The sequence below is a fragment of the Heterodontus francisci genome, unplaced genomic scaffold (genome assembly GCF_036365525.1).
Source record: "Heterodontus francisci isolate sHetFra1 unplaced genomic scaffold, sHetFra1.hap1 HAP1_SCAFFOLD_237, whole genome shotgun sequence".
In the NCBI taxonomy this organism is placed as follows: domain Eukaryota; kingdom Metazoa; phylum Chordata; class Chondrichthyes; order Heterodontiformes; family Heterodontidae; genus Heterodontus; species Heterodontus francisci.
The window spans coordinates 1,595,655-1,667,743 of record NW_027141318.1 but is presented as its reverse complement, the minus strand read 5'-3'; the positions used below and the strand labels follow the sequence as shown (position 1 = coordinate 1,667,743).

Genomic DNA, 72,089 nt, shown 5'->3' with positions numbered 1-72,089 from the left:
GGAATTTGAACTCCAGACCCCAGAGAATTAGCCCTGGCCTCTGGATTACTAGGCCAATCATATTACCGCCATGCCATCAAACCCCTTAACAGCAGATATATGGAACATCCAACCAAGAGTACTGACGTATTGTGCTGGTTCCCCAGAAATGGTCGGCAGTGTGGCTCACATCATTTTATGGATCCAGGCTTCTTTATTGTTGGCACCACTGCCACGGGCGACAGAGAGGGAATTGGAAAAAGCCTTGAAAACAAAAGATTTGCAGGAATATAGGGATGTACAGGGGACATAAAAGCAGCATTTGAACGAGTATGGCATCAAGGAGCCCCAACAAAACTGAAATCAATGGGAATCAGGAGGAAAACTCTCCGCTGGCTGGAGTCATACCTGACACAAAGAAAGATAATTTGGTTGTTGAAGATCAATCATCTGAGCTCCAGGACATCACTGCAGGAGTTCCTTATAGTAGTGTCCTAGGCCCAACCATCTTCAGCTGCTTCATCAATGACCTTCCTTCAATCATAAGGTCAAAAGGGTGGATGTTCGCTGCTGATTGCACTATGTTCAGCACATTCATGACTCCTCAGATAATGAAGCGGTCCATGTGGAAATGCAGCAAGACCTGGACAATATCCAGGCTTGGGCTGATAAGTGGCAAGTAACTTCCGCGCAAAACAAGTGCCAAGCAATGACCATCTCCAACAAGAGAGAATTTAACCATCTCCCCTTGACATTCAATGGCATTACCATTGCTGAATCCCCCACTGTCAACATCCTAGGGGCTACCGTTGACTAGAAACTGAACTGGAGTAGCCATATAAATACCGTGGCTACAAGAGCAGGTCAGAGGCTAGGAATATGGTAGGAATATGGAATTAGTGTCGGATTAGTATAAATGGGTGGTTGATGGTCGGCACAGACTCGGTGGGCCGAAGGGCCTGTTTCAGTGCTGTATCTCTAAATAAAATAAAATCCTACAGCGAGTAACTCACCTCCTGACTGCCCAAAGACTGTCCAAAATCGATAAAGCACATGTCAAGAGTGTGATGGAATACTCTCCACTTGCCTGGATGGGTGCAGCTTCAACAACACTCGAGAAGCTCGACACCATCCAGGACAAATCATCCCACTTGATTGGCACACCAGCCACAAACATTCACTCCTTCCACCACCGATGCACTGTGGCAGCAGTGGGTACCATCTACCAGATGCACAGTAGCAAAGCGCCAAAGGTCCTTAGACAGCACTGTCAAAACCCGCGACAACTACCAATGAAAAGGACAAGTGCAGCAAATACATGGGAAAACCACCAGCTGCAAGTTCCCATCCAATTCACACACCATCCTGACTTGGAACTATATCGCCATTCCTACACTGTCGCTGCGTCAAAATCCTGGAACTCAATTCCTAGCAGCACTGTGGGTGTACCTACCCCACAGGTTCAGAAAGGCAGCTCACCACCACCTTCTGTGGGTAATTAGGGATGGGCAATAAATGCTGGCTTAGCCAGGGTATCGATATCCCATGAATGAATTTTTAAACAAAATGAAAGAAATTGGAGGGGTGAGACCATGGAGAGATACAAACACAAGAATGAGAATATTAATATTGGGGTGCTGCAAGGCAGGGAACCAAAGTAGATCTGTGAGCAGAGAGGTGATAAGTGTTCAGAATTTGTTGTGAGTTGGGATGCGGGCAGCAGCGTTCTGGATGGGCTATGGTTTATGAGGTTTGTAACTGGGAGGGTGATCAGGATGGAATTGGAATGATCAAGTGTACATTTAACAAAGGCATGGTTGAGGTTTATGCAGCAGATCGGTTGAGGCAGAGGTGGTGATGGGCGGTATTACAGAGCTGTTAGTACGCAGGATGAATGATGGAGACCATATGAGGATGAACTCCTCTCAGCGTTGACAAGATACCAGAAGCTGTAAAGAGACTGGTTGAGCCCCACAGAGAAAGGTGCATATTGTGGATAAAGAATGGTGTTTGCGACAGAAAGTGAAGGTACTAGCTTCAGTCTTCCCATGACATAAATGAAAGAACACTAATTTAGTTAAATATAGTTTATAGAACTAATAAAAGCAAAATACTGCGGATGCTGGAAATCTGAAATAAAAACAAGAAATGCTGGAACCACTCAGCAGGTCTGGCAGCATCTGTGAAAAGAACAAAGAACAAAGAAAATTACAGCACAGGAACAGACCCTTCGGCCCTCCAAGCCTGCGCCGATCCAGATCCTCTATCTAAACATGTCGCCTATTTTCTAAGGCTCTGTATCTCTTTTCTTCCTGCCCGTTCATGTATCTGTCTAGATACATCTTAAAAGACGCCATCGTGCCCGCATCTACCTCCTCCGCTGGCAACGCGTTCCAGGCACCCACCACCCTCTGCGTAAAGAACTTTCCACGCATATCCCCCCTAAACTTTTCCACTCTCACTTTGAACTTGTGTCCTCTAGTAATTGAATCCCCCACTCTGGGAAAAAGCCTCTTGCTATCCACCGGGTCTATAACTCTCATGATTTTGTACACCTCAATCAGGTCCCCCCCTCAACGTCCGTCTTTCTAATGAAAATAATCCTAATCTACTCAACCTCTCTTCATAGCTAGCGCCCTCCATACCAGGCAACATCCTGGTGAACCTCCTCTGCACCCTCTCCAAAGCATCTACATCCTTTTGATAATGTGGCGACCAAAACTGCATGCAGTATTCCAATTGTGGCCGAACCAAAGTCCGATACAACTGTAACATGACCTGCCAACTCTTGTACTCAATACCCCGTCCGATGAAGGAAAGCATGCCGTATGCCTTCTTGACCACTCTATTTACCTGCGTTGCCACCTTCAGGGAACAGTGGACCTGAACACCCAAATCTCTCTGGACATCAATTTTCCCCAGGACTTTTCCATTTACTGGATAGTTCACTCTTGAATTGGATCTTCCAAAATGCATCACCTCGCATTTGCCCTGATTGAACTCCATCTGCCATTTCTCTGCCCAACTCTCCAATCTATCTATATTCTGCTGTATTCTCTGACAGTCCCCTTCACTATCTGCTACTCCACCAATCTTAGTGTCGGCTGTAAACTTGCCAATCCGTCCACCTATACTTTCCACCAAATCATCAATGTATATCACAAACAACAGTGGTCCCAGCACGGATCCCTGTGGAACACCACTGGTCACACGTCTTCATTTTGAGAAACTCCCTTCTGCTGCTACTCCCTGTCTCCTGTTGCCCAGCCAGTTCTTTATCCATCTAGCTAGTGCACCTTGGACCCCATGCACCTTCACTTTCTCCATCAGCCTGCCATGGGGAACCTTATCAAACGCCTTACTGAAGTCCATGTATATGACATCGACAGCCCTTACCTCATCAATCAACTTTGTCACTTCCTCAAAGAATTCTATTAAGTTGGTAAAACATGACCTTCCCTGCACAAAACCATGTTGCCTATCACTGATAAGCCCATTTTCTTCCAAATGGGAATAGATCCTATCCCTCAGTATCTTCTCCAGCAGTTTCCCTACCACTGACGTCAGGCTCACCGGTCTATAATTACCTGGATTATCCCTGCTACCCTTCTTAAACAAGGGGACAACATTAGCAATTCTCCAGTCCTCCGGGACCTCACCCGTGTTTACGGATGCTGCAAAGATATCTGTTAAGGCCCCAGCTATTTCGTCTCTCGCTTCCCTCAGTAACCTGGGATAGATCCCATCCGGACCTGGGTACTTGTCCACCTTAATGCCCTTTAGAATACCCAACACCTCCTCCCTCCTTATGCCGACTTGACCTAGAGTAATCAAACATCTGTTCCTAACCTCAACATCCATCATGTCCCTCTCCTCGGTGAATACCGATGCAAAGTACTCGTTTAGAATCTCACCCATTTTCTCTGACTCCACGCATAATATTCCTCCTTTGTCCTTTAGTGGGCCAATCCTTTCTCTCGTTACCCTCTTTCTCCTTATATGTGAATAAAAGGCTTTGGGATTTTCTTTAACCCTGTTTGCTAAAGATATTTCATGACCCCTTTTAGCCCTCTTAATTCCTCGTTTCAAATTGGTGCTACATTCCTGATATTATTTCAAAGCTTCGTCTTTCATCAGCCTCCTGGACCTTATGTATGCTTCCTTTTTCCTCTTAGCTCGTCTCACAATTTCACCTGTCATCCATGGTTCCCTAATCTTGCCATTTCTATCCCTCATTTTCACAGGAACATGTCTCTCCTGCACGCTAATCAACCTCTCTTTAAAAGCCTCCCACATATCACATGTGGATTTACCTTCAAACAGCTACTCCCAATCTACATTCCCCAGCTCCTGCCGAATTTTGGTATAGTTGGCCTTCCCCCAATTTAGCACTCTTCCTTTAGGACCACTCTCGTCTTTGTCCATGAGTATTTTAAAGCTTACGGAATTGTGATCACTATTCCCAAAGTAGTCCCCTCCTGAAACTTCAAACACCTGGCCGGGCTCATTCCCCAACACCAGGTCCAGTATGGACCCTTCCCGAGTTGGACTATTTACATACTGCTCTAGAAAACCCTCCTGGATGCTCCTTACAAATTCTGCTCCATCTGGACCTCTAACACTAAGTGAATCCTAGTCAATGTTGGGAAAATTACATTTCCTACCACCACCACCCTGTTGCTGCTACATCTTTCCATAATCTGTTTACATATTTGTACCTCTATCTCACGCTCGCTGTTGGGAGGCCTGTAGCACAGCCCCAACATTGTTACCGCACCCTTCCTATTTCTGAGTTCTGTCCATATTGCCTCACTGCTCGAGTCCTCCATAGTGCCTTCCTTCAGCACAGCTGTGATATCCTCTTTGATCAGTAATGCAACTCCTCCACCCCTTTTACCTCCCTCTCTATCCCGCCTGAAGCATCGATATCCTGAGATATTTAGTTGCCATTCATGCCCTTCCCTCAACCAAGTCTCAGTAATAGCAATAACATCATACTCCCAGGTACTAATCCAAGCCCTAAGTTCATCTGCCTTACCTACTACACTTCTTGCATTAAAACAAATGCACCTCAGACTACCAGTGCCATGACATTCATCATCTGCTCCCTGCCTGCTCTTCCCCTTAGTCACACTGACTTCATTATCTAGTTCCTTACAGGCTTTTGTTACTACCTCCTTACTGTCAACTGACCTCCTCAGTTGGTTCCCATCCCCCTGCCACATTAGTTTAAACATTCCCCAACAGCGTTAGCAAAAGCACCCCATTACCTTATCTACACACCACCGAGTCCTTTTTTTTTGATTAGAGGAGGAGGGCGGGTGGGAGACACTACAAGTGTGGTGTATCGGGTTCAGAAACCGCCCAAATATATTGCGTTTTACTTACCCAGCAGCCCCCTGGCCTCCGCCGAAAACAAAAGGAAATTAAGTTTACTTTCAAACTGACATTCCCAGCTGCTCAGTCGCTCGCACTCCCTGCTCCCGAAAAATCTGCTGCAATGAAAGGAAAGTTATTTTAAACCGTCCAAATATATAGTGTTTTACTTACCCAGCAGCCCCCTGGCCTCCGCCGAAAACAAAAGGAAATTAAGTTCACTTTCAAACTGACCTTCCCAGCTGCTCACTCGCTCGCACTCTCTGCTCCCGAAAAAGCTGCTGCAATGAAAGGAAAGTTATTTTAAACCGCCCAAATATATAGTGTTTTACTTACCAAGCAGCCCCCTGGCCTCCGCCGAAAACAAAAGGAAATTAAGTTTACTTTCAAACTGACCTTCCCAGCTGTTCACTCGCTCGCACTCTCTGCTCCCGAAAAAGCTGCTTCCCAGCTGCTCACTCGCTCGCACTCTCCCGAAAAAGCTGCTACAATGAAAGTCCCACATACAACACTGAGGCAGAAACAGGCGGAGAGACAAAAAGAGGGAGAGTGCGAAACAGCTAGAGGCGGCAAGTTAAACGCAAAGAGAGAGAGCGAGAGCGGCGGAGTGTGGGTGAGGGAGGGAAGGCAGTGTAAGATGGAGAACGACAGAGAGAGAGAAAGAGAGAGAGGGAGAGAGAGAAGTCCATACTCAATTCATTGGTAAACTGAATTTTGAGGTTTCACCATTGCTGGGATCTTGCTGTGCACAGCTTGCCTGCATAATTCGTTGCATTGTAACAGTGACTACAATTTATAAGTGAATTCACTGTGTGTAAATCTCTCCTGAAGGACTGGAATTAAAGTCCTGAGCTTGAAGCTGGTATAATTCCCGAATAATGCTGGAGTTTGAGGCTGTGGGCTGAATTTGACAGTGGAATGAATTGCCAGGGGGCCATTTGAATTCAGATTTTCAGGGATCGGAATGTGGATTTCTCTCTCTGTCCTTTCAACGGGAGAGGGGACAGAGACACCGGTGTTTGTGTGTTTCTACAATGAGACAGAAACAGAAGTTGAGAGAAACACAGAGAAATAGACCAAGAGAGAGAGAGAGCGAGAGAGTGAGAGCGAGCTGGAAGTGACAGGGTAAACACAGAGGGAGACACACAGGCTCTGGGCGGTCCGCAATGTTGAGTCACTGCCCAGCTCCCAGCCCCTGCAGCGAAGCTCCCCACCCACCCAACCACATCTCCCACCCTTGAGGGTGTCTTGATTTTTAGTTAAATTTAATTCCGGGGCAATGATTCAGTGTTGGCACATTTATTTCAGTTTAAAGAGAGAATTTCACAGTGTCTGGGAACAAAATGTAGCTGATTGCTGCAAATGTCTGTCTGTAAATTGCAGAAATGTTGTCCACAATGGGGCTTGGAGTGAAAAGTTTGCAGGTCATCAGGAAGCTGCTCCTCATCATGTCTCTGCTCAGAGCTAGCTCTGATATCTGGATTAACAGGACAATGGGCAGGTACTCAGCTCCTAAAACCCTGTCTCACATTCCAATCACTTCCCATTCTCTGGCTCTGTATCGGGGGATGTGTTCGTAAGGTGGGGAGTCGCTGAGAGATTGTTTTATGTCAGTGTGTGAGAGAAAGTGCCCTGGTTACTTGCTGTGTTTTATTTATGTTCAAAAACGTTTTGCTTTGTTTGAATCAAGTTTATTTCTCTTATGCACAAGAAGAATGTTTTCGGAAGCTTCAGCTGTGATGATGCAGAATAGATTTTTTTTGGCCACGTGGAATTCTCAGACAAGAGCTTTAACCAGAGAGGAAAATAATAATAAATATATATGTGTCATTGTGAAATTCATTTCCACATACAGAAAAGAAGACTGTGTGTTTTCGGAACTGATATAAAAACAAAGTACTGGAAATGCTCACTATTTCCAGCACGGTTTTTATTTCAGATTTCCAACATCTGCAGTATTTTAGAACATAGAACATTACAGCGCAGTACAGGCCCTTCGGCCCTCGATGTTGCGCCGACCTGTGAAACCATCTGACCTACACTATTCCATTTTCATCCATATGTCTATCCAATGACCACTTAAATGCCCTTAAAGTTGGCGAGCCTACTACTTTTGCAGGCAGGGCGTTCCACGCCCCGACTACTCTCTGAGCAAAGAAACTACCTCTGACATCTGTCCTATATCTATCACCCCTCAACTTAAAGCTATGTCCCCTCGTGTTTGCCATCACCATCCGAGGAAAACGACTCTCACTATCCACCCTATTTAACCCACTGATTATCGTATATGTCTCTGTTAAGTCACCTCTGCTCCTCCTTCTCTCCAACGAAAACAACCTCAAGTCCCTCAGTCTTTCCTCGTAAGACCTTCCCTCCATACCAGGCAACATCCTAGTAAATCTCCTCTGCACCCTTTCCAAAGCTTCCACATCCTTCCTATAATGCGGTGACCAGAACTGCACGCAATACTGATTTTGTGTTTTCGGGGGTCAGTGTATTTTTTACCACAAGGGAGGGGGCTGTGAAGCAAATAGTTTGGGAAGCTCCAGAAGAGTCAATGCAATCCTGTAGCGTTCCCTCTCTCCATCTCTGGATGCAACTTGTTCCCTGCACTTTCCTCCTGTTCCTTGCTCTGTTTCCTCCCATCTGTAAATCTCTATCTCTGTATCTCTCAACATCCTTTATATCTTTGCCTCTCTCTAGAGTCTCACAAGTTTCCATTGTCACTCTCTTTCTGCGACTCTCTGCATCTTTATCTGTCTCTCTCTCAGTCCATTTCTTCTCTCACTCGCTTCCAAATCCCAGAAACGTTCCATCTCTGCTCCTCCTTTCCTGCAGGATTATCTCTTCATTTCCCCACCCCCGCCCTGGAACACCCCTCTCTATTCTGAATCTATATCTTACTTTGTATCTCTGCCCTCCACATATTTCAGTCTCTGTATCTCTCTCTTTGTCTTGGATCTTTCACAATATCTACATCGCTGATGCATTTTCTCTCTCTACGTCTCCAGCTGTCTGTCTATTTCTCCATCTCTCTCTCTTTGCTCTTCTCGTTATTTCTGCTCTCTGCTCTTAGTTCTCTCACCTCTTTCTGAATTCCTGACTCTTTTTCATTCTTCATTTCCCTCTCCATTTGTTTCTCTCTCTCTCCCTCACTCAGTTCTGTTCTAATCCCGGGATCTCTGCTTACTTTGGCTCTGCCCCTCTTCTTGGGTCTGGATATGAACTCACTGCCTTGGTGTTGTGTAGCTTTATTGTGAACTGGGATCCTGCTTTCCATCTCTCCCCGGTTTTGCTCCCATTGAAGTCTAAACAGGGGAGAGATGCTGAACGGGCCGCCGATTCACAACCACCCTTCTCCTCTCCACCCTGGCTTGCACCACTGGCACAAAGTCCAAGTCCAGCCCAGTGTTTCTTCGCCTCTCTGTGTATCTGTTCCCCGACTGTCTCTGCGTGCCTTCTTGTGGGTCAACGGGGGAAGGGTCAGCCATAATCTAACAAAGGTGGGACAGGCTCAAATGGCCTCCTCCCGTCACTGTGCCAGTCAGTCTGTGTGTGTGTGTGTGTGTGTTTGTGTATGTGTGTGTGGGTGTTTTTGTGTGTCTCCCTCTGTTTGATTCTCTGAAGCCGATGGGAAGAACAGGTGAAACACCTTTCTGCAGGGAGGGAATTTGTCCGTGGCTGGGCTCTTGCTGTGCGTCAAAGGCTCAGAATGCCAGTTAAACTCTGGGGGTTCTTGCTCTATGTCCAGCCATGTATTTGGCCGGACATGAGTGAAAGGTGTCGGGGGTCTGGGTGCCAGTTGATAAAAATCCAGTGGCTTATCTGGACCCGAATAGAGTTGAACGAAAGGCTGTTGGGAGACGGAGTCATATCCAGGTAAGTGATGGAGATTGGAATTTTCATGGTGTGGTGGGGGGGTGGGGGTGTGGTGGGGGGTAGTGTTGACTGGGATGGGAATTGCACAGCTGGGTCGGTTAATGGAGCTGTTCACCGTGGAGATGATACAGGGTGGATTATAGTAGAGAGGGGGTTTACAGGACAGGGAGGGTATTTAGAAAGGGGGAGGGCTAACCGTGGTGGCATGGGGAGAATTAGAGGGTGATATTCACAGAGGGAATTAGTTATGTTAAATATGGGAGGGGGAGGATTCTCCAGGTTCAAAATGGGAGGGGGAAGGATTCTCCAGGTTTAAAATGGGGAGGTGGCAGTGGGAATTCTCCAGGTTTAAAATGGGAGGGGAGGAGAAGATTCCCCAGTCTGTTCCCAAGGGATATTTGATGGGAGTATGTTCCCGGTGGTATTTAGATGGAGGTCTGTTCATAGTGAGGGTATTATGTCGGGGTCAGTTGGCAGGGAGATATCAGATACGTGTCTGTAGATGAGGGCTATTAAGATTGGGTGGGTCTCTTCTCGGGGGAGGGTCGCGGAATTTTCCATTGGAGGATAATTTTTTGGGGATGATATCTGCAGGGGGGAATACATTGCGGGCAGGGGAATAGATTGCGGGGAAGGAGGAGATAAAGAGGAAAAGATAGAGAGAAAGGGGCAAACTTCGAGATGGAGGTAAAGTCAGACAGAGGCACACAGTGAGAAAGAGAGAAAGTCTGAGATGGAGAGAAATTTAGAAAGAGGCAAATAAAGATAGGAAGCAGGGAAAGAGAAAAAGAAAGAGAGGGAGAGAGAGTCAGAAAAAACAAAGAATGAGAATAAGTCAAAGAAATGGAGAAAGGACAGCAAGAAACAGAATAGATTGAAACAAAAAAGAGAAAAGACAGAAAAAAGTGGAGGTAAAAAACGGAGACACAAAGAAATTGAAGGTGCAAGAGACACAGAGAGAATCACAAAGAGAGAGAGGGACAGAATCACAGAGAGAGATTGAGAGCGAGATGGCCAGAGAAAGCCAGTGAGATAGAAAGTCACAAAATCATTCAGAGAGAGAGAAACACAAAGTGAGGGAGAGACAGGAGCAGAGAGAGACTGAGAAACAGAGAGAGAAAGAGAGTGAGAGAGAGAGAGACAGAGAGACAGAGAGACAGAGAAACAGAGAGACAGAGAGAGAAACACAGAGAGGCAGACAGGGAGAAAGAAACAGAGAAAGAGAGACACACACAATGTGAAAGAGGGACTGAGAGAGAAACAGAGAGTGAGAAATAGAGAGAGAGAGAAATAGAGAGAGAGAGAGGCAGCCAGAGAGAAAGAGAGAGAGAAAGAGAGAGAGAAAAACACAGCGAAAGAAACACAGATGGAGAAACGTAGAGAGAGAAAGAGAGAGAGAGAGAGCTAGAGAGAGAGAGAGACTGAGAGAGCAAGGGATTGAGATAGAGAGATTGAGGGAGAGAGATTGAGGGAGAGAGATTGAGAGAGAGTTAGGGAGAGATTGAGTCTGAAGGATGGAGAAAGGCAGAGGAAGACAATAAAGAGGTGATACTCACCATCCCACACGGTCTGCACTCCATTGTTGGACACTAACGCCTTCCCTCCGTCAGATCGTCCAGGGGGAAAATATACTGGACAGGGGCACTGGGGTGGAAATTTGAGAAAAGGATCAGGACTGGGACAGAGAGAGGCGGATTCAGACTGAACTCTCTCTCCGATCTCTTACACACACTCACACATACTGTAATAAGCTTGCAATTCACGTGGGCACAGAGACAGATTCACAAAAAACTTACTTTCGCAAATCAGCCGCAAAGAAAGAAAGAATGGTGGCTGATGTTGTCCTTATGTATCCCAGAACCTGTCACTCAAAGCAGCCAGTCCACCCAGAGTACTGCTCCTCTAACCAGCCCTCAGCTCCCTCCATCTGGACACTGCCTCCCAGGTCCAAGGTGAGTCTCTATGGAAACAGAGAATGGGGGAGGGAGGATTATTCCAGCCATATCCCAAATGGACCATTCCAGACAGAAACCTGTATGTCTGTCTCTCTCTCTCCCTCCCCCAAAAAACACATTCACAGAGCAGAAAAACTGCTGTAATTTAAAACCTGGAGGGGCCGGTTTATATAATGGCCATTTAACACTAATTGTATGAAATGTTTTTCGCTTTTCACCTCCAGTTAACAGAAAATTCAGAAAATGACTGAAAATGTCTCGCTGCAGTTACCTGGGAATTCTGACAAAGAGCTTTTGCTAGAGAGGCCTGTTTGACTGAAATATAAACAGGCAGTTTTTATTCGGATTTTCAATTCCACTTTGTGACAAAGCCTGAAACTAGAGCCAGGTTAATGATGCAGCCAAGAGAACCTTGACAACTGGTGACATTTCACACAGCAGTTCTGACCCATATTTACAGTTATATTTGTCAATGATTGTTTGTGCTTCATTTTATGCTGCTGTATTTATGCATTAGCCTGGAATCAATTGATAAAACCTTTTTAACATTTACAAGTTTAATCTTACAATGGTTTACATAGCAGGGAAATGGACATTTATCAGAAGTTGTGTTAAAGAACTTCCACTTTTCACTTCCAATTTATGTAAAGCTCAGCGATAACGACTTCCACATTATGACACTTATTTCCCTTTGCTTCTTGACTGTTTCTTTCCTCTGCTCTCCTGGGGGATTCAGAGGCATTTTAGTTGATTGCTTGTCCACATTCAGGAGCTTCCAGCTTCTCTGCAGCTGCTGTCCTGGAGAAATTAGCTGTAATCAAAATCTTTCCCTCAGTTTGGAGACATGAGGAGAGACTGTGAACACTCGCAGAGGGGTGAAACAAATAGGCAGGGAGTTATTATGGTCTGTAATTCACTGTCTCACAGGTTGCTGAAAGCAGATTCAATATTAACTTTGAAAAAACAATTGGATCAAAACTTGAATTACTCTGAGTTATAGTGGAGAGGATACCAGCATCGAAAGAGAAGTGAGTGAGAGAGAGAAAGAAAGAGACAGAGCGAGAAAGATGTCACAACGTTAGTGATGAAGAACTCAACACAACTTATTTGGAGAGTTTTTATTTGTAAATGATTGTTTGAGTTTTTTTTGACGCTATTGTTTTGTTTGTGCGTTACTTTTAATCACTGAAATGATTTTCCAAACAGGAACGAGTTTAATGTTACAAGCGTTCACATAGTTGGAAAACAGCCATTTAAGACAAATTGTGTTGAAATAATTTTATTATGCATCTCAAGTTTGCAGAAGGAAAATTCCTCAAACTTGTGGAAACCGTCAAACTCAGTAACACAGAATCTCCCTGACTCACAACAGTTACTGCCCCCTCCCAGCATATCCTTCTGCTGGTGTTCCTGTCTCACAGCAGTTACTGTCCCATCTCAGCATATCCTTCTGCTGGTGTTCCTGTCTCACAACAGTTACTGCCCCCTCCCAGCATATCCTTCTGCTGGTGTTCCTGTCTCACAACAGTTACTGCCCCCTCCCAGCATATCCATCTGCTGGTGTTCCTGACTCACAACAGTTACTGTCCCATCTCAGCATGTCCATCTGCTGGTGTTCCTGTCTCACAACAGTTACTGCCCCCTCCCAGCATATCCTTCTGCTGGTGTTCCTGTCTCACAGCAGTTACTGCCCCCTCCCAGCATATCCTTCTGCTGGTGTTCCTGTCTCACAGCAGTTACTGCCCCCTCCCAGCATATCCTTCTGCTGGTGTTCCTGTCTCACAGCAGTTACTGTCCCATCTCAGCATATCCTTCTGCTGGTGTTCCTGTCTCACAACAGTTACTGCCCCCTCCCAGCATATCCATCTGCTGGTGTTCCTGACTCACAACAGTTACTGTCCCATCTCAGCATGTCCATCTGCTGGTGTTCCTGTCTCATTGCAGTTTCTGCCCACTCTCACCATCTCCATCTGCTGGTGACCCTGCCTCACTACAGCTACTGTCCCCGCTCACCATCTCCATCTGCTGGTGACCCTGCCTCACTACAGCTACTGTCCCCGCTCACCATCTCCATCTGCTGGTATCCCTCTCTCACTGCAGTTACTGACCCCTTTCACCACCTCCAACTGCTGGTGTCTCTGTCTCACTGCAGATTCTGTCTCCCCCAATTTATGCATCTTCTGCAGAGCAAGTCCCGCCTCAATAGGTCAGATTATCAATAAGATATAATCTCAGGAGCAAACTTAAAATCATTTCAATGCTCAGTGCTGAGGAGATAAAATGTACTTTCTGTCCTGTGGCGAGTGTAGGCAATGGAATATGAATTGCGATTTAGTTCCAGTATTTGAAAACCATCAGCTCTTTCTATGATTTCACTAATTTAACAATGAGATTGAGAGGGCATTTCACCGCCTTTTTCAACTCCTGTCTGAATTTAGTCTGGGTCACAGTGTAAATACATGTGTTGGTGCAGGAACTGAAAAGTTGCAGCATCTTTGATGTATGACCTGTGATAAAGAGAGGGTCAGTGACGGAGGAAGAATACTGAATATCTACAATTCGCCTGTAAATGTTATACACAACCCAGGTCATCCATAACAGTATAAAACTGCCAGATATACTGAAGAGTAGAATAATTGATTTTCTACGATTCTCCATCTCTGGGTCTCTGTGATTCTCTCCGTTGCTATGGCGCCGGAATCCCCTGCGGTGTTTACTGGAGAATAAAATCCGTCTGACAGTCAGAACATTGAGCAGCAAAATCATAAAGACTGGGACACAGGGGGTTAAAATACGGTCAAACAATTCAAATGCCCCCCATATGGGGGAAGTATAGAAGCTCGGTTTATAAACACAACCCATGGGAAAATTATCAATAATGTAATATTGTTCCAGTGTAAAGTACCAGGGGACAGACTCTAAACAGCCCAGCACACTCACTGTTCCTACAACCACAGCTGCCGTTTTCTCGCTGCAATATTTTGTTTTCAGCTTCTCACAACAAATGGCCACAAATCGATCAAAGGTGAAAGTGACTGTGAGCCAGACAGAAACAACTGAAGCTGCAGAAAGCAGAACGCCAATGAGAGAACACACAGGAGTAATGTTCAGGAATGAATCTGGTAAATAAATTGAAACAATCCAAGTCAATATGGGATCAGTGATAACGACCAGGAGGTCAGCCACTGCCATTCCCACCAGGTAGACTGTGATACATTTGGAGAGACCGCACTTTCCTTGGTACAGGATCACAATCGCCACGAAGTTAACTGGAAAAGAGAGAAAAGGAAGCAGAGTAATTACTGATCAGACTTGAAGACAAAGCAACGGTTTGACAGGATCTGGGCTGAAATTTCCAACTTTGTTGCTGCATCGAGCAGTGAAAACTGATTCATTGACCGGCGCAGTGCTTTGTCACAGTGAAATGTCTGAAAACACAATTATTAATGATGAATTGGGAAACTGATACAGAAAGTGAATAAAGTCAGCAGCGGACCTACTGGAAGTACTGAGTGAGAATGCAGTGCCAGTGGGGAAATTAGAAGGGGTTTTACAGAGATGGAATCCAATGGGTTAATTGACAATTTGTCTCCAGGCTGTGGTTGGGAAGGTTTGGGGAGAGCGGGAAGTGTAGCTGGTTTGATACTCTGGGTTCAGGGGACCGACAGGGACTGTTACCAAATGGGAAAAGCCTGAAAACTGCAGCACTGAGTTTGAGTATCAGCCATGATCTAGAATGGTGGAGTAGGCTCGAAGGGCTGAATGGCCTCCTCCTGCTATTATGTTACAGTATTCCTATCAGGTTGATCAAGGCAGCTGGTGGTGGAGCCAGTGAGTGAGATTGGGAGGGAGAGAAGGAAAAGGACATGTTGGAGCAGGAGGGGAGACTGGCGCAGATTGTTTGGGAAAGTGGATAAACTGAAACAATGGATGAGGAGACTGAGGATTCAATACAGTGAGAGGAGAGGCTGAGATTCACAGGCAGAGACTGCAGCAGAGTGTTAGAGGAAATCTAATCGATAGATCCCAGTAATACAACTCAATTCATACAATAATCCCTGTGGTTATTGGTGTTGGAGAACAGTTCATTGTTTATACAATGCAGCCAATATATTTAGTTTATCCAGGCAATTAAACATAAGTTTAAGAATATTCTGATACCAGCTTCACTCTTTATTGAATTCAGCAGTCAAATAGATTTTAAAGTGCAGTATTTAAATAATGAATTACCATCAGTGATGAACTGATTTTATTCTGCTTATTCAGTCAGTAAGTAAGGAATAGTAACTTTCTGCTAAACAAAATGAGGACTTGACAGAAATACACACAGAGGATCAAGTCGAACAGGAAAATAAACACAATCTGACAACAGATAACTTCAACTCACAGTTTCTCTCACTAACTGTTCTGGACATTCCAGCACTTTATGATGGGGAATTATTCACACTGCTGCTTCTTTCTCGTTCTCTTTACTTCTGCTTATCTTTTCCCCTCGGTTTCGTTCTCCCTGCTCCTTTTCTCCACCCCTATCTCTCTGGAGCACTCACACCCTGCAAACTGTTACTTAATGCTACTTTTCACATATGAATTATTCTTCACATTCTGCGCCTGTGTTCTGTTCACCAGCCCCAGGTTCAGTGATTCTATTCTCAGAGTCAGTTTTTTCAATGGTGAAACCTCTGTGATTAATTTAATGTATCTACAAAACATCTAAGTCTCCACATGTTCACCCACACTCTTCACTTCATCTACAATGCATGGAATAAACAGGATCGAAAGCTTCTTCCAGACAAACATCACAATCAATGGAACTCCTTCTCCTGGAATTATAAATTAATCCGATAGAATGTGGTATTGTTTAATTAATGAAACACCAACATCAGCGCTGCAGCTGATAATCGACAGATAAATGGAAAAACACTTGATTCCAACTGATAAAGTGTAAACCAATAAAACATCACATCAATACTTGCTATTTTACAATGTAGTCCAGTGACAGTGAAGGTCCACAGTGAAGCCGAGAAGGAGAAGTGAAAGTGACAGCATCAAACTCAGTCAGTAGCCAAACCTCTGAAGCAACGTCAGACACACACAGGATAGAATACTATCTGGTAACACTGATAACCAATAAATACATTGAAATCCGAGTTAAACAGAGCCATGTTATTTGGAAGGGAGGACATTGTGCTGTCCGCTTGAAACACCGAGACCGTGAGATGTCTCATGATCAATCACTGAAAAAAAAAATCATAAAAATATTCCAGGACTGGTTAGATTCACATCATGAAATTGGTAAAAGCTCCTGAAGGTCTGATTTTTGACCTTGACCGAGACATCTCATTGAAATACATTCAAGAGACAGAATAATCCAGTAACAATTCCACTTACTTAATAACAAACCATTAAAGACATAATACAACTCCTGCAAGAGTGGAAGAGTTGACAATGAGGAGATTCCATCAGTAAATTGCTGGAAAAGAACAAAGAACAAAGAAAATTACAGCACAGGAACAGGCCCTTCAGCCCTCCAAGCCTGCGCTGATCCAAATCCTCTATCTAAACCTGTCGCCTATTTTCTAAGGGTCTGTATCTCTTTGCTTCCTGCCCATTCATGTATCTGTCTAGATACATCTTAAAAGACACTATCGTGCCCGCGTGTACCACCTCCGCTGGCAATGCGTTCCAGGCACCCACCACCCTCTGCATAAAGAACTTTCCACGCATATCCCCCCTAAACATTTCCCCTCTCACTTTGAACTCATGACCCCTGGTAATTGAATCCCCCACTCTGGGAAAAAGCTTCTTGCTATGCACCCTGTCTATACCTTTCATGATTTTGTACACCTCAATCAGGTCCCCCCTCAACCTCCGTCTTTCTAATGAAAATAATCCTAATCTACTCAACCTCTCTTCATAGCAAGCGCCCTCCATACCAGGCAACATCCTGGTGAACCTCCTCTGCACCCTCTCCAAAGCATCTACATCCTTTTGGTAATGTGGCGACCAGAACTGCACGAACAAGTGCTGTGCAACACTCACAGTGAGAAATAATACCAAGTACAGCAGCACAGTTAACGTCGATTTACACCATTAACAGCTGAGATACTGGCTTACCAGGAACTCCAATTGCTGCAACTGCAGGATAGTAAATATCTTCTATCTGATAGATTACTGGATATCCCATTTCTGTGTTAAGCAAGACTTCTGTTAGCCTGGAATCCACAGTTCCAGCAGGTGCTCTGAGCTGATCTATTTCAATGGGTCCTGATTTATACAGAGGATAGGTCTCCATTGACACTGTTATACCCCTGATCATTGCTATTAGTTACACTCACCTGAACAAACACATTACATCAGCAGCTTTGACTCCGATGTAAATAATGTGGTGGATATAACACAATTATTTCAATGCCAATGACATTTTCTGAGTAAGACCTCTCTCGGGAATATACCTGAAATCTGTACTCATACCGGATGGATGGGAATTATGAGAGGCGTCATTTACATTTTCCATATTGTTGCTTTGAAACTGTTCATTCCTGGTGTTTCTATTATAAATATAACTGATCTGAATCCAGAGACAAAAACAATCCAGTTTCACTCTGTTCCCGTCCTTTCCCAGTTAAAATGTGAACTTTCAGACTCTGATTCAGGATGTTGTTTAGGGTAACAGACCAGAAATTACTGTGGGTGATAGTAGGAGACAGACCCAGGACACATCCGTTGTGGAGGCAGTTCCCGAGTTTTAATATCGCTGGTCAAGTAGTGTAACAGAGGGAGAAATAGAAATGGAGGGGGCATCAGAGGACGTTTAACGCACAAAAAGTGGCCAATTGGCCCATCGTGTCTGTGCCAGCCAAAAAACGTTCCACCTATTCGAATCCCACCTTCCAGAATTTGGTCCATAGCTGAAATAGGGTGAGAGAGACAGAGAGAGAGAGAGAGAGAGAGAGAGAGAGAGAGAGAGAGAGAGTGAGTGTGGGAGAGAGAGAGAGAGAGAGAGAGAGAGAGAGAGAGAGCGAGAGCGATGGAGAGAGAAATAGAGAGCCAGGGTGAGGGAGGGAGAGAGAGAGAGACTTTGTGAGGGTGGGAGAGAGAGAGAGAGAGTGAGGGAGACAGAGAGGGAGACAGGATCAGGGATGGAGAGAGAGAGGCAGAGTGAGTGAGTGAGGGAGAGAGAGAGAAAGAGAGACTGTGTGAGGGAGGGAGAAAAAGTGTGTGAGGGAGACAGAGAGAGAGCGTGTGTGAGGGAGGGAGAGGGAGAGTCGGTGAGGGAGATAGAGAGGGAGACAGCTTGAGAGAGGGAGTTAGAGAGATACAATGTGTGAGGTAGGGATTGAGAGAGACTGTGTGAGGGAGACAGAGAGAGAGACTGTTGAGGAAGACAGAGGGAGACAGGGTCAGGGAGGGAGAGAGAGAGATACTGTGTGAGGTAGTGATTAAGAGAGACTGTGTGAGGGAGACAGAGAGAGAGACTGTTGAAGGAGACAGAAAGGGAGACAGGGTCAGGGAGGGAGAGAGAGAGGCAGAGTGAGTGAGGGAGAGAGAGAGAAAGAGAGAGAGGGTGAGGGAGGGAGAGAGAGAGAGGGACAGTGAGGGAGGGAGTTAGAGAGATAGAGGGACAGTGTGAGGGAGGGAGACAGAGAGACAGAGTGAGGGAGAGAGAGAGAATGACAGGGTGAGGGAGGGAGAGAGAGAGACAGAGTGAGGGTGGGAGAGAGAGAGACAGTGTGAGGGAGAGAGTCTCAGTGAGGGAGAGAGAGAGAGAGAGACTGTGTGAGGGAGGGAGAAAAATTGTGTGAGGGAGACAGAAAGAGAGTGTGTGTGAGGGAGGGAAAGGGAGAGTCTGTGAGGGAGACAGAGAGGGAGACAGGGTGAGGGAGGGAGATAGAGAGAGACAGAGTGAGTGAGGGAGGGAGATAGAGAGAGACAGAGTGAGTGAGGGAGAGAGAGAGAAAGAGAGACAGGGTGAGGGAGGGAGAGAGACAGGGACAGTGAGGGAGGGAGTTAGAGAGATAGAGGGAGTGTTTGAGGGAGGGAGACAGAGAGACAGTGTGAGGGAGAGAGAGACAATGACAGGGTGATGGAGGGAGAGGGAGGGACAGAGTGAGGGAGAGAGATAAAGAGAGAGAGGGAGAGATGGAGAGACAAATAGAGAGACAGGGTGAGGGAGAGAGAGAGTCTTTGTGAGTGTTGGTGAGAGAGAGAGACATAGTGAGGGAGAGTGTCTCAGTGAGGGAGACAGTGAGTGAGAGACTGTGTGAGGGAGGGAGAAAAAGTGTGTGAGGGAGGGAGAGGGAGAGTCTGTGAGGGAGACAGGGAGGGAGACAGGGTGAGGGAGGGAAATAGAGAGAGATACTGTGTGAGGTAGGGATTTAGAGAGACTGTGTGAGGGAGACAGAGAGAGAGAGACTGTTGAGGGAGACAGAGAGGGAGACACGGTCAGGGAGGGAGAGAGAGAGACAGAGTGAGTGAGGGAGAGAGAGAGGGACAGTGAGGGAGGGAGTTAGAGAGATAGAGGGACTGTGTGAGGGAGGGAGACAGAGAGACAGAGTGAGGGAGAGAGAGAGAATGACAGGGTGAGGGAGGGAGAGAGAGGGACAGAGTGAGGGAGAGAGATAGAGTGAAAAATAGGGAGACAGGGTGAGGGAGTGAGAGGCAGTGTGAAGGAGACAGAGAGAGAGTGACTGGGTGAGGGGGAGAAAGACATAGTGAGGGAGAGAGATGGAGAGATAAATGGAGAGACAGGGTGAGGGAGACAGAGAGACAGAGACAGGGGAAGGAGGCAGAGAGAGAGAAACAGGGAGTGGGATAGAGAGACAGGGAGAGAGAGAGAGACAGGGTGAGGGAGAGAGAGACAGGGTGAGGGAAAGAGAGAGACAGGGTGAGGGAGAAAGAGAGAGACAGGGTGAGGGAGAGAGAGACAGGGTGAGGGAATGAAAGAGTCAGGGTGAGGGAGAGAGAGAGAGACAGGGTGAGGGCGAGAGTGAGACAGGGTGAGGGAAACAGAGACAGGGTGAGATAGAGAGAGACATGGTGATGGAGAGAGTGACAGGGTGAGGGAGAGAGAGAGACAGGGTGAGGGAGAGAGAGACAGGGTGAGGGAGGGAGAGAGACAGGGTGAGGGAGAGAGTGAGAGAAGGATAAGAATTAGAACTATTTTGAGACAGGTTAAGGACGTGCGGGGGGGGGGGGTGGGTGGGGTGGAGAGAGAGAGAGAGAGAGAGAGAGAGAGAGAGAGGGAGTTTGCCCTCTACATATAAAGTGGACGGAGCTCCCCCTCTACATATAAAATGGAGGGAGCTCCCCCTCTACATAGAAAATGCAGGGAGTTGCCCTTCTATGTATAAATTGGAGGGAGCTCCCCCTCAACATATAAAATGGAGGAAGCTCCCCCTCAACATATAAAGTGGAGGGAGATACCCCTCTACATATTAAATGGAGGGATCTCCCCCTCTGCACGTAAAGTGGAGGGAGATACCCCCTCTACAGATAAAATGGAGGGAGCACTCCCTCTGTATAGATAATGGAGGGAGATGCCCTTCTATGTATGAAATGGTGGGAGTTCCCCCTCTACATATAAATTGGAGGGAGATGCCCTTCTATGTCTAAAATGGAGGGCGCTCCCCCTCTACATATAAAATGGAGGGAGTTCCACCTGTATATAGAAAATGGAGGGGATCCCACAGACAATTCACCCATTTTAAAACACGTTTTAAGCATTTTTTTAAATCAGAGACAGGGCCGAGTATCATATAAACGGAGGCATGGTCAAATACAGTCTTAATTAGTGCATTGGGATGAGGGAGAGAGAGAGCGAGACGGAGTGAAGGAGAGAGATACAAGGTTTAGGTGGAACAGTAAGCTGTGAGGATACAAATAGACTAGAAAGGGAGATGGACAGAGATAGAGAGAGATGAATAGGGTTAGACAGCAAGAAAGGGAGACAGAGGGAAAGGGAGACAGAGGGAGAGAGATATAGTGGGAGAAGGAGAGATAGAGGGAGAAGGAGAGATAGAGGAAGAGAGAGAGTGGGGGAAAGAAACAGAGAGAGACAGAGTAGGTGTGAGAGAGAGACAAACAGAGTCATGGACAGAGAGAGTAATAGTGATAGGAAGAGAGAGAGGGGTGAGAGAGAGATGCAGAGACAGAGTGATATTGGGAGAGGCAGTGACCGACAGAGGGCGAGAGAAAGAGAGAGGAAGGGGGAGACAGAGAGAGGCAGAGAGAGAGAAAGAGAGACCGGGTGATGGAGAGAAGAGAAATAATAGAGAGACAGTGTGAGGGAGACACAGAGAGAGAAAGAATGAAGGAGAGAGAGAGAGAGAAAATGACAGTGTGAGGGGGAGAGAGAAATAGGGCGACAAAGTGAGGGAGAGAGAGAAATTGACTGATAGTGTGAGGGAGAGAGAGAGACAGTGTGAGGAAGAGAAAGAGAGACAGGATGACGGGAGAGGGAGAGAGAGAAGGTGTGAGATGGCGAGAGAGAGACAGAGTGAGTGAGCGAGAGAGAGAGAGAGACAGGGTGATGGAGAGAACAGAGACAATAGAGATACAGAGTGAGGGAGACACAGAGAGAGAGAGAGAATGAGGGAGAGAGAGGGAAAGACAGTGTGAGGGAGGGAGAGAGAGAGAGAAGTAGAGTGACAAAGTGAGGGAGATAGAGAAATCGACTGATAGTGTGAGGGAGAGACAGACAGTGTGAGGAAGAGAGAAACAGGATGAGGGGAGAGGGGGAGAGAGGGTGTGAGAGGGAGAGAGAGAGAGACCGAGTGAGTGAAAGATAGAGCAAGAGAGAGAGAGAGAGTGAGGGAGAGAGAGTGAGACAGCATGAGGGGAGAGGGAGAGGGTGGGGCTGACTGACAGGGCGACGGAGAGATAGAGAGACAGAGAGATAGAGAGAGAGAGAGACAGAGAGTGTGTGTGTGAGAGAGAGAGAGACAGAGTGAGGGGGAGATATGGAGAGAGAAATAGAGAGATAGGTTGAGGGAGAGAGTGAAAGAGACTTTGTGAGGGTGGGAGAGAGAGAGACAGAGCGAGGGAGAGAGTCTCAGTGAGGGAGACAGAGAGAGAGACTGTGTGAGGGAGGGAGAAAATGTGTGTGAGGGAGACGGAGAGGGAGACAGATTGAGGGAGGGAGATAGAGAGAGGTACTGTGTGAGATATAAATTGGAAGGAGATGCCTTTCTATGTCTAAAATGGAGGGTGCTCCCACTCTACATATAAATTGGAGGGAGTTCCAGCTGTACATAGAAAATGGAGGGGATCCCACAGACAACTCACCCATTTAAAAACACTTTTTAGGCATGTTTATATCAGAGACAGGGCCGAGTATCATATAAACGGAGGCATGGTCAAATTGGCATTGGGATGAGGGAGAGAGAGAGAGAGACAGAGCAAAGGAGAGAGTTACAAGGTTTAGGTGTAACATTAAGCTGTGAGGAGGACACAAATAGACTGCAGAGGGAAATGGACAGAGATGGAGAGAGATGGATAGGGTTAGACAGCGAGAAAGGGAGACAGAGGGAGAGAGAGAGAGATAGAGGGAGAAGGAGAGATAGAGGGAGAAGGAGAGATAGAGGAAGAGAGAGAGTGGGGGAGAGAAACAGAGAGAGAGACAGAGTAGCTGTGAGAGAGGGACAAACAGAGTCATGGACAGAGAGAGAAAGAAATAGTGATAGGAAGAGAGAGAGGGGAGAGAGAGAGAAGCAGAGACAGAGTGATAGTGGGAGAGGCAGTGACAGACAGAGGGCGAGAGACAGAGAGAGGGAGCGGGTGAGACAGAGAGAGGCAGAGAGAGACAGACAGACAGAGAGAAAGGGAGACATGGTGTGAGAGTGACACAAACAGTCATGGACAGAGGCAGAGAAATACAGAGAGAGGGAGAGAGAGACAGGGAAAGAGAGAGAAATGGAAAGACAGAGAGAGAGGGAGTGGCAGTGGAAGAGAGGGAGAGAGAGTGTGAGAGAGGGAGACAGAGACAGACAGACACAAGGAGAGACAGAGACGGTGATAATGAAAGGCAATGAGAGAGTCAGAGATGGAGTAGAGACTGAGACAGGGAGACAGGGAGAGACAGAAAGCGAGAGAGAGAGTGAGAGACAAGTTTAGAGGAAGTGCCAATGTTAGAGGGAGAGACAGAGACAGAGAGACAGAGATAGAAGGAGAGAGAAAGAGAGAGAGAGAGAGGGGGAGGTAGAGAGAGGGAAAGACAAATGGAGGGAAAGTGACAAAGAGACAGAGATAGAAGGAGAGAGAGAGGAGGCGACAGAGAGGGAAACATAAATGGAGGGACAGAGAGAGACAGAGAGAGGAAGAGAGAGAGAGGGAGTGACATAGAGGGAAAGACAGATGGAGGTACAGAGAGAGAGAGAGACAGAGAGAAAAAGAGAGTGGAAGTGACATAGAGGGAATGACAGATGGAGGAACAGAGCGAGACAGAGATAAAGATGGATGAAGAGAGGGGGATAAAGAGGGAGGGGTAAAGAAAGTGGGAGATAAAGACACAGACTGATGGAGAGACCGAGGTAGAGAGAAAGAGGGAGACACAGAGGGAGAGAGACATTGATTGGGAGAGACAGGGATCGGGAGACACATAGATTGAGAGAGTGGTTGAGTCAGAGAGAGAGAGAGAGAGAGAGACAAGGATAGCGGAAGAGCAATCAGAGAGGGAGAAACAGAGAGGGAGACATTGATAAAAGGAGAGAGAGGGAGTGACAGAGAGGGAACGATATATGGAGGGACAGAGAGAGAGACAGAGATAGAAGGAGAGAGAGGGAGTGACAGAGAGCGATTGACAGATGGAGGGACAGAGAGAAAGACAGAGAGAGAAGGAGTGAGAAGGAGTGACAGGGAGGGAAAGACAGATGGAGGGACATAGAGAGATTGACAGAGAGAGGAGAGAGAGGGCGTGACAGAGAGTGAAAGAGAAGGTGGGACAGAGGGAGAGAGAGGCAGAGTCAGAGATAGAAGGAGAGAGTGGGACAGAGAGGGAGGGATAAAGAAAAAAGGAGAAATGGCTGAAAGCATTGCTGTCTTTGGAGCGCGGGAGGAAGGGAGAGATGAAAAGAGAGAGGGGGAAATAGAAAGGGAGAAATGGTGTCAAAGAGACACAGACAGAGTTATTGATAGAGGCAGAGAAAGAGAGTGAGAGAGGGAGAGAAAGAGACAGACTGAGGGAGAGACCGAGGTCGAGAGAGAGAGGGAGACACAGAGGGAGAGAGACAGGGATTGGGAGAGACAGTGATCGGGGGACACATAGATTGAGAGAGTGGTTGAGACAGAGAGAGAGACAGAGAGAGAGAGAAGGATAGAGGAAGAGCAGTCAGAGAGGGAGAAACAGAGAGAGAGAGACATGGATAGAAGGAGAGAGATGGAGTGGAAGAGAGGGAACGATATATGGAGGGACAGAGAGAGAGCCAGAGATGGAAGGAGAGAGAGGGAGTGACAGAAAGCGATTGACAGATGGAGGGACAGAGAGAAAGACAGAGAGAGAAGGAGAGTGAGGGAGTGACAGGGAGGGAAAGACAGATGGAGGGACATAGAGAGTGATTGACAGAGAGAGGAGAGAGAGGGAGTGACCGAGATAGAAGGAGAGAGAGGGACAGAGAGGGAGGGATAAAGGAAATTGGAGAAATGGCTGAAAGCATTGCTGTCCTGGGAGCGTGGGAGGACGGGAGAGATGAAAAGAGAGAGGGGGAAATAGAAAGGGAGAATTGGTGTCAAAGAGACACAGACAGAGCTATGGACAGAGGCAGAGAAAGAGAGTGAGAGAGGGAGATACAGAGACAGAGAGGGAGAGGGAGATACAGACAGTAAGAGGCAGAAATAGAGAGGGAGACAGACATAGAGGGGGAGATACAGAGACAGTGAGAGAGGGAGATACAGAGAGAGAGAGAAAGGCAGAGAGGGAGAGAAAGGCAGAGATGGGGTGAAAGAGACAGAAACAGAGTCATGGACAGAGCAACAGAGAGAGAGAGAGAGTAACAGAGAAAGAGAGATGGAGACAGATATAGAGAAACAGAGAGAGAGAGAGAGAGACAGAGAGAGAGAACAGAGAGAGACAGAGAGGATGGCACAGTTGTGCAGTGGTTAGCACTGCAGCCTCACAGCCCCAGTGACCCGGGTTCAAATCTGGGTACTGCCTGTCTGGAGTTTGCAAGTTCTTCCTGTGTTTGCGTGGGTTTTCTCCGGGAGCTCCGGTTTCCTCCCACATGCCAAAGACTTGCAGGTTGATAGGTAAATTGGCCATTAGCAATTGCCCCGAGTATAGGTAGGTGGTCGGGAAATATAGGGAGAATTGCGGATGTGGTAGGAATATGGGGTTAATGTAGGATTAGTATAAAATGGGTGGTTGATGTTCGGCACAGACTCGGTGGGCTGAAGGGCCTGTTTCAGTGCTGTATCTCTAAACTAGAAGCAGAGAGAGAAGGAGAGAGAGGCAGAGAGAGGGGGAGCGGTAAAGAGGGAGAGAGTGGCAGAAATGGTGAGACAGAGTCATAACAATTTTCATGGACAAAGGCACAGAGAGAGAGAGAGTAACAGAGAGAGAGAGAGAGAGAGACGGAGACAGAAAGAGAGAGAAGCAGAGAGAGTAACAGCGAGAGAAGGAGCAGCAGAGATAGAGAGCGAGAACAGCGGGAGCAGAGCTTTGAAAAGCGCACCAAGAAATCGGAAGCCAGAGAGAGAGAGAACAACAGGCGGAGAGCTTTGAAAAGCGCGCCAAGAAATCGGAAGCCACAGAGCGAGAGAGACTGCTGGGTAAGTGTGGTTACATATTTGGGCGGTTGCACAACTGGAGCTGGAGCTGGATGAACTTCGGGTCATTCGGAAGGCGGAGAGGGTTATTAAGAGGAGTTATAGGGAGGTAGTAACACCTCAGGTAAATGAAGTAGGTAGAAGGGTTACCGTCAGGGGAAGGAGAGGGAACCAGCAGGCAGTGCAGGGATCCCCTGTGACCGTTTCCCTCAACAACAGGTATACCGCTTTGGATACTGTTGCGGGGGACGACTTACCAGGGGTAGGCAGTGGGGTACAGATATCTGGCACAGAGTCTGTCCCTGTTGCTCAGAAGGGAAAGGGGAAGTGGAGCAGAGCATTAGTCATTGGGGACTCCATAGTTAGGGGAACAGATAGGAGGTTCTGTGGGAACGAGAGAGACTCACGGTTGATATGTTGCCTCCCAGGTGCCAGGGTTCATGATGTCTCGGATCCTTAAGGGGGACGGGGAGCAGCCAGAAGTCGGGGTCCACATAGGCACCAACGACATAGGTAGGAAGAGAGATGGGGATGGAAGGCAGAAATTCAGGCAGCTAGGGTGGAAGCTTAGAGCGAGAACAAACTGAGTTGTTATTTCTGGAGTAGGTGGGACCTCTACAAACAGGATGGTCTTCAACTGAACCAGAGGGGTACCAATATCCTGGGGGGGAGATTCGCTCGTGCTCTTCGGGGTGGGGGAGGGGGTTAAACAAATTCAGCATGGATATGGGAACCTAAATCGTAGTTCCAGTGTACAGGATGTTGAGATTAGTGAGGTCAGGGATAAGGTTACAAGGACGCAAGAGGGCACTGGCAAGCAAGAACCTGGTTTAAACTGTGTCTACTTCAACGCCAGGAGCATCCGGAAGAAGGTGGGTGAGCTTGCAACATGGGCTGGTACCTGGGATCTCGATGCTGTGGCCATTTCGGAGACATGGGTAGAGCAGGGGCAGGAATGGAAGTTGCATGGTTCCGGGATTTAGATGTTTCAGTAAGAACAGAGGGGATGGTAAAAGAGGAGGCTGGGGGGGGTGGGGGCATTGTTAATCAAGGAGAGTATTACGGCGGCAGAAAGGACGTTTGAGGACTCGTCTACTGAGGTAGCATGGGCCGAGGTTAGAAACAGGAGAGGAGAGGTCACCCTGTTAGTAGTTTTCTATAGACCTCCGAACAGTTCCAGAGATGTAGAGGAAAGGATAGCGAAGATGATTCTCGACAGGAGCGAGAGTAACAGGGTAGTTGTTATGGGGAATTTTACTTTCCAAATATTGACTGGAAATACTATAGTTCGAGTACTTTAGATGGGTCAGTTTTTGTCGAGTGTGTGCAGGAGGGCTTTCTGACACAGTATGTAGACAGGCCAAACAGAGGCGATGCCACATTGGATTTGCTACTGGGTAATGAACCCGGCCAGGTAATAGATTTAGATGTAGGTGAGCGCTTTGGTGATCGTGATCACAATTCGGTTAGGTTTATCTTAGCGATGGGCAGGGACAGGTACACACCTTGCTGCATTTGCAGCTGTTCAATATTCAATGTATTCACACCAAATCTGTACTAATGCATTGTCTTTCAACACACCATTAACATATTGTTTGCCTTTGCTCCGTGACCTTTTGGTCAGCTATGTGGCCTGGTCCAATCTGCACCTTCTGCTTTGTTATCTCTTGCCCCACCCCCAGCTCACTTGTTTATAATCTGTGACTTTTCAATTATTTGTCAGTTCCGAAGAAGGGTCACTGACCCGAAATGTTAACTCTGCTTCTCTTTGCACAGATGCTGCCAGACCTGCTGAGTGATTCCAGCATTTCTTGTTCTAGTTTGTGACAGGTATATACCGCAGGGCAAGAATTATAGCTGGGGGAAAGGAAGTTATGATGCGATTAGGCAAGATTTAGGATGCGTAGGATGGGGAAGGAAACTGTCGGGGATGGGCACAATCGAAATGTGGAGTTTATTAAAGGAGCAGCTACTTCGTGTCCTTGATATGTCTGGACCTGGAAGGCAGGGAGGAAGTTGTCAAGCGAGGGAGCCGTGGTTTACTAAAGAAGTTGAAGCGCTTGTCAAGAGGAAGAAGAAGGCTTATGTTAGGATGAGACGTGAAGGCTCAGTTAGGGCGGTTGAGAGTTACAAGCTAGCCATGAAGGATCTAAAGGGAGAGCTAAGAAGAGCGAGGAGAGGACACGAGAAGTCATTGGCGGATAGGATCAAGGAAAACCGTAAGGCTTTCGGTAGGTATATCAGGAATAAAAGAATGACTAGATTTAGATTAGGGCCAATCAAGGATAGTAGTGGGAAGTTGTGTGTGGAATAAGAGGAGATAGGGGAAGCGTTAAATGAATATTTTTCGTCAATATTTACAGTGGAGAAAGAAAATGTTATCGAGGAGAATACTGAGAATCAGGCAACTAGGCTAGATGGGATTGAGGTTCACAAGGAGGAGGTGTTAGCAATTTTGGAAAGTGTGAAAATAGATAAATCCCCTGGGCCAGATGGGATTTATTCTAGGATTCCCTGGGAAGCCAGGGAGGAGATTGCAGAACCTTTGCCCTTGATCGCTATGTCGTCGTTGTCGACAGGAATAGTGCCGGAACACTGGAGGATAGCAAATATTGTCCCCTTGTTCAAGAAGGGGAGTAGAGACTGCCCAGGTAATTATAGACCTGTGAGCCCTACTTCGGTTGTGGGTAAAATGTTGGAAAAGGTGATAAGAGATAGGATTAATAATCATCTTGAAAAAAAGAAGTTCATTCGCGATAGTTAGCACGGTTTTGTGAAGGGTAGGTCGTGTCTCACAAACCTTATTGAGTATTTTGAGAAGGTGACCAAACAGGTGGGTGAGGGTAAAGCAGTGGATGTGGTGTATATGGATTTCAGTAAGGCGTTTGATAAGGTTCCCCACGGTAGGCTATTGCAGAAAATACGGAAGTATGGGATTGAAGGTGATTTAGTGCTTTGGATCAGAAATTGGCTAGTTGAAAGAAGACAGTAGGTGGTGGTTGATGGCAAATGTTCATCCTGGAGTTTAGTTACTAGTGGTGGACCGCAAGGATCTGTTTTGGGGCCACTGCTGTTTGTCATTTTTATAAATGACCTGGAAGAGGGTGTAGAAGGGTGGGTTAGTAAATTTGCGGATGACACGAAGGTCGGTGGAGTTGTGGATAGTGCCGAAGGGTGTTGTAGGTTACATAGGGACATGGAAAGGCTGCAGAGCTGGGCTGAGAGATGGTAATTGGAGTTTAATGCGGAAAAGTGTGAGGTGATTCACATTGGAAGGAGTAACAGGAATGCAGAGTACTGGGCTAATGGGAAGATTCTTGGTAGTGTAGATGAGCAGAGAGATCTTGGTGTCCAGGTACATAAATCCCTGAAAGTTGCCACCCAGGTTAATAGGGCTGTTAAGAAGGCATATGGTGTGTTAGCTTTTAATAGTAGGGGGATCGAGTTTCGGAGCCACGATGTCATGCTGCAGCTGTACAAAACTCTGGTGCGGCCGCACCTGGAGTATTGCGTGCAGTTCTGGTCACTGCATTATAGGAAGGATGTGAAAGCTTTTGAAAGGGTGCAGAGGAGATTTACTAGGATGTTGCCTGGTATGGAGGGAAGGTCTTACGAGGAAAGGCTGAGGGACTTGAGTTTGTTTTCGTTAGAGAGAAGGAGGAGGAGAGGTGACTTAATTGAGACATATAAGAGAATCAGAGGGTGAGATAGGGTGGATAGTGGGAGTCTTTTTCTTCGGATGGTGATGGCAAACACGAGGGGACATAGCTTTAAGTTGAGGGGTGATAGATATGGGACAGATGTCAGAGGTAGTTTCTTTACTCAGAGAGTAGCAGGGGCGTGGAACGCCCTGCCTGCAACAGTAGTAGACTCGCCAACTTTAAGGGCATTTAAGTGGTCATTGGATAGACATATGGATGAAAATGGAATAGTGTAGGTCAGATGGTTTCACAGGTCGGCGCAACATCGAGGGCCGAAGGGCCTGTACTGCGCTGCATTGTTCCCTGTTTTAAAGTTTTAGGGGTGAGTGTTGGACCAGTGTTTAATATTTTCAAACTGCAGGGAAAGAATTAAATGTTTAAAATTAGCTAAGAAATTGCTGAAAACATTGCTGTCCTGGGATTAAAATATCACTCGCCTGGAAGATTTTGAAAGGTCCTGTCCTGGCATTAACATATCAATGGACTGGACGAGTCTGGAAGGTCCTATCCTGGGATTAACATATCAATGGACAGGCCCCCGAAGCAGGAGATTGAGAGACAGCCCCACATGTCAGAGGCTTCAGGGGTGGAGTTTGCAAACAACTCACTCAGGTTATAACTGGGTAGAAAGATTCCAGTTCCAATCACAAAACCCATCTTTCACTCTCTCTCTAGAGAGAGTAGACACATTCCCCGGGCTGGTTCAGTGTGTGTGTCTGTGTATCTGTGGGTGTATCTGTGTGTGTGTGTTTGTGTGTGTGTGTGTGCTCTCTGTGTCTCAATCTGGTTTATCACTGTGATTTGAGTGTATTTGAATATTGCTGATTGTCTGTGTAACTGAGAGAGCAAACCCTGGGCTCTTGCTGTGCTATTTTGTTTAAAAATGTCCTCGCTTTGTATTTTAATCCAATTTTTTTTCTCTTTCTTTCCCCTGAGGAATTTTCATTCTGAAAACTGCATCGTGTAGGAGAAAAGAGGGAAATTCTGGGACGAGGAATCCTTGGACAGGAGCTTCCTCCAGAGGGGACAGACTGAGGCCTTGTCCACAGGCTGCACCCAGTGGGCCCACGTGAGTTGTTTCTGTTTATTAGACCTAGGTTTAATTTCCTGTCTGTGGCCCACCTCACAAGACTAAATTAAACATCTGAAAAGTGTCGCTGTCTAAAGGCTTGTTATAATTCCCGTATAATGCTGGTGTTTTGGGCAGTGCCGTGAACTTGAAGGTGAAATGAAATGTGCAGCAGCAATTTGAATAGAGAGTGAGGTTCTGAGATTGGATTTCTCTGTCTCTCTCTCTCCCTCTCTCTCTCTCTCTCTCTCTCTCTCTCCATCTGTCTCCCTGAATGAGAGTAACAGGAGGGAGAGAGACTCAGGAGAGTGAGGGAATCAGAGAGGGAGAGGAGGTGTAGCCAGTTGTTATCAGAATGCTGTTTGTCTGATCTTGCTGTGCACCAATGGCCTGCAGCTTTTCCAACATTGCAACAGTGACGACCACTTTAAAAATTAACTCACGGAGTGTCAAAAGCTAGGAATTAAGTCACAGATGTGATAGTTTCTGAAGGCTTGTTATAATTCTGGAATAATCCATATCATTTGTGCAATGTTAGGAAGCTTTACTGTTAAATAAGATGTACGGAGCCCATTTCAATTCATTTTACTGAAGTTCTGAGTTTCGATTTCTCTCTCTGTATCTCTCCTGCTTTCTTTCCCTCTGTCTCTCTATTTCAGCCTTTAACAGTTAAAAACATACCACACACTGCAATATGATTTGTGTTGTTTTAACTGGTGAGACAGAAATATTTCATAGCTTATTTCAATAAAGATTAGACATGAAATAGAGGGGGAGAAATCCGACATGGACAAAGACAGAGAGCAAGAAATAGGGACACAGAGGCGACTGAGATAGGAACAGAGAGAGAGAGAGAGAGAGATACAGAGGCAGGGAGAGAGAAAAAGAGACAGACAAACAGACACACACTGGTGGAGGGAACTGTCTGAACCCTTTCAGCCTCTGCTTTATTAACTGTGATTTGTCTGCATTTGGGTGTTGCTGAGAGATTATCTGTGTCACCGAGGGCAATTCCTGTGGTCTTGCTGTGCTATTTTGTTTAACAATGCCTTTTAATCAATTTTTTCTCTCTCTCCCTCTTGCCTTAGGAATTTTCATTATGAAAACTGCATCGTGAAGGTGAAAAGAGGGAAAGGCTGCAACGAGCAATCCTTGGACAGGAGCTTCCTCCAGAGGGGACGGACTGAGGCCTTGTCCACAGGCTGCACCCAAAGGGCCCACGTGAGTTGTGTCTGTTTATTCGCCCATGGTTTAATTTCCAGTCTGGGGCCCTGGGTTAACTAGTACCTGTCGGAATGGGGCCCTGGAGATTTAAACCGGTTGAAAGCCTGGGGTTGAAGGAGGGAGTCCTATTTGCCACTAGCTCCTTCCAGCCCTGTCTGTGAGGTTTGCTGCTGTTTTGGACAATGCTATGAAGCTAACAGTTAAATAAGATTCACTGTGCCCATTTTAATTCATTTTACTGTAGTTCTGATGTTAGCTTTCTCTCCGTCTCCACATTCTTTCCCTGTGTCTCTATCTCCCTCCATGCTTTCTCTTATCTGTCTCTGTTTCACACTCACCTTCTCCATTTAAACCTTTGATAAATAAAACGCATGCCACACACAGCAATGCGATTTGTCGTTATTTGAAATGGTGAGACACAATCAACAGATTGTTCCTAGTTTAAAGAGGGAGTTTCACCCTTTCTGGGTACTGAAATCTACCTGTTATCACATTGCTGCTTATGGGATCTTGCTGTGCATCTGGTGGTATTCCCGTCCTTCCGTTTACAGTTTCTCTCTCACTGGTTTCTCACTCCCTGCAGCTCATTCTCCATCTCCCCTTCCATTTGTTTCTCTCTCTGTTCTGTCCTAATCCCGGGATCTGTTTGCTGTGTCTCTGTACCTCTGTCTGGGGGTGGATTTGAACTCGCTGCCTTGGTGTTGTACAGGGTGACTGTGAAGTGGGATCCTGTTTTCCATCTCTGCCCAGTTTTGCTCCAATTGAGGTAAAAACAGGGGAGAGATGCTGAATGGGCAGCCGATTCAAAACCACCCTCCTCTCCTCCACTCTGGTTTGCACCATTGGCACCAAGTCCAAGCCCAGCCCAGTGCTTCTTTGCCTCTCTGTGTATCTGCTCCCCGACTGTCTCTGCCTGTCTTCTTGTGGCTCAATGGGGGAAAGGACAGGTCAGCCATTATCTAACATGGGTGGGACAGGCTCAAAGGGCCTCCCGTCCCTGTGCCAGTCAGTCTGTGTGTGTGCATGTGTGTGTCTCCCTCTGTTTGGTTTCCTGAAGCCGATGGGGAAAACAGGCGAAGCACCTTTCTGCAGAGAGGGATGTTTCTGTGGATGGAATCTTCCTGTGTGTTAAAGGCGCAGAATTCCAGTTAGCCTCTGGAGGTCCTTGCTCTATGCCCGGCCTGTGTTCGGGCGGACAGGAGTTAAAGGTGCCAGGGGTCTGGGAACCAGTTGATGGAATTCCAGTGAATGAAGGATTGTCGGGAGATGGAGCCACGCCCAGGAAAGTGATGGAGGTTGGAATAATACGGTGGTGGGGGGACTGTGCACGCGGGAGATGATAAAGGGTGGGAATTAGTAAAGGGCGGGCATTTACCGGCCGGTGGTAATAAATTGCCAAGGAGGGGAAATGGGATTCGAAAAGAGAGATAAAAAGAAAGAGAGAAAAGATAGAAAGAGAAAGAGAGAATATAGAAAGAGAGAAATAAAGAGAGAGAAAAAGAAAGAGACAAAGAAAAAAGAGAGAAAAATAAAAAGAGAGAAAAGATAGAAATAGAAGATAGAAAGAGAGAAAAGATAGAAACAGGCAGAGAAATAGAGAAAAGACAAAGTTAGAGAAAAGACAGAAAGAGACAGAGAGATATAGAAAAGACAGCAAGTCAGAAATTGAGGAAATACAAAGTCAGAGAAATAGAGAAAAGACAGAAAGTCTGAAATAGAGAAAAGACTGAAAGTCAGAAATAGAGAATAGACAGAAAGAGGAAGGGAAATAGAGAAAAGACAAAGTCAGAGAAATGGAGAAAAGACAGAAAGTCAGAAATAGGGAAAGCCAATGTCAGAGAAATAGAGAAAAGGCAGATAGAGACAGAGAAAAAGAGGAGGGAAAAATGTGGAGGGAAAGAACACAGACACAAATAAATTGCAGGCAGAATGATGCAGACAGGAAGCCAGTGAGAAAGGCACACAGAGAATCACAGAGAGATTGAGAGAGAGAAGGACAGAGAAAGCCATTGAGACAGAAAGACACACAATCACTCAGAGAGAAACAGAGAGAGAGAAAAAAACACAAAGTGTGTGTGCGACAGAGAGAGAGATGGAGAAACACAGAGGGCGAGAAAGAAATGCAGAGAGAGAGAGAGAGAGAGACAGAGAGAGAGACAGAGAGAGAAACACAGAGGGAGAGAATCTGAGAGGGTATGAAATGGATAGAGGGAAACAGAGAGAATGAAGTAGAGAGGGAGAGAAACAGAGAGAGTGAAGCACAGAGAGAGAGAGAAACACAATGTGATGGAGAAAGAGATTGAGAATAGAGAGTGAGAGAGAACCAGAGAGAGAGAAAAAACAGAGAGAGAAGCAGAGAGAGAGAGAAGCAGAGAGAGAGAGAAGCAGAGAGAGAGAGAAGCAGAGAGAGAGAGAAGCAGAGAGAGAGAGAAGCAGAGAGAGAGAGAAGCAGAGAGAGAGAGATTGAGATAGAGAGAAATAGACACAGTGAGATTGAGAGAGATTGAGAAAGAGATTGAGAGAGAGATTGAGAGAGAGAGATTGAGGAACAGAGAGAGAAACAGAGAGAGAGAAATAGAGATAGAGAGAGAGTTAGAGAGAAATAGACACAGTGAGATTGAGAGAGATTGAGAAAGAGATTGAGAGAGAGAGATTGAGAGAGAGAGATTGAGAGAGAGAGATTGAGAGAGAGAGATTGAGAGAGAGAGATTGAGAGAGAGAGATTGAGAGAGAGAGATTGAGAGAGAGAGATTGAGGGAGAGAGATTGAGGGAGAGAGATTGAGGGAGAGAGATTGAGGGAGAGAGATTGAGAGAGGGAGAGATTGAGAGAGAGAGAGATTGAGTCAAAAGGAGGGAGAAAGGCAGAGAGAGACAATGAAGATGTGATACTCACCATCCCATACGGTCTGCACTCCATCGTTGGACTCCAACACCTTCCCTCCATCAGCTCATTCACGGGGAAAAGATTCTGGAGAGGGAGATTGGGGTGGAAATTGGAGAAAAGGGTCAGGACTGGGGCAGAGAGTGGGAGATTCAGACTGGACACTCTCTCACACACACACACACACTGTAATCAGATTGCAATTGACCTGGGAACAGAGCCACTGAGATTGAGACACAGAAACTCAGCCTTCACAAAACAGCCGCATGGAAAGAAAGAATAGAGGCTGATTTTGTCCTAATATATCCCAGAACCTGTTACTCGAAACAGACAGTCCACCCAAAATGCAGCTCATCCAACCAGCTCTCAGCTTCCTCCATCTGGACATTCCCTCCCAGGTATGGGACAGTCCAAGGTGATTCTCTGCAAACAGGGAGTGGGGGAGAGAGAGATATTCCAGCCATATCCCAAATGGACCATTCCAAACAGAAACCTGTCTGTCTCTCTCTCTCTCTCCCTCCCCGTAAAACCTCATTAACAGAGCAGAAAAGCTGCTGTAATTTGAAACCTGGAGGGGTCGGTTTGGATAATGGTCATTCAACACTAATTGTATTAAATGTCTTTCACTATTCACCTCCAGTTATCAGAAAGTTCAGAAAATGACTCACTGCAGTTACCTTGAAATTGTGACAAAGAGTTTTTGCTGGAGAGGCCGGGTTGACTGCAGTATAAACAGGCAGTTTTTATTCAGATGTTCATTTCCACTGTGTGACAAAGAGTGAAACTAGAGCAGGTTAATGATGCAGCCAAGAGAACTTTAACAACTGGTGACAGTTCATACAACAATTCTCACCTATATTTACAGTTATATTTCTCAGTGATTCTTTGTATTTGATTTGCTGCTGCTGTATTTATGCATTAGCCTGTATTCAATCCGAAAAACCTTCTTAACATTTACCAGTTTAATGTTACAAGGATTTATAAAACTGGGAAACGGACATTTAACACAAATTGTATTAAAGATCTTCCACTTTTCACCTCCAGTTTATATAAAGCTCAGCGATAACGACCTCCACATACTGACAAAGAGTTTCTTTGCTGCGATAATAAAGTGTCACTTGTTTCCATTTGCTTCCTGACTGTTTATTTCCTCTGCTATCCTGAGGGATTCAGAGATACTTTTTGTTCATCGCTTGTCCACATTCAGGAGGTTCCAGCTCCTCTGCAGTTGCTGTCCTGGAGAAATTAATTGCGTTCAAAATCTTTCCATCAATTTGGAGACGTGCAGAGAGACTGTTTACAGTAGCAGAGGGGAGAAACAAATAGTCAGGGAGTTGTTCTGGTCTGGAATTCACTGTCTGACAGGTTTCTGAAAGCAGGTTCAATATTAACTTTCAAAAGACAATCGGATCAAAACTTCAATTACTCTGTGTAACAGTAGAGAAGAAACCAGCATAGAGAGAGAAGTGAGAGTGAGAGAGATATCAAAACGTAAGTGATGAAGAATTCAACACAACTTATTTAGAGAGTTTTTATTTGTAAATGATTGTGTGAGTTTTATTTGATCCTGTTGTTTTATTTATACATTCCCTTTAATCACGCAATATAACTTGCTAAACAGGAATGAGTTTAATGTTACAAGTGTTTACATAGTCGGAAAATAGCCATTTAACAACAATTGTATTGAAACTATTTTATTCAGCATCTCGAGTTTACAGAAAATAAATTCCTCAAACATTTGGAAACGTTCAAACTCTCAGTAAAACTGAATCTCTCATCTGCATTGGCTCAGTATCACCATCTGCTGCTGTCCCTCTCTCACTGCGGGTACTGCCCCTCTCACCATCCCCAACAGCTGGTGTTCCTGTCAATTTGCATTTACTGTCCCATCTCACCATCTTTTTTTTTTGAATTATAACATTACAGCGCAGTACAGGCCCTTCGGCCCTCGATGTTGCGCCGACCTGTGAAACCATCTGACGTACACTATTCAATTTTCATCCAAATGTCTATCCAATGACCACTTAAATGCCCTCAAAGTTGGCGAGTCTACTACTGTTGCAGGCAGGGCGTTCCACGCCCCTACTACTCTCTGTGTAAAGAAACTACCTCTGACATCTGTCCTATATCCATCACCCCTCAACTTAAAGCTATGTCCCCTCGTGTTTGCCATCACCATCCAAGGAAAAAGGCTGTCACTATCCATCCTGTCCAACCCTCTGATTATCTTATATGTCTCTATTAAGTCACCTCTTCTCCTCCTTCTCTCTAACGAAAACAACATCAAGTCCCTCAGCCTTTCCTCCTAAGACCTTCCCTCCATACCAGGCAACATCCTAATAAATCTCCTCTGCACCTTTTCCAAAGCTTCCACATCCTTCCTATAATGCGGTGACCAGAACTGCACACAATACTCCAGGTGCGGCCGCACCAGAGTTCTGTACAGCTGCAGCATGACCTCGTGGCTCCTAAACTCGATCCCCCTACTAATAAAAGCTAACACACCATATGCCTTCTTAACAGCTCTATTAACCTGGGTAGCAACTTTCAGGGATTTATGTACCTGGATACCAAGATCTCTCTGCTCATCTACACTATCAAGAATCTTCCCATTATCCCAGTATTCTGCAATCCTGTTACTCCTTCCGAAGTGAATCACCTCACACTTTTCCGCATTAGACTCCATTTGCCATCTCTCAGCCCAGCTCTGCAGCCTATCTATGTCCCTCTGTAACCTACAACATCCTTCGGCACTATCCACAACTCCACCGACCTTAGTGTCATCCGCAAATTTACTAACCCACCCTTCTACATTTTCATCCAGGTCATTTATAAAAATGACAAACAGCAGTGGCCCCAAAACAGATCCTTGCGGTACACCACTAGTAACTAAACTCCAGGATGAACATTTACCATCAACAACCACCCTCTGTCTTCTTTCAGCTAGCCAATTTCTGATCCAAAGCACTAATTCACCTTCAATCCCACACTTCTGTATTTTCTGCAATAGCCTACCGTGGGGAACTTTATCAAACGCCTTACTGAAATCCATATAGACCACATCCACGGCTTTACCCTCATCCACCTGTTTGGTCACCTTGTCAAAAAACTCAATAAGTTTTGTGAGGCATGACCTACCCTTCAGAAAACCGTGCTGACTATCTCTAATGAACTTATTCTTTTCAAGATGATTATAAATCCTATCTCTTATAACCTTTTCCAACATTTTACCCACAACCGAAGTAAGGCTCACAGGTCTATAATTACCAGGGCTGTCTCTACTCCCCTTCTTGAACAAGGGGACAACATTTGCTATCATCCAGTCTTCCGGCACTATTCCTGTCGACAATGACGACATAAAAATCAAGGACAAAGGCTCTGCAATCTCCTCCCTGGCTTCCCAGAGAATCCTAGGATAAATCCCATCTGGCCCAGGGGACTTATCTATTGTTTTGTGTTTTCCTTCCAAGCGTCTCTTCCATCCATCACCTCATCCACCTTAACTGCACATCTCGGAACACTGGCCATAACTGGGTTCACTAATCTCTGAAAAGTTTCTCGAGTACCCCTTAAGCGGTGTGGCATCAATTTATAATCTAAAACCCCGTCTGGTACAACAGAGGCTGAGTTTTTCTTACTTTGGGGTTTGAAAGAAATTTGACAGTATCCCTCCAACATATGTCCAACAGTATTGTCTCACATCCTTTGTAAGACCTGACCTGTAATGATGTTGGCTTATACATGATTTGGTCCCTAGATTCAAGACTACCCCTTTGTTCTAGTTCCTTCTCCTTTAGCCTAAATTCCCTCTCTCTCTCTCTTTCACTTTCTCTCCGATGTACAATTTTCTTATGTCTAATTGAATCCTAGCCAATTCTACTGCATCAGTCTGTGACGTGCGACCTTCTGGTTCCTCGTATACCCATTCTTCTTCCTGTTCTAATTGCAGATGTTGGGTTATTATGCCAATTACATAATTCCAATGATAATCCCAATTTTGTGCCAATTCTTTTAATTTATTCTTACTAAAAGTTATCAAGTCACTGAGGGAATCATTCTGCTTTCCCCAAATCTCTGCTGCAAACTTTAATGCCACTACTATGATATAGACTGTAATTTATTATACAAGAGACCTGGTTCCATTTATTTCTTCGGAATTGCTGTTAGATTTAATCCCAACAACCGACTTTCAAATTGATATGATCCCAGGTGTGAGAGTGACCGCAGACGAGCCCACAATTAAAAAAAATGTTCTGACCGCTCAGGACAAAGCCATCAACCAAAAATATAAGATTCTGAAAGCAGGGGGAGCAAAATACTGACAATTCAGTCGCGTCACTCCACAGCTTGCATCATATTTCTTTAAACTTTCTAGATTGGAAGAAAAAAAAGAATGCAGCCAAATGGAATTATCGAGTAACCCCGAATGAAGCAAACCAAATTAGGTATCTTTAGCTATCAACAAATTAACTATTTATTCAAAAAAACTAAAGCCTTAAACACTACTAAGATAAACAAATATCTAAAGACCTTATAATTTCATATTAAAATATTTATCTTCCGCATTCGCATACATATACATAAATTAACAGAATGTAGATTTTTAAAATTGGCTTTTTCTCAGAATTAAAACAAATAAGCAAGTCTTTCTAAGCTACGATCCTGACGATTGGTCTTCCAATAAACCACAGTCAAAGTTCACTTGCCGTCTTCCAAGGTCCGATGAGAAAAAGGGTCCTTCCAAGATAGGAATTCAGCAGTTTAGCCCCGCTGTTTTAACATTAACTGTCCCTTCAGTGATAAACACAGCAATACCGATACTTTGTTAAAAAAAAACAAATATTTCCTTATTTTCTTTGAGAATTAATTTAGCCTGTTGCTTGGTAGAATCTGGAGTGAGTAAACACTGCACTTTCACTTTAAAATCATTGCATAACTCTGTATGCTTAAAACCAGTGTTGTTCCAACTAGTTTTCAAAAGTCAAACTGCAACATTGAATCTCTTGTCCTCTCTATCTCTCTGTGGCTGTTGCTTGGCAGCCAGAATGCATCTTGGCTCACTGAGCCCCTGGATAGTTTTTAAAGGTGCACGGATCTGTTTTACAGTCTTAAAGCCGTGCTGCAATATATCCGAGGAGAAAAGAAAAACATAGCGCCATGACACTGCATAAACAGCATCCACCATATTCCCTTCATCAACCTTCTCTGTTACATCATCAAAAACTTTGAGTACATTTGCCAAGCACCATCCGCCTTTTAAAAATCTGTGCTGTGCATGGTTAATTAATTCAAACCTCTCCAAGTCCGTGTTGATTTCTTCCCCTGATTATTGATTCTGAAAACTTACTCAGCACTGATGTTGTACTAACTGGCCAATAGTTGCTAGGCCTGTCTGTTGCCCATTGATAATTCTGGATAGTGAGGGAAGCCATCTATGTAATCATGTTCCCCCTCAGAGGGCAGAAGAAGGAAGAGAGGTCCCGTGGCTTTGTCAGAATAGCGAGATTCCTGATGGCGTAGGTGGTTCTGCAAGGCCCCCATGTTAACGGGCAGAGCTACAGAAACTGAAAGAACTCTCATTCCATGAACGTACAGTTGGTTTGTGAGCATACCCAGTTCATCATGTTGGTGGGTGTCCACTATCCTGGCAGCAGCCACGACACATTCATTCTGAAGCCTTCAGCCGGTGCCAACATTTTGAGCCGCCATTGAGAACAAGAATGTGGCTCCTCGGAGACAAAGGAAACTCCCCCTCTAGACACAGCTCATGGTTCTACACCCGCAAACCACCTCCCACCGCCAACCAACTGCACCCAATTAACATGTACATAACGTGAGCAATGAAGTCACCAGGAACATGGTGGAACAGACCTTCTGTGTGATGAAGCAATGTTTCCGATGCCTGAAACGCTCGGGAGGAGTCCTCCAGTACACGCTGGAGCAGGTGTTCAAGTTCATGGTGTTCTGCTGTACCCTTCATATCATCACCATCATGAGGGCACAGGCATTGGCACCAAGATTCTGGAGACCACCTTAAGAGGAGGAGGAGGCAGGGAGGATATTTCCTGGATGCCTTTAACCTGGACAGATTGTCGGAGAGTCCCTGCTAAGATTCCGGTTCCCATAGGAAAACTTCTCTTCACCAACATGGCTCCCCCCTTCTCCAACATTACGCCCATCTGAGACACCCCATCAAGGTGTCCCATTGGTTACTATTCTGTAATAAAAACCACCAATAAAAATCTTTTCACTAACATCTTCATACAACAACACATCCAATTATACAAACAAAACTCGACTATTTACCCTCGTGTATTCCCTTAGTGACTGTCTTGTGGGTTCCCTCGACTTGCCTAGGTCTCCTACACAGTGCTTCCCCAGTGGCTGCAGCATGGCTGGTGGAAGGCTGCTGTCCTTCACTGAGGGAGACTGCAGATGGCCTTCCAGGACGTTCTCGAGCAGCTCTGGGCCTTGAGGCCTCGGATTAAGACTGCACCAACTCGACATGGGCAGCAGCATCCTGGGCTGGCTGATGGGGAACATCATGGATACTGGTCGAGTGAGAGTGAAGGGCGAACAAACACTGTCATCCTGAGAGAGGATAGCAAGTCCGTGCTCCATGGAACCACTCCCACGGGACGACACCTCAGCAATCTTCATAGCGGCAATGGCCCCCTATTCTGGATACACCACCACATTTATCTGGGATCTGATCTCCAGTGAAGTACTGGAAGTGACCCCCAGTACCTGATTGGCCCTGAAACTTCGCTAGACTTAACTGGGTTGTGGGGCTGCAGCAATGCATCTGGTCCCAGAGCTTGTGAAATACCGGCAGTACGCTCCGCTAAACCCGTACACTTATTTTGGGTCTAGGAATCCAGTGATGGGCAAGGTCCCAGGATTGCAGTGAATCCAGCAGTGGACCCCGTTCCCTGACCGTCCCTAGTTACGCCAAAACACTCTGCAGCAGTGGGTGTGGGCACTGGCCTACTGTAGTACCAGCAGTGCCCCAGCTACCTGCAGGCCCGGGTGATCCGCAACACTTGCCTGGTGTCCGGGTCTCCAGTCATGGCCCTTGTCTCCGGCCTGGTGAATTACCAGCAGTGACCCCGACTATCTGACTGGTCCTGTTGTCCCCACCACATTGAGCTAGGACCTAGGGCTCCAGCGATGGTTCTGTCCCCAAATCTGCTGTAGTACTGGCAGTTCCACTGCTTCCAATGGCGTTGCCGATAATACTGAGCTGCTGGCCCTCTGATTGTGCAGCAGCTTTGGCAGGCAGAATCCCCATCATTATAGGGCGGCACAGTGGCGCAGTGGTTAGCACCGCAGCCTCACAGCTCCAGGGACCCGGGTTCGATTCCGGGTACTGCCTGTGTGGAGTTTGCAAGTTCTCCCTGTGTCTGCGTGGGTTTTCTCCGGGTGCTCCGGTTTCCTCCCACAAGCCAAAAGACTTGCAGGTTGATAGGTAAATTGGCCATTATAAAATTGTCACTAGTATAGGTAGGTGGTAGGGATATATAGGGACAGGTGGGGATGTTTGGTGGGAATATGGGATTAGTGTAGGATTAGTATAAATGGGTGGTTGATGTTCGGCACAGACTCGGTGGGCCGAAGGGCCTGTTTCAGTGCTGTATCTCTAATATAAAAATAATATAATATAGGGATGTTGACAAATACGAAGTTCCCCTCATATTTTCGGCCCGTGATCAGGAACCACACTGGTTCCATTAAATTCAGCTCCCTGCCTCCAGCAGAAATGCCTGTCACTGGTATTTGATACAAACTGATTGTGGTAACAAATGCAAACATGTCACCACAAACTCCTTCAACTGTTGCTGTTCCTCCCAACCTGATGCATAATTTCATGATAATGCTTTCTGCTTCTTAGCCAATGTCATATCCACATGGTCACTAGCGATTTGAACCATGGAGTGCTTGTTTCCAAAGAATTCCATTCGCTTGCATTTGATCACGTGACATGTGAAAGTCCATATAAGTAATATTAACCATGTTACCTTCCACACCATACTCGATTACGTCATTGTAGAACTCGATCATATTTTGTCAGACATGATTGACATTAATATATCCTGGCTGCTTGTCATTTGCAAACTCAAGTTTTTTGTTGTTTTTTTTTCCAAGGCACATATAACTTGTCCACAGATTATAGACAGTCAAAGTTTCCCAATGTTACACCGACGTTAGGCTGCTGGAACTGTAATGACAGAGTTTACCCACATCTCCATTTTTTTGCAAACAGAGTGCAACAGTGGCACAGTGGTTCGCACCACAGCTTCAAAGCTCCAGCGACCCGGGTTCAATTCTGTGTACTGCCTGTGTGGAGTTTGCAAGTTCTCCCTGTGTCTGCGTGGGTTTTCACCGGGTGCTCCGGTTTCCTTCCACCACCAAAAGACTTGCAGTTTGTCGGTAAATTGGCCATTATAAATTGTCCCTAGTAGAGGTAGGTGGTAGGGGAATATAGGGACAGGTGGGGATGTTGTAGGAATATGGGATTAGTGTAGGATTAGTATAAATGGGTGGTTGATGGTCGGCACATACTCGGTGGGCCGAAGGGCCTGTTTCAGTGCCGTATCTCTAAAAAAAACATTTGTCAATCAGGAGTCATCTGTCACTACTCTCATATCCAAGGAGGATTGACAGATTCTGGCCAGTGTCTCTGCTATTTCCACCATTATTTCCATCAGCACGCCTCATACATCCCATCAAGATCGGGTAAATGCTATTCTTTATAGTGGCACAAAAAGTGTTGGATTGAAAGGGGTTAACTGAATCAGTTTGTTCAGTGACTGTAATTAATATCAGTCTCCATGTAACCAAATTGTGTCCCTGGAGGGTTTCCTGCTTTTATTAATAAAGTACTCCTTTCAATGTGTTATCCTGTAGTGTTAGTGGGAACATCAATACTGGCATTAACAAGACCAGTGCCTTTAGATCGAGGGAGAGGATCGATCAGAAAGTGAGAACAGCAGATTGGAACGTAACAACAGTGAGTCAGATTCTGAGAACAATTGATTGGAATGTCACAACAATGGGACAGAATTTGAGAACAGCAGATTGGAATGTTCCAACAATGGGCAAGAGTTTGTCTTATTGGTTTTACAGTCTTACTGCAGCTGATGATTCGATACCACTAGAGTGGCGGATCACTGATGCACTGAAGATTATTCAGTGCATTTACTATCTCATCCTCACTATTGTTGGTGTCCCTGGTAAGTCACTCTCTATCCAGCTTTTAATTCTATAAACCATCTTTAACTGCAGTACTGATCTAGGCATTTATTCTGCCCTCTTTGTTACTGTTGTCATTCCTGGTAAACCTCTTTCTTCAGCTATTAACTCTATAAACCATTGCGAACTGCATTAGTGTTCTTTTAATTTACTGTCACAACTTTGCTGCTGTTGGTGCCCCTGGCTAGTCTTCATATCCAGCTATTGCATGCGCAAATCACAGTTCAATACATTACTGTCCTTGTTATTTAAGAATTAGGGAGATTGAAGCCATTGTTTTCAGTCCCTAATGCAAACTTTGTCTCCATCCAATGAATCTGCCAATATATGAGGCTGAAACAGACTGCTCAGTTTCTCACCAATCGATTGCAGCCTGAGCTGAGTTACAATACAGTATCCTGTCCATCATCAATCTTGTCTGCTATCACCTCCTTAGGCAATCTGCTCCTTCAGTCACCATCTACCTCCTTGTTAAATCAAGACTCGACTATCCTAATGCTCCCCAGAAAAGAGTCTCAGTTACAAACTTACATAAACCACAGCCGATCGAAATCTCTGCTGCCAGTATCCTAACTCTTACAAAATGCTGATCATTCATAACCCCTGTGCTCACTTATCTACAGTTGTTCTTGGTCTAGTAGCACACCAAATGTGTTATTCTTATTCTTGTGCTCAGATGTCTTTATGACCCCCATCCCACCAGTTAGTCTCATTCTCCTTGTTTGTTCAGTTTGCTTAAACACTGTTTTTTTTTCAGGTTTACACTTGCTGCTGTTCAATATTCAGTGTATTAACACCTAATCTGTACTAATGCTTTGTCTTTCAACACACCATTAACATATTGTTTGCATTTGCTCCGTGACCTTTTGGTCAGCTATGTGGCCTGGTCCAATCTAGACCTCCTTTGTTATCTCTTGCCCCACCCCCACCTCACTTGCTTATAACCTGTGACTTTTCTAATATTTGTCAGTTCCGAAGAAGGGTCACTGACCCGAAACGTTAACTCTGCTTCTCTTTTCACAGATGCTGCCAGACCTGTTGAGTGGTTCCAGCATTTCTTGCTTTTATTTCAGATTTCCAGCAACCGCAGTATTTTGCTTTTATTTTAGTCTCATTCTCCTGTCCGTTTCCAATTTTCCTACATTTTTTCTCTCCCTTAGAGTATTTCTGCAGGTCATTTTTAAACGTGAATTGTTCTGGCTCTGGATTTCTCTGTGGCTGCAATTCTGGGATCCGTGGCACCACTGGTGCCGAGGCTATGCAGCATAGAAGCCTTGAAAGCCACTTACGGATTCTGCCCAGTGGACTTTCATGGTGATCAGAGCATTCCAGCAGCATTGGCACACGTGTTTTAACTTGGTTTGTACATGTTCACTGATGGCCTGTATTCGTTAATTGCACGAGGAACACACTTCCAGCCATATTTAAAAGGAGCAGACATCTAATTTGCAGGTGAGGGCCTTTTGACTTACCTCAGCAGTTGTAAATTTAGTGGAGGTGCTGTGGATGGTTTTCTGGAGGTTGCATTGTGAGCTGTTGCAGACATTCAAGGAGGACAGAGGATTTGGTAACCAACTGTGGGTGAGGTATGAGCACAGTAGTTACAGTGCATCTGGGTCTGCAACATGACCAACAAATGGAGCAGAGGGTGTAGAGAGGGGTGGCTTTGCAAAGATGGAAGAGGAGAGGGCTGTGTCTTTCCCACCCCGGGGTTTCCAGAGGACTTTTCCTACCTACCACTGACCAAGGAGCAATGTGTGAGGCGACTCTGATTCTTTAAGGAGATGGTCGCAGAGCGTGCCATCTCCTGCAACACGACCTGCAAATTGACAGCAGGGTAAGGACGGAGCTGCCAGTGGCTATGAATGTCACAGTTTGATTGGACGTTTATACATTCAGTTTTTTTTCCAGGTGGGAGCACGTGACATTTCTAGTATGCTGGCCATTGATATATACACTAGATGGCAGAGGCTATCTATGACGTATGTGATGAATACATCATTTTCTCCATCAGGAGTGAAAGCAAGATGAAATGACCTGTGGTTTTGCCGGGAAAGTGGAATTCCTGACGGTATACGTGTCTATGTGGGGGCTTCATGTCAATAGGTTGAGGTACCGGAGGTGAAATAACTCTCACTCCATTGGTGTTCAGTTGGTATGTGACCAGTACATCATGTTGGTGACTATTCAGTATCCTGGCAGCAACCACGTTACCTGCATTCTGAAGCCGTTGGCCATTCGCTCTATCTTCGGCCTGTGCAGAGAATCAGGATGAGGCTCCTCAGAGACAAAGTTATCCTCCCTATAGACGGCTCATAACCTCCCAACGCTTCCCACCCTTCCCCTGCCACCAACCAATCACGTGAAAATGACCCAAGCATAACCTGAACAATAGAACCACCAGGAACACGGTGGAGCAGACCAACACCGAGAGGTATCAATGCTTCCGATTGCTGAACCGCTCAGGAGGAGCCCTCCGGTACACACCGGCGCAGGGGCCCAAGTTCAAGGTGTTCTGCTGTACCTTTCATATCATCACCATCACAGACATTGGAACCAGGCATCAGGAGGCCACCTTCAGGAGGAGAAGGAGGACGAGGCAGGTCGCATATTTCCTGGATTCCTTCCTCCCTGACTTGTCTAGTGCTGCTACACAGTGTTACCCCTGTGGCTATAGAATATTATATTTGTTATGGGATGTGGGCGTCGCTGGCCAGAGCAGCATTTACTGCCCATGCCTAATTGTTCTTGAAAAGGTCGTGGCGATCTGTTTTCTTGAACCACTGCCATCTAATTAGTGCAGCTATATACACAGTGCTGTTAGGAAGGGAGTTCCACGATTTTTAATCAATGGCAGTGAAGTAACGACGACATAATTCCAAGTCAGAATGGTGTGTGGCTTGGAGGGGAAATTTAAGGTGGTGGTATTCCCATGCATCTGCTCCCCTTGCCTTTCTAACTGGTAGAGTTTGCAGGTTTGGAAGGTGCTTTTTAAGGATGCCTGGTGAGTTGCGACAGTTCAACTTGTATATGGTGCACACTGCTGCAACATTGCACCAGTGCTGGAGGCATAGAGCTATGACATGGAAGGAGGCCATTCAGAATGCAGGCTCTCTGCAGAGCAATACAATCAGCTCAACTTGCCTGTACAATGCCCATATCCCTGCAAGTACATTTTCTGCAAGTGCTCATCCAATTTTTTTTTTATATCATTGATTTGTCTCCGCATCCATCACCCTTATTTCCAGGTCATTACCAACCGCTGCATAAAAAAAAGTTCTTCTTCACATTCCCTTTGCATCTCTTGCCCAAAATCTTCAATCTGTGTCTCCGATTCTTGTGCCATTACTTAATGGGAACAATTTTACCTTGTCAGCCTTACTTAAGTCCAGCATAATATAGTATACCTCGATCAAATCTCAATCTTCTTTGCACCAGCCAGAAGAACAATAGCTTTTGCAACCTAACTTTGTAACTAAAAAAAAACCCATCCTGAAACCATTCTGCTAAATGTCTTATGCATCCTCTTCAAGCATCCTCACATCCTTCCTAAAGTGTGGTGATAAGAACTGGCAGTCCACTTGGGGGATAAACAGAGCTTTATAAATTTTCATTATACCTTCTCTGTTTTTCTTCGCTATTGTTCTATTTATGAAGCCCAAGAATCCATAAGCTTTACTAAAAATACTCTCATTCTGTTCTGCCAACTTCAAAGATCACTGCACATGGAGCGCCAATTCCTCTGTTCCTGCACCTCCCGCATGGCTATATCAAATTCTATCTGCCAATTGTCTGCCTATTGTGCTAGCCTAACTTTGTCGTGTTGCAGGCGGTTCAGATCATCGTCATTGTCGGTCACTCCTCCAAGTTTGTTATCGTCGGAAAATGTTGAAATTCTATCGTATATTACACGTTTCCTGTCATTTAAAACAACAAAAATAATAATAGAAAAAACAGTGGTCCTAGCCATGATATTTGCGGATCACTCCTGTCTACCATCCTCCGGTCTGAAATCAATAACCTTTTAACATGACACGCTGTTTACTGCCATGGCACATTTTATTTTTCACCTATTGGATACTGACCCTCCTATTCCATGAGCCACAATTTTGTTAACCAGCCTCTATCTGGTAATTTATCAAATGCTTCCTTCAAATGCAAATGGACATCAACCACTGCATTACCTTCACCAACTTTCTTTCTGAAAATTCTGTTAGATAATTCAAGCATGATGTTCCTTCCACAAAGCAGTGCTTGATATCCTTATTAACTCAACCTTTCCAGGTGTCTCTTGATATTTTCCCTGATAATTGTTTCTAAACACTTACTGAGCATTAATGTTGGACTAATTGGTCTTCAATCGCGAGGACGGTCCCTGCACCCTTTCTGGTATAAGGGTGTCACATTTGCCGCTCTGTAATCCTTTGGCACCTCTCCCATCTATGGAATATTGTAATATTATGGCAAGCCCTTCTGTTATCTCAGCACGATTTCCTTCCCCAACCTGGGATGCAAGCCATCCGGACCAGATGGCTTATCTACCTTAAGTGTAGCCAGCCTTTCCGGTACCTCCTCCCTATCAATTGTTACCCGATGCATTGCCTCCACTCTGTTCATTTCCACTGATATTGTGTCACATGCCTCTTTCTAAATAAACAGCGATATGAAGTACTCGTTAAGTATATTTACCTTGCCCTGCACCTCTAAGCATAAATTGCCCTATTTTTGTCTAATACGCACTACTCCACCTCGCACCACCTGATTAATAACTGCATGCCTGTAGAGAATGTTTGCATTCCCTTGTAGATGGTTTTCGGGCTCCCTTGATGTTGAATGGGAGTGCATGTTGAAGGTGGTGGTTGAGGTGTTCATGAATCGGGCTGCTTCGTCCTGAATGGTTTAAACGTCTTGGGTGGTTTTGGACCTGCAGTCATCCAGGCAAGTGAAGATTATTCCATTACGCTCCTGGCTTGTGTGGTGTGAATGTCACTTGCCAGTGATCAGACCAAGGTTGTTTTTGTCGAGGTATTGCTGCGTGTAGGAACGAACCGCTTCAGTACCTGAACAGTGACACATGGTACTAAACACTGTGCAATCATTAACGAATATATCTGATTCTGACCGTATGATGGAGGCAGGTCGTTGATGAAGCAACTGAAGATGGTTGCACTTAGGACACTACCCTGAGGAGCTCGTGCAGTGTTGTCCTGGACCTGTAATGATTGACCTCCAACAGCCACAACCATCTTCCTTTGTGCTATGTACGACTCCAACCAGCAGAGAACGTTTCCCCTGATTCGCATGACTCCAGTTTTGCTAGGGTTCCCTTGATTCGGGGAAGGTTTTGTTAGATTGGGAAATCGTGAATGTGACTCCTTTCTTCTAAAGGGGAGGGAATCAGGAAGCAGGGAACTACAGGCCAGTTAGCTTAACAACTGTCTTAGGGAAAATGTTGGAAGCTATTGATAAAGACATTATAGCAGGGCATTTAGAAAAAATCAAGCCAGTCAGGCAGAATCGGCATGATTTTTTGAAAGGGAAATCAAGATTAACCAATTTATTGAAGTTCTTTGAAGGAGTTACATGTGCTGTGGTAAAGGGGGACCAGTGGATGTATTGTACTTATATTTCCAGAAGGCATTTGATAAGGTGCCACATCTAAGATTATTGCAGAAAATAAATGCTCATGGTGTAGGAAGTAACATATTTTTATGGATAGAAGATTGGCTAGCTAACAGGAAACAGAGAATAGGCATAAATAAGTAATTTTCTGGCTGGCACGATGGAACGAGTGATTTGACACATGGATCAGTGCTGGGGCCTCAAATTGTTGCAATTTATATAAGTGACGTAGATAAAGGGACCGAGGATATGGTTGCTAAATTTTCTGATGACACAAAGATAGGTAGGAAAGTAACTTGTGAAGAGGACTTAAAGGGGGCTACATAGGGCAATAGACAGGTTAAGTGAGTAAGACCTGGCAAATGTAGTATAATATGGGAAAGTGTGAAATTGTCCACTTTGGCAGGAAGAATAAAAAAGAAGCATACTATCTAAATTGTGAGAGATTGCAGAGCTCTGAGATGCAGAGGGATCTTGGTGCCCTAGTCCATGAATCGCATAAGGTTATTGTGCAGGTACAGCACGTAATTAGGAAAGCTAATAGAATGCTATTGTTTATCGTGAGGGAAATTGAATACTAAAGTAGGGAGGTTATGCTTCAGCTACACAGGGCACTGGTGAGATCACATCTGGAGTACTGTGCAAAGTACTGATCTCCTTATTTAAGGAAGAATGTAAATGCATTGGAGATAGTACAGAGAAATTTTACTAGACTAATATCTGGAATGGGCGAGCTGTCTTACGAGGAAAGATTGGACACAAGACATGTATCCATTGGAACTTAGAAGAGTAAAAGGCGACTCGTTTAAAACATGTAAGATCCTGAGGAATCTTGATTGGGTGGATGTGAAAAGGATGTTTCTCCTTGTGGGAGAATATAGAACTAGGCATCACTGTTCAAAAGTAGGGGGTCGCCCAAATAAGACAGCGATGAGGATTTTTTTTTCTCTCTCTCAGAGTATCATGGAATTCTCTTCCTCAAAAGGCGATGGAAGCAGAGCCTTTTAATACTTTTAAGGAAGAGGTAGATAGATTCTTGATAAGCAAGTGAGTGAAAGCATATCGGAGGTAGGTGGAAACGTGGTGTAATCAGTTCAGCTATGAACTTATTCAATGGTGGAGAAGGCTCTATGCGCCTAGTGGTCTACTAATGCTCCTAATTCGTATGCTCATAGCTCCAATTCTGGTACATCCTCTATTTCCTTGCATTTTTATTTTCCTTCAGATATTTATCTGCATCTGTTTGGATGGTTACTGTTCAATTTGTATCCACCCCCCCCTCAGACAGTGTATTCCAAATCCGAATGACTCATTGCATCAAATAGATTTTTCTCGTGTTACCTCTGCTGTTTCTGCCAGTCACCTTAAATCTGTCTCCTCGTGTTAACAGCTCTCCTCTCGAAGGCAAATATCCCAAGTATACTAGCCTTCATCAAGTGGAGGTGACTTTACTGTCTCAGGCACGTTCGCAGTTTGGATGACTGACACCGGATATTGTATATGGGAAGATAATGCAAACCAGAAGACCATCAGGACGGCCAAAACTCCACTTCAAGGATGCTTGCAGGAGTGACATGAAGGTCATAAACATTGATTGTCACATCTGAAGACACAGGCTAACAGCAGAATAAAATGGTGATATTGCCTCTGGGTTGCATGCACCGCCATGACAATCAATGGCTACACCAGCTTGACAACAGATGCCAATACCAAAAACTGCACCCCCACAACGACACCCGATAACAACCTCACATGCAGCACTTTTGACAGAACATGCCTCTCATTGATTGATCACTTCATCCATCAAGCTAAACAACACCGGTATGAAAATATCCCATAGCAAATGGATTTGCTGCATGTCCATCATCTCCCAGTGATCGATGGATGTCAGCAAAGTGCTGGCGATTGGCACGTCCGATATTGGAAAAAGTTTATCTTGTTTTAATTTGACTAAATACTTTATAACGCTAAAGACCTCTATCAAATCTTTTCTGAAACGCCTCTGCCTTAAGGAGAGCAACCCCAGCTTCTCCAATATATCTACTTAACTGTAATCAATCATCCCTAGAGGTACCCCAGTGAATTTCTTCAGAAACGTCTCCAAATCCTTCACATCCTACCTAAAATGTGGTGCCCAGTGTTGAACTCAATAATCCAGGTGGGGCCTATCGAATGTTTTCTGTAGGTTGGGCATAACTTCCCGGTCTTTGTGCTCTTTGCCTCCATTATAAAGCCTCTGGACCTATGTGCTTTATTAACTGCTTTGTTAACCTTTTGTGTCATCTTTCAAGAATTGTGCATTTACATCACTACTCTTGCACCCCATTTGTAGTTGCACCATTTAGTTTGTATTGCTTATCCTCATTCATCCTCCCAAAATATATTACCTCACATATCGGCCTTGCTAATTACATATTGGGAAGACTGAAGCCATTGATGACAACGCTTCCTAGCTACAGGCTCCTTTGCAGCTGTCTGCGACTGAACAAGACTGTTTAGAGAAACTTAGTGTGACTGTTGAACCTGAGATGAGCTTCTGACCAAATGTTCATACCATCACTAAACCAGTCTAATTCCACCCACGTAACATCGCCCGAATTCACCCTTTCCCGCTTCTCTGCTGCTGAAACACTCAGCCTTACTTTTGTTACCTCTAGCCTTGACTATTACAACAAAGAACTGACTGGTCTCCAATATTCTACCCTCCAAAACTTGATGTGATCCAAAACACTGCCCTCCGTCTCACACCATGTCCCACTCAGACATGACCCCTATGCTCACTGGCCTACATTGTTTCCTGGTCAAGCAATGCCTCCATTTTAAAACTTAAATCTGTGTTTTCGTTTCCACCATCGCCTCACCTCTCCCTGACTCTATAATCTCCTCTTGAAAGCAACCCCCGAACACCACTGCTCACTTCATTCCAGATTCTTGACCATCACTGATTTGAATTACTCTACCATTGGTTGCCATACCTTCAGCTGCCTAGATCCTAAGTTCTTAAATTCCCTCTGTAAACTTTACATTGACAGGCAGGAGGCAGAACAAAATGGTTAGGACCTGTATTTTGCAGAACGGAGAAAAAATACATCTGCCTGAAAGAGAAGGCTTTCTTCTCTTGTAAAACAAGAAATGTTACACTTGAGGTGGTGGCTGTGGTCTGCCTGGAGAGACAAAAAGACCCATGGATTGGAAATAACCCAGATAAAGAGGAGTTGCCGCTCTCTGTGGAGAAAGTCTCCTTTGCTGAGAGGAAGCCCTGCATTTTTTTTTAAAGCTAGAAGATTCCTATTGCTGCCAGTCTCTGGAAAATCTCTGGCTAAGGAGTGATTCTTGTTGCCTTTTACGTTATGGGAGATCCTGAAAGCTGAAGAAAGCTTCTATTGCAAGATTACTATTAAAGGTCGACCTGTTGTTGCACCCTTTGCTGAAAGATCGGTGTGACGCCTGCTGCATTCAAAGTACTGCGAACGCCTATCTGGGACTGTTCGTCAACCTTTTTCTTTTGGGCCTCTTATCTCGAGAGACAATGGGTAAGCGCCTGGAGGTGGTCAGTGGAGTGTGGAGCAGCGCCTGGAGTGACTATAAAGGCCAATTCTCGAGTGACTGGCTCTTCCACAGGTGCTGCAGTAGTGTGCAGTAGTGGGAGTGAATTAACAGTGCATTACTCCAGCGTTGCTCTTAACAAAAGCACACATTGAAGCAAATGAAAACGATCTGATAGCCATTACGTGGACATAGCTGCAGGATGACAAGGATTGGCTCCTGAATATTGAGGGGTATATGACCTTTATGAAGTCCAGGAAGCTAGGTAACGCTGGAGGGCTAGCATGGTCAATAAAGGATGGATTTCGTGCAATATTTAGAGATGACGTTGGTTCAGGAGATAAGGATGTAGAATCATTTTGGTTGGAGATGAGGAATAGTAGGAGTAATAAGTCACCAGTGGGAGTGGTCAACCTGCCCGCTAACAGTAACCATAATATAGGACGAAGTATACAAGAATAAATGTTGGGTTCCTGCAATAAAAGGATTGCAATAATCATGCGTGATTTTAATCTACATATAAACTGGAAAAATCAGATTGACAACATTAGTCTGAATGAGGAGTCATAGAAAGCTTTGTGATAGTTTCTTAGAGCAACATGTTCTGGAGCCAACCAGACAGCAGGTTATATTAGACTTGGTATTGTGTAATGTGTCAGGATGAATTAATGATCTCATAGTAACGGCCCTTCTAGGTAGCAGCGAGCACACTATGATTGAATTTAACATCCAGTTCGACAGAGAGAAGAGTAGGTCTAAGACTAATATTTTAAACTTAAATAAGGGAATCTATCTGGGCATGAAAGCTGAGCTAACTAAAGTGAACTGGACTACTAGGCTTGGAGAAAGATTAACATAGATATAATATAGACAGGTTGAGTGAGTGGGCAACAAAATTGGCAGAGGGAGAATAATGTGGGACAATGTGAAGCTCACTTTGGCAGGAAGATTAAATAAAAATCAGAGAATTGCTTAAAAGTAGATTGACTGCGGAATTCCGAGGTGCAGAGCATTCTAGATGTTCTAGATTATGTCATAAAAAGTTAGTATGCAGTTACAGCAAATCATAAAGAAGGCTAATAGAATGCTATTCTTGATTACAAGAGGAATTGAAAATCAAATTAAGGAATTTATGGTTCAGTTGCACACGGCATTGCTGGGGCTACATCTCAAATATTGTGTGCAGTTTTGGTCTCCTTATTTAAGGAATGATGTAAATACGTTGGAGGCGGTAAAGAGAAGGTTTATTAGATTGATACCTGGAATGAAAGGGTGGCCTTATATGGAAAGGTTGGAAAACAGGGGCTTCTTTTCACTGGAATTCAGAAGAGTGAGGGGAGACTAGATTGAAGTATGTACGAACCTGAACGGTCTTAATAAGGTAGATGTACAGAGGATGTTTTCTCTTGTGGCTGAGTCCATTACCAGGGGGCACTGTTTTAAAATTAGCTGTCGCCATTTTAGGACAGAGATGAGGCGATTTTTTTTCTCTCACAGGGTTATGTGACTTTGAAACTCTGTCTCAGAAGGTGGTGCAGGCGGGGGTCATTGAATATTCTTAAGGCAGAGGGAGGTAGATTGTTGTTAGGCAAGGGAATCAAAGGTTGTCGGGGTAGATGGGAGTGTGGAATCCGAGACACAAACAGATCAGCCATGGCCTTATTGAACGGCAGAGCATGCTATAGGGCCGAATAGCCTGCTTCTGCTTCTAATTCGTACGTATCTATGCTCGTATGTTCGTATGACAGCGCTGACACAATGGGCCGAATATCCTTCTTCTCTGCTGCATCAATCTCTGATTCCATGAACAAGAGACAGAGGATGGAGAATGAGGGAGGGAGAGAGAGAGAGGGAAATAAAGTAAGAATGAAACAAAGGAAAATAGAGTCGGTTTTGTGCTGTTTTTTGTGAGTAGGGGTTGTGATTCGTGATCTGTCCATACCCGTTACTGTTGAGGCAGGTAATACACAAACTTCATACAGCCTCTTCATTTCCATGAATTCTACCCGCGCTGCTGTCTCTCTGCACGCTTAACAAAGGCCTAACTGTGTGTGGAACTGGCTCCTGTATCAGCCAGGGTACAGCTCTTAAAGGTAGTCTGTCCCAACGCACGGTTTCACAGGAGGCTGCTGCTGCTGACTGTGAATGCTACAATTTGAGTCAAGGCAAATGGAATACGAGGGCAGAGGGAGGGATCTGTGGTTCACGGATGTGTCGGTGGAGGCCTTAGTCAAGGAGGCTGAGGCAATGTTTGCGTGGGGTAAAGCGGAGACCCTCAGGAAATGCCCTCCGAAGGAGCTGGGAACAGGTGGTCAGGGAGGTCAATGCGAGAAGTCTGGCTCCGAGGGCAGCAGTGCTAGAAGAAGTTTAATGAACTTACACGGGTGGTCAATGTCAGTGAATTCATCTCCACATTGCAACTTCTGCCCCCAAAACCACCAAACTCTAATACTTCTCAAATCACGACACAACCATCACTGAGCCATCAGCAGTCCCTAACACTCAGGACTGACGCCTAGCATTTACATACTTCATCTCACTCTCACACATTTTCCACTGATGACAGCCTCACACTTATCTGTCACCTCCTCCACATACCTCCAGCTATTCAGCTATGGCAGGCACATCACCCAAACAAATTGCAGCACAATCACCGACATTCTGCCCTCTCTCTGGGGACATAATTGCGTCTCTAATACTCTGTGTGTGGTGGCCAATAACATTCCAGGTGGGTTCAACACAGGTCAGGGAAAGAATTGCATCGTTACTAAAATGTGTACTGTGGTCAGTAGCACTGCCAGTGTATTAGCACAAGCTGGGGATATAACTGGGCCTTTCCTGCTCGCTGTGTGGGTCAGTATCACACCGGGAGGGATTGCAACTGGCCGGTGATAGACTTAGGCCTTTCCTGCTCCCTGTGTGCATCAGTATCACACCGGGTGGGATGAAGACATGTTGGGGATAGAATTGCTTCTCCATTTGCAACAGGAGACTTGGAATCTGCCCCATTTAGTTCAACCTCCAAGTTTTAGCATTCAATTTTCACAGAGAAAAGTTATTTTTTTCTCAGTTTTTAAAAGCTTTACGAATTCGTAGAGTTCAAAACAAAAACAACAAAACTCTTGTGACACCTTGGTAAAATGAAACGACCTTCTTTAATATGTTTCATTACCATGCAAATCAGACGTAAAAAAAACTATCGGAATATATTTACGCATTCATGCCCCCATTTACTCCACTGGTAGATAACACAATTTTGCTTTGTACCATTGTTATTCATGTAACTCACTAACGTTACATTCGTGACAAAGCATCGGCAACTACAATGTTTCATCACCACCCCCCACCCCCCGCCCCCGAAATGTGTACAATCTTCAAATCAAATGGTTGCAACAATAAGCTCCATCTGAATATTTTGGCATATTGGTTTTTAACTTTTACCACATATCTTCTTCCCATTCAGCGAATTTCAAACTTCCAAACATAGTCTCCAAGTTGTTTCATGTGTTCATTCCAAGTGTCCCTACAGAACAGCACTTCAGCAAGTTGAACTGAAAAGTTAGAAACAGTGGCCATTAGTGGTTCACTAGTGTCTGTGAAGTTTTTTGAGTATCCATTACACTGTGTGGTATGACTGGACACTGATAAAGACCATGTGGTGTGACACAATGTATACTACAAACAGCAAGGGTATCAGCACCGATCCCTATAGTACACGACTTGTCATAGGCTTCCACTCACAAATACAACTCTCAGCCAGTACCCTCTGCCTCCTGCCACTAAGCCAATTTTGGAGACAATTTGCCCTGAATCCCATGAGCTCTTACGTTCTTAACCAATCTCCCATGCGGGACCTTATCTAAAGCCTTACTGAAGTCCATGTAGACTACATCGAATGCTTTACCCTCATCTGCACATCTAGTCACCACCTCGAAAAATTCAATCGAGTTAGTTAGACACGATCTCCTCCAACAAAGCCATGCTGACTATGCCTGTTTAATCCCGACCTCTCCAAATTCATCCTGTGTCTCATAACTTTTCCAATAGTTTCCCAACCACTGCTGTTAACTCAAAGGCCTGTAATTATCTGGTTTATCCCGACTGCCATTCTTGAATAATGGTACCACATTCGCTGTCCTCCAGTTCTCTGGTACCTCTCCTGTGACCACAGAGGTTTTGAAAATGTGTGACAAGAGCCCCTGCTATCTCCTCATTTGCCTCTGGGACACATCTCAAAGAACAAAGAAAATTACAGCACAGGAATAGACCATTCGGCCTTCCAAGCCTGCGCCGATCCAGATCCTCTATCTAAACATGACGCCTATTTTCTAAGGGTCTGTATCTCTTTACTTCCTGCCCATTCAGGTATCTGTCTAGAAACATCTTAAATGACGCTGTCGTGCCCGCGTCTACCACCTCCGCTGGCAAGGCGTACCAGGCACCCACCACCCTCTGCGTAAAGAACTTTCCACGCATATCCCCCCTAAACTTTTCCCCTCTCACTTTGAACTTGTGTCCCCTAGTAATTGATGCCCCCACTCTGGGAAAACGCTTCTTGCCATCCAACCTGTCTATACCTCTCATGATTTTGTACACCTCAATCAGGTCCCCCCTCAACCTCCGCCTTTCTAATGAAAATAATCCTAATCTAATCAACCTCTCTTCATAGCTAGCGCCCTCCATACCAGGCAACATCCTGGTGAACCTCCTCTGCGTCCTCTCCAAAGCATCCACATCCTTTTGTTAGTGTGGCGACCAGAACTGCACGCAGTATTCCAAATGTGGCCGAACCAAAGTCCTATACAACTGTAACATGGCCTGCCAATTCTTGTACTCAATACCCCGTCCGCTGAAGGAAAGCATGCCGTATGCCTTCTTGGCCACTCTATTTACCTGCGTTGCCACCTTCAGGGAACAATGGACCTGAACACCCAAATCTCTCTGGACATCAATTTTCCCCAGGACTTTTCCATTTACTGTATACTTCACTCTTGAATTGGATCTTCCAAAATGCATCACCTCGCATTTGCCCTGTTTGAACTCCATCTGCCATTTCTCTGCCCAACTCTCCAGTCTATCTATATTCTGCTGTATTCTCTGACAGTCCCCTTCACTATCTGCTACTCCACCAATCTTAGTGTCGTCTGCAAATTTGCTAATCAGTCCAGCTATACTTTCCTCTAAATCATTTATGTATATCACAAACGACAGTGGTCCCAGCACGGATCCCTGTGGAACACCACTGGTCACACGTCTCCAGTTTGAGAAACTCCCTTCCACTGCTACTCTCTTGTTGCCCAGCCAGTTCGTTATACATCTAGCTAGCACACCTTGGACCCCATGCGCCTTCACTTTCTCCATCAGTCTACCATGGGGAAAATTATCAAACGCCTTACTGAAGTCCATGTATATGACATCTACAGCCCTTCCCTCATCAATCAACTTTGTCACTTCCTCAAAGAATTCTATTAAGTTGGTAAGACATGACCTTCCCTGCACAAAACCATGTTGCCTCTCACTGATAAGCCCATTTTCTTCCAAATGGGAATAGATCCTATCCCTCAGTATCTTCTCCATCAGCTTCCCTACCACTGACGTCAGGCTCACCGGTCTATAATTACCTGGATTATCCCTGCTACCCTTCTATCTCATCTGGTTCTGGAGATTTATCCACTTTTTAAGCCCCCTAAAACTGACACACTTCCTCCCTTTCAATGCTAATATGTTCAAATATATCACAATGCTCCTCCCTGATCTCTACACCTATATCATCCTTCTCCATAGTGAACACAGATGCAAAGTAATTATTTAAAACCTCACCTATGTCCTCCGGCTCCACACACAGATTGACACTTTGGTCCCTAATGGGCCCAGCTCTTTCCTTGGTTATTCACTTGCCCTTAATATGCTTTAAAAACTCCGTAGGGTTAATCTTTATCTTGCCCGTTGGGGCTTTTTTCTTGTCCGCTCTTAAATCTCTTAATTACTTTTTTTAAGCAACCCCTACACTTTCTATACTCCTGTAGTGCCTGCGCTGTTTTCGGCACTTCGAATCTGCTATAAGCCTCTTTTTTTCCTGATCCAATCCTCTAAATCCCTTGTAATCTAGGGTTCCTTTAAATTGTTGGTCCTCCCCTTCATCTTAGTGGGTACATGTTAACTCTGAACTCTCACTATTTCCTCTTTGAATGAGCCCCACTTCTATGTACTTTAGAAGAGCGTGTTGTACTGTGATTAAAGAAGACTTGTTAAACATCTCATTTGGACTATCTAAATTCCAAAGACAGTTTCAGATACTCGGTTGTCTGTCTGTGGTTAATTTCACCTCCAAAAGTGGAACTTGTTTAGCCATTGTTCGGGTTACTGCACATGCAGGAAATATTCCTGGAACTTGTTTCCGTAATTGTTCTGTTTCTTTAACTTCACCTGGTTTCTCCGTGACTGCAGAAGAAACTGACACACTTCCTCTGGCCAAATATTCCCCAGGACTTCGTCAACTCCCTCTACTGGCAAAGTATGGACAGCTTTGCCAGTTGTTGTTCCAGGCATTAGGTCAGTGTCTAGATGCACTCGATGCAAAGGTATGGGCATATACACCCCAATAATACCATATACTAAACCTTTAGCGTTCATTGCGCTCTCTGGTGGAAATGTTATACCTTTCCCCAGAAAAACAATTTGGTTGTTCCTGTATCCTTAAGCATTATGATGGGTGTGCCTGCCTTACCTGAGGGATATGAAATTATTTTTCCTTTTGACAAGAAGAACCTTCTGTCGATAAGATTCAGGGACTAAATCAAACACAGCGAGAATAGCCCTTTTTTGCCATCTCATAATCTGCAGAAGCCTCTTCAGGAAGCATGGTTTAAACTTCATGAGCTCTGCCTAACAAGCTGTTTTGCATAAACACTGTCCAGCTTTCATTTGTCCAGTTCAATTGTTTGGCTATTTTTTCAAAAGAAATGAAAAATGCCTCGGCCTCCATTTCCTCAAACTTAAGGACAACTTCTATAAATTTAAGCACAGTTTCGCTTGTTCCTGGGCTGTATTCAGATTCATTTTGACCAGAATTTCCCCTGGAGTCAGTACTACACCTTTGTCTTCGTTCCATGTCTTTAAGTTAAATTCCCTCTTTTTCAAATTCAAGCTTTATTTTTATTGTCAATTCTTTCTCAGTCTTAAGATTTCTTCGTCCTTCTTCTGCTCAGTTTTTTTTTCATTTCTAACTGAATCTTAGCCAATTCTACTGCATCACCCTTTGACTTGTTTTCTTCTTCTTCTTCTTCTTCTTCTTCTTCTTCTTCTTCTTCTTCTTCTTCTTCTTCTTCTTCTTCTTCTTCATCTTGCAGTTGCAAATGTTGAACAATGTTGTCAATTATCTCTTATTTTTAGTACCTGATTTCAAATTGAACCCCAATTGTGCTACCAAATCTTTCAGTTCAAATTTGGTTAAAGTTTTCAAGTCACTGAGGGACACATTCCCCGCCCCACCCCACAGCAAAAAAAATTAAAAATAAACTTCAGCAGCTGCTAATGCCATTCCAATGTTATAGATTTTAACCTTATAAAAGAAAACTGGTTCTTTTTTTTTTTCTCTTTCAAATTATTACTCCCCTCACAATTAACGTAATTCGCATAGGAAACGATCCCCACATGAACCCCCAATTAATATGTTATGATCAAGGCGGGAGTACTGCACTGTCAATTCAGTCCCACTAATTTATAAGTCATAGCATATTAGTGGAGTTTCCCGTCTATTGGAAAATAGTCAAATCAAACACCCGAAGTATCCCCCAGAATAAAGCATACCAAATTAGTTTGTTGTACAAAACGACAAAATTAGCTATTTATTGATAAACTGTGATTTAAAAAACAATGAAAGAACTCTAGATGTAAAAAAAATCTTATTCTTCCTAACCCTCATGCACACACGTAGACATTCAAGAAAACAAAACTTTTAACTGGTTATAAAAGGATGTTTTGAATTTCAACTGCTTCTTAGGAATAATAAAATAATTAGGTTTTCACGTTCTGGTAGGGTATTTCTGGGCCAGTGAGGTGTCTCTGAGTTGAATAGTCGGATGCCACTGGATGTCTCTCCAGGCGAGGATGATGAACATTCTGTGACGTCTAGGTGTTCACAGCACTTTGCCTGCAGCAGACATCACACAGCTCTTTCTGCAAAGTGTGTAACAACAGGTCTACCTGGGTTTTGAAATAACAATCCAGCAATAGAAGCTTTCTTGAGCTTTCAGCATCTCCGAAAACAGGAATCACTCCTGAGGCAGAGATTCCTCAGAGGCTGGAGGCAATACGAATCTGCAAGTTTAAAAAAAAAATGCAGGGCTTCCTCTCAGCAACGGAGACTCTCTCCACGGAGAGCATCAATTCCTCTTTCTCTGTGGCTTTTCCTGCCCAGGGAACCTTTTCTCCCGCCAAGCAGACCAAAGACACTAACCCAAATGTAGAACTTATTTTTTTGTAACAAGAGAGGCAACCTTCTCCTTCAGAGAATGATTCCACCCCCCACCCCCGGTCTGCAAAAACAAGGTGCCAGCCAGTCTGTTCTCCTTCCTGCCTATCCAGTTCACTGATCATTCACAAAGAAAGAAATTAATGAACACTAACAATATGTCACGTGACCTGTCATTTCCCTTACTGTTGTTTGGAACAGGTGCCTTGCAGTCTCTCCCACTCAGTTCACTCGCCAAGTTTCAGCATTCAATATTCACAAAAAAATCCTTTCTATCAGTTCTCAAAAGCACACAAAATTCTTCGCTTTAAAAAATCACACTTGTGACACTATCAATTCATCTACTTTTTTTTTGAATGCTACGTGCATTCAGATACATAGCCTTTCATTTTGCCTTTTGCTTATCATTGTAACATCTAGTCTCGAACGCTGGTCCATTCTTAGGCTTTTCTCTGTGTCACTCCCTGCCATTCTCTAACCTTCATTTCACATTTTATTATCTTGCTGTCCTGCCATGACTATAACCCTTGATTCGCTTCATGTACATAAGCTTGATCCATCGCCCGCCTTGTTTAGTTTAAAGCACTCTCTACTTCTCTAGTTTCCTGCAACATTGGCCCCAGTTCGATCCGCTCTGAACTGGACTGTCTGCTGGTCTGTCTCTCGCTGACGCCACTGTTATACACTGACTGTGGCTACTGACTGTAGCCCTGCTACTTGTGCAGGCCGCCCAGTAAAACAAGAGAGCCTCACTGTAGGATTGGAGCAGGACCCCTCCGTGTGCAATCTGTGGCCCATGGATGGACTCCCGGCAGCAAAGGCTGCTTCGACATTAAACACTCCTGTACTCAACGACTACCCTCAACCAGCTTCCAGGGGCTACCGGACTGGCACCAACAACCTCACCGCACTTACTTGGGGTCTGGTACTCCAAGGCCGCTCCTGGTCCAAGGCCTGGTGTACCAGCAGTGATCCCCACTCCCTGACTGGCCCTGGCTGCACCTGCCCCCACCCCCTTCACCTTCCTGGATTCTGAGAATCCAGCGATGGTCCTGCTCCAAGGACTGGTGCACTTCCGGCAGTTGCCCTCAGCCGTAACGAGCCCCAGCTGCCCTGCCACACATACCTGGTGTCTGGTTGTCCAGGATGGCCCTGGCCCCAGTCCTGGTCTTGTACTAGCAGTGCTCCCCTCTTTTTTACAGACCCATGCAACAGTGCACCAATCTTCTTGGCTATGAGTTTCCAGCGAAGGTCCTGTTTTCAGGCAGTGGTCACCGTTCCGTGACTGATCCCGGCTACCACACCACATATCTCTGGGAACCGACCTCCAGTGATGTTCCTTGTCCCAGGTCTTGTGCAGTATGGACACTGGCTCCCGGTCCCTGACTGTCCCTGAAACCCCACCACATTAAACTGCGGTGTGGGGCAGCAGCAATGCAACTGTTTCCAGACCTGGTGTGATGCAATGGGCCCCACCCTCTGAGTGCCCCCCGTAAACCCCTACACTTAGCTAGGATCTGGGATACCAGTGATGTTCCAGTTCCCAGGAATGCAGTAGATCCAGCAGTGGCCTCCGCCCCCTTTCCAGTCCCAGCGACCTCAGAACACTTACCTGGGGTCCATACTCAGCAACAGTAGGCATGGGCTCGGGCCTGGTGTAGTACCAGCTGTGCCCCTCACTACCTGACCGTCCCTGGCAACCCCACCACACTTAGCTGGGGTCCAGGATCTCTAGCGATAGCCCTCGTCCCAGGCCTTGTGTAGTACTGGCAGTGGCACTGAGTCACTAACTGGCCCTGGTGTCGTAAACCACACTTGCCTCAAGTCCATGGCTCCAGAGACGGTGCTGAACTCAGGCGCTGTGTAGTACTGGCAGTCCCACTGTTCCCTGTAGCACTGTCTGTCTTACTGAGATGCTGGTCGTCTGATTGTTCAGCAGCTTTGGCAGGCGGGATCCCTATCTCAAAGGGATGGGGCCATGGCGCCGCGCAGTAAATTGCTCGAGTGCTACTGAATTAGACCGGGTAATGGCTCTCAATTCCCAAGACGAGGTTCCCCTCACGTTTTCTGACCCCTGGAAACAGCTCCGCTGTCTCCACGACATTCAGCTAAATTTCTCTCTCCAGCAGAAATCCCTCTCATTGAAACAATAATTAGATACATAATGAATGTGGTAAAATATGCACAAATGTCACTCCGATCGCCTTCAAACTGTTGTTTTGACTCCCAACCCGATATATATTTCCCGATCATTCCCCTAGCTTACAGTTAAGTGAGTGACGATTGAGATTAGTTCTTTCATTGATTTATTTAGAAGACGCATTCCCAATTATTGCTTTGAAATAAATGAATTCCGTTCTGCCTGCCACAGGTGAGGAAATCTCTCAGTCAGTCCAACGTTTAACTTTCTGTACAAGAGCAAAATGCTGCCATTGCTGTAAATCAGAAATAAAAACAGAAAATGCTGGAAATGTTCCGCAGGTGTGGCAGCATCTGTGGAGAGAGAAACAGAGTATTTGTTTCATTCATTGACCCTTTATTAGAACAAGGGGAGATTACAGTTGGAACAGTTTTTAAACCAGGCAGGGAAAGGGGGGTGGGGATTAAGATCAACATGGAGTTTAACAATTTCAATGTCATCCTTTTGTCATTTAATCACTCCTTCCTTCCACCATACCACAGACTTTTTTGTTTCTTTTTTCATGTCCAATCATTTCAATATGTCACTGGATACAGGAACACATTTATAAATCTCAATAAGTCCTTAATTCTTTGCTCCCAGCCTGATATATAATTTCTCTGTTTATTTCCCTTCCTCACAGTTAACTTGCTTACGATTAGGATCATGTCTCGGTGAAAGTGCGGTCTCTCCAAATGTGTCACTCGCTACCTGGTGGCCATGGCAACGGCGGATCTACTGGTCATTATCCTCGACCTGATAATGAGGCACATTCCCATTGTTTATTGGGAACAGTTTCAGTTCCTGGAGTCCATCCCCATGTGTAATATCCACGCCGTCCTGCTTTATGCAGCCACAGCCTGTTCTATCTGGTTCACTGTCACTTTCACCTTTGATCGATTTGTGGCCATTTGTTGCCAGAAGCTGAAAAGTAAATATTGTACTGAGAAAACGGCAGCTGTGGTTCTGGGAACAGTGACTGCGTTGAGCTGTTGAAAGAAGATCTTCTGGTCTTTTATGCTAACAGATGAGTATAGGCTGGGGAACTACCCCTGGTTTTGCCAGGTAACAGTCGATGTTTGGTTCTCTCGGGTTTGGGGAACAGTCGAGGTCTTCCACAACATTCTAACCCCGGCGCTCCCATTTGTGGTGATTCTGCTGCTCAATGCTCTCACCATCAGACACATTTTAGTGAACAGCAGAGGACGCAGGAGACTCCAGGCTCACAGGAGTGGCGAGAATCGCAGAGACCCAGAGATAGAGAGCCGAAGGAAATCCATCATTTTACTGTTAGTTATCTCGGCCAATTTCATCCTGCTATGGGTTGTGTTTATGGTGAATTCGATATGGTGGCGGATGTGGGGTCTGGGGTTTGTGTCTGTGTCTGTATATCTACCTGATTTTGTGCAGGAATTGGCTTTCATGCTGCAACTCCTGAGTTGCTGCACAAACACTGCGATTTATGCCGTGACCCAGACTCATTTCAGAGAGCAATTGAAGAATGTGCTGAAATATCCCTTCACTACAATTGTGAAATTCTGTCAATAATGAGAGGAAATGAATCACTATCACACGCTACCATGGGGCGCGGCCTCTCGCTAACGTGACAGAGTGAGGTGAGGTCTGTCGCTATGGTGGCGGAATGGGGTGGAGCCTGCCACTATGGACATAGGTTGGAGATGTAACCCGCTGCGAGGTGACCTGGAAGGAGCGAGGCCTGTCTCCACTGTGACAGAGAGGGCGTGCGTCCTTTCTTTATGGAGGCAGAGCGGGGTGGGGGTGGCTTAATTGTGTCTGAACTCTGGCAAGGCCTATGGCGATGGAGACAGTGTGGGGGCAGATCCTGTTGCTATGGTTTCTGAGCGCGGGCGGAATCTGTCGCTAAGGAGACAGAGTGAGGACGGGGACTTTCACAATGCGCTGATAATTGGCAAGTAACATTTGCGCCATACAAGTGCCAGGAAATGGCCAACTCTCCTTGGCAGTCAATGACATCACGATCGCTCAATCCCTCACTATCAAAATCTTGCAGTTTGCCATTGACCATAAACTGAACTGGAGTAGCCAGATAAATACCGTGGTTACAAGAGCAGGTCAGAGGCTGGGAATCCTGCTGCGAGTAACTCACCTCCGGACTCACAAAAGCCTGTCCACCACCTACAAGGCACAAGTCAGGAGTGTGATGGAATACTCTCCACTTGCCTGGGTGAGTGCAGCTCCAACAACACTCAAAAAGCTGAACACCATCCAAGACAAAGCAGCCCGCTTTATTGGCACCCCATCTACTACCATTCACTCCTTTCACAACGAACGCACAGTGGCAGCAGTGTGCACCAATCTACAAGATGCACTGCAGCAATGCCCCAAGGTTCCTTCGAAAGCACATTCCAAATCCGCAACCTCTGCCACCTAGAAGGACAAGGGCAGCATTTTCGTGGGAACATCACCACCTGCTGATGCCCCTCCAAGCCACACACCATCCTGACTTGAAGAATATCATCTTTCCTTCACTGTCGCTGGGTCAAATTCCTGGAACTCCCTTCCTAACAGCACTGTGGGATTACCTACCCCACATGGACTGCAGTGGTTCAAGAATGCAGCTTACCACCACCTTCTCAAGGGGCAATTAGGAATGGGCAATACTTGATGGTCCAGCCAAGGACCTCCGCATTCCATGATGCGAATAAAACAAAGTGGTATCAGAGAGCGAGCAGAGAATGTTCATGGAGAGAGGCCTAGGTATTTTTCTAGGTGACAGAGCACGGGCGTGGCTTGTCCTTATGTTGACTGAGCGGTTTCAGAACCTGTCACTACAGGGACAGAGAAAGGGTGGGGGCTGTCGCTATGGTGACATAGGGGGCGGGGGCTTTCACTTCAGAGACTGAGGGGCGAGGCCTGCCGTTGTGGTAACAGTCTGGTGGCTGGGCCAGTGGCTATGGTGAGAGATCGGGGGCAGGGCATGTCACTATGGAGACCGATCAGGGGCGTGCCTCTCGCGATGCAGACAGAGTGGTGGCGCGGTCAGTCCCTGTGGTCACAGATTGCGGGCCATGTCGCTATGGTGTAAAAGCATGGGCAAAACCTGTCGCTATGGTCAAAGACCGGGTAGGGCCATGTTGCTGTGGTGACAGAGCGGGGACATGGCCTGTCACTATGCTGACTGTTTGCAGTGGGGCAAGTCGTTCTCGTGACCGAGCAGGGCGGGTCCTTTCTTTATTGTGACAGAGCAGGTCGGGGCCTGTCTCTACGTTTACAGTGCGGTGTCAGTGCCGGTCGCTATGGTGACAGCGCGGTAACCGGCCGGTACCGATGGTTCAGACCTGGGCTGGCCCTGTCGCTATGCTGAAAGAGCGGGGCGGGACTTGTTGTAATGGAGATGGGCAAACTGCAGCCTGAATTCTTTATAACCCAATTATACATTGGATTCTTTCCATTTTAACAGGGCAGCAATTAATATATTATGTTATGACCGCTCAAGACAAAGCTCCCAGTCAAAATATATGTTTCTGATACAGGTGGGAGCAACGCACTGTCAATTCAGCCCTGTAATTCCATCGGTCACATCATATATATCTTTCCGAAATCAAAGAAAGCAGCCACCAAATTAAATCATCTATTTATCCCTGAATGAGGTAAATAAATTAACTACTAATTTTAAAAAAACCTGAAACAACACCAGGATAAACCAAGATCTAAATACTTTATAACTTATTTAGAGAATCTAACTCCTGCATTCCCATACATAAACACAAAGTACAATATTTTGGTGTTTAGTTAGCTACCCCAAAAATTGAAATAACTATAAAGTTTTGCAGATTATTCTTCTGATGAACAGTCATCTGATATAATACAGTCAAAGTTCACTTGGAGACTTCCAGTGCCTGATGAATTTGACAATAGGAATTCAGTTTTGCAGTGAAGCATCGAACTATTCCGTTTTCCAGCAAGGAACACAGCAGATCAATAATTTGTTTCCTTAAGAAATTAATCTGTCAGGAAGCTATTATCGAATTTTGAGAGAGTATAACAAATAGGGTTAAAATATTAAAATAATTAATTCACGTGCCAGAGCATCACACACACACAGCACAACCCAGGCCCTATGACTGATAGACACACAGGTCCTGACAAACACATATATGAACATGCACACTGCACAACCCAGGTTCTGACAAACACAAATACGCACGCACAGCCAAACACAGAACATACATACACAGAGCAGAACTCACGCACTGAGACATGCACGTGCACACACACAAAGCACAACCCAGGTTCTGACAAACACAAATACGCACGTATAGCCAAACACAGAACCTACATACACAGAGCAGAACTCACGCACTGAGACATGCACGTGCACACACACAAAGCACAACCCAGGCTCTGACACACAGAGATGCAGACACAGATACACATAGTACAACATAGGCCCTGAGACGCGCGCGCACACACACGCAAGCTGCACCACCAAGGCCCTGACACACACAGACACGCAGACTCTCACACACACACACACACACACACACACACACACACACACACACACACACACACACACACACACACACACATAAACAGTACAACGCAGAGTTTCACACACACACACACAGCTCAACCCACACCATATCACACACATGCACACACCACAACGCTGAGCCTGACACACACAAACACACACAAATACACCGAGCATAACCAATGCCCTGTTGCACACACACAACCATGCACACACACACATATTGCACAACCCGGGCTCTGACACACATACAAACACAAACACTCAAAGCACAACAGGGACCCTGATACACAGACAAACACACACGGAACAAAGAACAGTACAGCACAGGAACAGGCCATTCGGCCCTCCAAACCGATCTTGATGGCTGTCTAAACTAAAAGCTTCTGCAACTCTGGGGTCCGTATGCACACGCTGTGCACAACCCAGGCCCTGAGACAGACATATACAAACATACATGCTTCAAAACGCAGGTTCTGACAAACAAACATACACACGCACACAGAAAAATGCAACACACATGCACAGACAAGAACCCATGTCCTGTGGCATAATCAAGCACGGACACACGGACTGAGCACAAACCAGGGACTGGCACATATAAACACACACGGAAACAGCCACACACAGAGCACAAACCAGAGCTTGACACAAACACACGCACACACGCACACACGCACACACACACACACACAGGAAAACCCAGGTCCAGAGACAGGTACAGGCACACACAAACGTGCACACAGCACAAAAACACACAGAGAACCTCGCAGGCCATGACACGTAAACACAAACAGAAGCCACAAGCCAAGACCTGACAAAGACAGGCACGCACACAGACAGACACACAGACGCACACATACAGCACAACACAGGCACTGATACACACACACACACACACACACCATAACCCAAGCCCTGTCACAGACACACGCTCACACGCACGCACAACACAGATCCTGACAAAAACACATAGAGCGCAAAAACCAAGCTCTCATATACACACACACATGCACAAACATACACAGACACACACCACAGCGCAGAGCCTGAGAAACACAGAACATCACAGGACCTCCCACACAAATACACACACGCACGATGCGAAGATCCTGGAGAAAGTGCACAGCAGAGTACCCAGAATGGCTCCTCGGATGAGGGAATTGAGCTATAAGGTTATACAAAGAACAAAGAACAAAGGAAATTACAGCACAGGAACAGGCCCTTCGGCCCTCCAAGCCTGCGCCGATCCAGACACTCTATCTAAACCTGTCGACTACTTTCTAAGGGTCTGTATCTCTTTGCTTCCTGCCCATTCATGTATCTGTCTAGATACATCTTAAAAGACGCTATCGTGCCCGCGTCTACCACCTCCGCTGGCAACGTGTTCCAGGCACCCACCACCCTCTGCGTAACGAACTTTCCACGCATATCCACCTAAACTTTTACACTCTCACTTTGAACCCGTGACCCCTTGTAATTGAATCCCCCACTCTGGGAAAAAAACTTCTTGCTATCCACCCTGTCTATACCTCTCATGATTTTGTACCACTCAATAAGGTCCGCTCTCAACCTCCGTCTTTCTAATGAAAATAATCCTAATTTACTCAACTTCTCTTCATAGCTAGAGCCCTCCATACCGGGCAACATCCTGGTGAACCTCCTCTGCACCCGCTCCAAATCATCTACTTCCTTTTGGTAATGTGGCGACCAAAACTGTACGCAGTATTCCAAATGTGGCCGAACCAAAGTCCTATACAACTGTAACATGACCTGCCACTTCTTGTACTCAATACCCCGTCCGATGAAGGAAAGCATGCCGTATGCCTTCTTGACCACTCTACTGACCTGCGTTGCAACCTTCAGGGAACAATGGACCTGAACACCCAAATCTCCCTGTACATCAATTTTACCCAGGACTTTTCCATTTATTGTATAGTTCACTCTTGAATTGGATCTTCCAAAATGCATCACTTCGCATTTGCCCTGATTGAACTCCATCTGAAATTTCTCTGCCCACTCTCCAATCTATTTATATTCTGCTGTATTCTCTGACAGTCCCCTTCACTATCTGCTACTCCACCAATCTTAGTGTCGTCTGCAAACTTGCTAATCAGACCACCTATACGTTCTTCCAAATCATTTATGTACATCACAAACAACAGTGGTCCCAGCACGGATCCCTGTGGAACACCACTGGTCACACATCTCCATTTTGAGTAACTCCCTTCCACTGCTACTCTCTGTCTCCTGTTGCCCAGCCAGTTCTTTATCCATCTAGCTGGTACACCTTGGACCCCATGCGACTTCACTTTCTCCATCAACCTACCATGGGGAACCTTATCAAACGCCTTACTGAAGTCCATGGATATGACATCTACAGCCCTTCCCTCATCAATCAACTTTGTCACTTCCTCAACGAATTCTATTAATTTGGTAATATATGACCTTCCCTGCACAAAACCATGTTGCCTATCACTGATAAGCCCATAATCTTCCAAATGGGAATAGATCCTATCCCTCAGTATCTTCTCCAACAGATCATTTACTTCTTGGCACTACGGAGGTACAAAGACCAAAACAACCCATGTAAATCCTCGCTGCACTCTCTCATTTAAAAAATGGTAAGCAAAAATATCCTATCAATTTCCAAACGTGTGACTGTCTAGATACAGCTGCAAAATTGGACATCTTTCCCCTTCAAGTACATTCGAACCACAGTTCCTTGACTATGCAGAGACTATGCAAGTTCAGATGGAACCATCTAGTATTTTCTTTATGTATGAAATGTATGTGCTACTCCCACAATCATTAGGGAGAACATCTCTGTGTCAGTCGGTCGTGAGTTCAAATCCATATCCAAGGACTTGAACTGCATCTAGACTGATATTCCAATGCAGTACTGAAGGGGCGCTGCACTGTCAGAGGTCCTGTCATTCAAAATGCCACCTTCACTGAGACCCCATTTCTCCTTTCAGTTGGGCACTGTTGGAGAATTTTCTGAGCTTTGCTAATTATTTCTTAACTTTGTAAAAATAGAGAAACAGGACGCAGCTTGTAGCTAACCGAACCAATGGTCAGGAAATGTAGACAGAGCAACTGACCACAATCATCTGGCATAGGAAGGGACAGAGCTCATGATGGATTTTGGGGAAGTGAAAACAGAGTATTCATTACTGACTCTTCCGCTTTTATCATGTTTGTGCAACCTAGCCAGAAGTAACGGCCAAATATAGTACCTGGAGTGTGTACGTTAAATAGGGAACAATAGCTTGTTATGCTCGAACTAACGCTCTACTGACCTCGGACATTGCAAAGGGCACAGAGCTGCAGGTGGTCTTGTGGTTGTCCTGTGGTTTCTGCTTAATTGTGAAACTGCTAGCTCTGCTTCTTTTATACTATATAAGTCCACGGCGATTTGTAGTTGGCGGGAGCAGCACTGGACTGCATTTAGGTAAGGTGTGCTCCCCCATGATATCATGCAATAAAAAGTTTGTTCTCAACGTCTGAGTCCGGAGAATTTGTTCAACAATTGGGCACAATCTGGATTTTCTTCAACAGTTTGGCGTAGTCGGCAGGATCCCTGAGTTCACGGGATACAAAAGAACCTAGTAAAAAAACTAATCGACAGGATCAGGGGGAAGTCAACTTTTCTGCGACCCTAGTGCCTCAATCA

General features: G+C 45.4%; 1 pseudogene; it reads left to right on the top strand.

Moving 5' to 3' along the window:
- The first annotated feature begins 41,621 nt into the window (after window positions 1–41,621).
- On the top strand, window positions 41,622–65,442 carry LOC137362773 (probable G-protein coupled receptor 139; annotated as a pseudogene).
- Window positions 65,443–72,089: the final 6,647 nt, after the last annotated feature.